Source organism: Heterodontus francisci, chromosome 4 (genome assembly GCF_036365525.1).
Source record: "Heterodontus francisci isolate sHetFra1 chromosome 4, sHetFra1.hap1, whole genome shotgun sequence".
NCBI classification, from domain to species: Eukaryota; Metazoa; Chordata; class Chondrichthyes; order Heterodontiformes; family Heterodontidae; genus Heterodontus; species Heterodontus francisci.
In genome coordinates, this window is record NC_090374.1 from 172,054,094 (window position 1) to 172,126,182 (window position 72,089).

The 72,089-nt window shown below is 44.1% G+C and overlaps 1 protein-coding gene across 4 annotated transcripts; it reads right to left on the reverse strand.

Moving 5' to 3' along the window:
* Positions 1-8,040: 8,040 nt before the first annotated feature.
* fktn (fukutin) lies at positions 8,041-40,806 on the reverse strand. 4 transcript variants are annotated; one of them, XM_068030537.1, is made up of 10 exons: positions 40,708-40,806; positions 38,388-38,524; positions 33,081-33,140; positions 30,710-30,907; positions 29,588-29,865; positions 26,646-26,778; positions 25,465-25,594; positions 20,224-20,357; positions 18,811-18,935; positions 8,041-11,001 (listed from the first exon to the last, which is right to left on the reverse strand). In XM_068030537.1, the coding sequence occupies exons 2-10, from the start codon at positions 38,490-38,492 to the stop codon at positions 10,788-10,790; spliced, it is 1,377 nt and encodes a 458-aa protein (XP_067886638.1). In that variant the 5' UTR covers positions 38,493-38,524; positions 40,708-40,806; the 3' UTR covers positions 8,041-10,787. The 4 variants fall into 4 exon arrangements, with proteins under 4 accessions (XP_067886638.1, XP_067886639.1, XP_067886641.1 ...); XM_068030538.1 differs by lacking the exon at positions 40,708-40,806 and adding an exon at positions 39,882-40,002; XM_068030540.1 differs by lacking the exon at positions 38,388-38,524 and having other exon boundaries at positions 40,708-40,736.
* Between the last annotated feature and the right edge of the window lie 31,283 nt (positions 40,807-72,089).

Sequence of the window (72,089 nt, forward strand, 5' to 3'; positions counted from 1 at the left end):
ACAGGGAGTGTTATATAGAATTATAGAATCTTACAACACAGAAGGAGGCCATTTGGCCCATCATGCCTGTGCCAGCTCTATGAAAGAGTTATCCAATTAACTACCTCATATAGGTGAAAACCAAGTCCTTACTTGGTGATAATGAATGCAAAGTTACATCCTGGTGACAGTCAAGGGCAAAATATGGAGAACAATGTGATAATTCAGAGATAAGCATATTTTCCACACACTGATTTGTTTACTCTTGTCAAATAGTTCATCATATAAATTTTGTTCATCCAAGAAGAAGGATTAAAAAGGCTGTATGTAACGTGACAGCAGATAAAATGAGCAAGCTGGGATTCTTATAGTCTGTAATAGATTAATCTATTCCCCACCACCACCCCACCACACTCCCCCAACTTTTATCCTGGCTCAGCTGGTAGCAGGCTTGCCTTGTGAGTCAGAAAGTTATAGGTTCAAGTCCCATTCCAGAGACTTAAATGTAAAAATTTAGACACTTTGATGGAGGGTGCACTGTTGGTGGTGCCAACTTTAAGATGAAACATTAAACTGAGGCCCTGTCTGTCCCCCTCAAGTAGATTTAAAAGATCCTGTAGCACTATCTTGATGAGCAGGGGAGTTCTGTCTGGTATTATAGTCAATGTTTATTCCTTAATCACAAAAACAGATTATCCAATTGTTATTACATTGCTCGTTGTGGAGTCTTGCTGTGTGTAAATTGGTTGCTGTGTTTCCTACATTACAACAGTGACTGCACGTAAAAAGTACCTCATTGGCTGTAAAGTACTTTGGGATACCCTGTGGTTGTGAAAGGCGCTATAAAAATGCAAGTCTTTCACACTTCATAAAAGAACACATATTTAAAATCAGTCCAGAATGTATCTCACAGGTAAAGGAAGATTCAGAAATAAAAAATTACAGGAACACCACACTCACTTATTGGAAGAAGACTCTTCAAGATCACTCTAAGTAAACTATTAAAATAATTGTTTATTCGATGCAGCTAACTAGGCAATGTAATCCGGGTCTAACATAGCCTGTGGTTTACAACTTGTCATCCCAACATGCATAAAAGGCCGTGGTAATGACTTGTAAACTTATGCAAAGCATTTCCGTTATTGATTTGTATTTTAAGTAGCTTTGAAAGGGGGTTACAGCACCTGCCCTTTTTATGCATACAACACACATCATGGAAAAGAAGGATTACTAATCCTTGTCCACTGTTTAGATTTTTGGATTTAAAGATGTATTTTGAGATGGATATTTTTGGGCCAGGTCATCCCATGATCTATCCCTATTTCTTGTTGTTGTGTGTGTTTGTGGCTCAGATTTAAATGTGCCAATTAAAGTCAGATATAGGGCAAGCTCCAAAGGATGTATCTTGCTGCAGCACCATGTGAATGAGCCGAATTGCTGATGCTCTGAAATTAGTCATTAGTTAACAAACTCCTTTATGAAATAAAATGAAACTTTTGAAGACTCTTCAATGATTCAGGGAAGCTAGTATTGAATAAATTACAGAGAGGGAGTTCCAAAATTGTTTCTGAATTACATGCTGTACTGGTCTTGCAGGACAATTGAGATGAGCAAGAAATTATGAAGGGTTTTGATGGAGTAAATAAGGAGAAACTGTTCCACTGGCAGGAGGTTCAGTAACCAGAGGGCATCCCTCATATCCCCTTCTTTGGTTCAGTGATGAATTATTTTCATGACATCTGGTCGGATGTTTTTCTATAACTATCTGCAGAAAACAACCTCTTTAGATGGATTTTGGTGCCTTCAGAGGCGGTAGTGCCATCTCATAGAATCTTATAACATAGAAGGAGGCCATTCAGCCCTTCAGGCCTGTGCTGGCTATCCAATTAGCTATATACTACTTGCTGCATAAAAAAATTCTCTCATCTCCTCTCAGGTTCTTTTGCCAATTATCTTAAATTTGCTGCCCACGACTTGTTATTGACATCCTGACTTTGAAACTTGGATTTTTAGTGAAAACATATAACCCTTACCAAAGGTTCTTGTCTGGCTAATTGTTTACTGGTGGTATGCCTTTTTATCATTAAGTCATATCTTGGTCTCTCCCCTCAACTTCTCTCATACCTTCTGTCCCTCAAGGACCACGTGTTGTTCCACACTGTCTTACCTTTAATTTCCTCATTATCTGCCCAACCCTGAGTTTCAGAGATCCTCCATCAGCCACTGCATGAAATGACTCCTCAACGTCCAATTCAGCTCCCCTTTTTCTCTTCTGAATTCATTTCCCTCCTGTCTTCCCTAAATGTGCTCCTCTTTGCAAACTCTCCCACCCATATTCACAGCCACCTCCCTTGACCTTGCCATCTCCTCTGGGCTTTCTATTCCGCTGGCCTTGACTACAGACCAGGACATCTCCAACTGTTTCTTTCTACCTCTCACCACGTATATCTTCCTACCCACTTCTGATGACCCCCCATTCCCTATTCATCTCTGGAAAAAAAAAATTTCTATTTACACTTTCAAACTCCTAAATATCTAACCTTTGACCCTCTATTTCCCATGATACTTTTGCAGCTGTCAATCTACTCAATAATTCCCTCACCTCCACCTTTGATGCCCTTGTCCCCTGTAAAATCTTTGTTCTCTCCTATTCTGGTCATTTCCCCTGGTAAGAGCTCATTTTCATTTCCTCAAGTCCAAGGGACACAGGCTTGAGGATATCTGGCCCACAACTGGTTTAACCATCCAACACCAGATGAGGCTGCACCACATCAAGCACAATTGAGTCCTCACTGTCCTGCTAAGACTTCTCTCTACTCCAGGATCTACCTGGAGAGAAAAGAGCATTTCTTACCTCCACTACTAATCATCTCCTCAAACGCCTCTCCTCTCCTCCCCTGCTCTCTGCCCCCTCAAGGAGCGAGGGACTAATAGACTCTGCTAATTTCTCTCTTCTACTAGTCTTAACTCACATCTTTCCCGGGTTTATTCTGTCCTTTCAAACTACCACCCCATTTCCAATCTTCCTTTCCTTTTCAAAGTCCTAATGGGGCTAATTGGATAGCTCTATCAAAGAGCTGGCACAAGCATGGTGGGCTGAATGACCTCTTTCTGTGCTGTATCATTCTATAATTCTATGTTGCCTCCCAAATCTGGGAACATAGGAACTGAGGTTCTCTTGGGAACTAGGTTTGGGCATTCAAAGTTATTAATCTCTTTGGAAAAATTGCCTTTGTACTGGTATCAAATGAGTACATGGAATTAAGGGCTTTGCCTATCAAGCTGCTATATATTCATTGAACCAGAGGAGGGCAGCTGAGAGTGGAATCCACAGCAGCTAATAATAATGACCCATGTTTGTTGAAGAGAAATTAAGTTGAAGCTTGTAATCAGCATAAACTGTGCAAGTGAGTTATTAACTATGGTGAGTATATTTAAAGTAAATTTAGGTGAGGAAGTTAAGTTGATACATCTGGTCCTCCCATCTCTGGAAACCTGCAAAAAGAGACCCCACATCACATTGCTATTAAATGACAGCACAAACTTGGCTCCAATTATCTCAGCCTGAAGACAACAACTTATATTTAAAACTTGATCTAAAGTGTTGATCACAATTTGTGTGAAGTGCTTACTGACATCTATTCCCAGCCCTTCGTATTAGTTTCACTGATTGGGGGGTGGGGAGGGCGGGGTGCGGGAATGGAGTACAAAACTAGGGGCTGTAGTTATGACCTTGGCTTATCTGAGGAACACTGTATACAGAGACTAGCATTCCCCAGAGGGGCTGTGACCACGATAATGTCCCAAGCAGCAGTTCGGCCCAAGTGTCCCATGTCAAAATTCTGCTGCAAACTCCATGATTTTGCGGTACAAGAAGGAACTGGCATAGACTGCTGGTGCAGGAGAGTATTGAGTGTGATTGAAGAGATGTATAGGAGACTGAGGATTCTGCTTGTAAGCCACCTTTGCCAATTACAAGAGCCACTTGCCAGGCTTACACAGAGATTACCTTTTTACGATTAACCTGTCCACCCCTTTGCATTACAAGTTCCCCAACATTGTCACCACAATCTGGGCAAATTCACCTTCACCAAAACTTCTTTTCCAATGCTAAGTATACATAACACAGTATTAAAGAACACTCTCTGGACAACAGGAGTTCAAACACATTTTAAATCCCTAAGCATGATTTGTCCTGCTATTCTCTGCCACCCTGTTGCTTCCTCTTCGTGCAAGGATCTGACTGCTGCACTCTACCAATGAATCTACTACTTCTATCAGTCTTTTAAAAGTGATCTTGGTAAAGTTTCTATGGGAGAAGAAGAAAAACCTTTTATAGAAGATAAATTGCTAGTTAGCTGCGATTGTGAGGAGTTATGGGACTATTGCTGTGTCCTGCAGCTTTGCTTGATTGTCTTAGGTGATCAGAGAGGAATTTCCCAGATTTTCTGAATGGTTTTGTTCTGTTTTTATGCCACTCCCAGATTATGCACAGAGGGGATTGAGTCAAGTGTATTTGATTGCATTGTCGAATGACTAGGATGCAATTAATGGGCTTGAAAAGAAAAATCTCCTCCAGCCCTACATTCCTATTTGTACAATCTATCCTACTACCCAAGTAATACTACCTCTGCAATATCGCCGTTCCACCCCGCCTCAGCCCATCTGTTGTTGAAATCTTCATCCATGCCTTTTGCTACCTCTAGTCTTGCCTATTCCAATGCTTTCCTGGCTAGTCTCCCACCTTGCACCCTCCATAAACTTGAGCCCATCCAAAATTCTGCTGCTCAAACCCTAACTCACCAAATCCTGTTCACCAATCATCCTCTGTGCACGCTGAGCCATGTTTGTTCCCAGTCTGGCAATGCCTCAATTTTAAAATTCTTATCCTTATTTTCAAATGGCTCCATGGCCTCATGCCTCCCTCCCTCTGTAATCTCCAGCCTTAAAACCCTCCAAAATATCCGCACTCTCCAATTCTGACCTATGTACATCCCTGATTTTAATATTTTGAGTTGGTAGCCATGCCTTCAGTTGTTTCAGCCCTAAGCTCTGGAATTCCTCTTTGAGTAAGCTTTTGGTCATCTGTTCTAATTATCTCCTTATGTTACTGTATCAAATTTAGTTTTGATAACACTCCTGTGAAGCACCTTAGGACATTACTACAATAAAGGTGCTATACAAATGCACATTGTAGATCCAGTAGTATTGTACCCACCTCCCTCCATTCAATTTTAAGTGGCAGTACTTTCACCCATTTTGTACCCACACTCTTTGACATTCTATCTCCAACCCCCTCTGCCTTGTTGTAGCTCTCTGTACCTGGAAGCATCTCTTCTAACTCAGAGTTCAGTTCTGACCTGCTTACCTTATGAAACAGGGTGAGGTATTTTCCTGGTTAAAGTTGCAATACAAGTGCCAGGTAGGATTGGCAGCCCTCCAGGAATGCCCTGGAGGCTCGAGCAATTAAAGATTAATTTCCAGGACACTGCTGAGCATCCTGGGAAATTAGAGGTACCAAAAAACAAATTGCAAGTTTCCTTTATTTCCTTTGAATACTTTAGTTTCCTAGTTATAAAAATATTGGAGATTGGAGAAAAAGGCTCTTTGACTAGGTGCCCCTTTCTCTGCCCCTCCCTCCTCTATCCCCCATTCTCTCTCTCTGCCTCCCCCTCCCTCTGTCCCCCTTTCGCTCTCTGCCCCACCCCTTCTCTCTCTCTGCCCCCCCCCCCCTTCACTCTCTCTCTGCCCCTTTCTCTGACAGCAGCAGAGAGCGAGATCATTGAGCAGATGGTTGATCAGTTTTTTTAAAAACTCGTCAGTTTCACAGCTGACAGATCCTGACATCGGGAGCAGCAGTTTCCGAACTTTGGACAGATTCGCAGTTTTTTTAAAGGCCGCTGGAAAACCCCGAATCTGTCCGAAGTTCAGAAACTGCTGCTCCCAATGTCAGAATCTGTCAGCTGTCAAACTAACTTGCGATCTTTTTTTAAAAGCCGTTCTGACAATGCAGAATTTCCCATCTCCTTTCACGGACTCCGGTACAGTTTACACCCACGGGCCGGAACCTGGCCCGCAGGTCGTATGTTAGACAACCCTGGTTTCAATCTAGGAAAGGTTGAGAGGCACACACCTCTTTCTAGATTTTGTAATATAAAGGACTCGACACAATTGACAGCTGAAAAACAGAAAAGGTAGTTGCTTCGGACTAAAAGCAGCAAAATTCAGAGTCATAGAAACTTGCAACACAGAGAGCCTATTGGTGCATGTGCTGGCTCTTAGAAAGAGCAGTAGGTGCTTCGTCCCACATCCCCGCTTTTTGTCCAGAACCCTGGAAGCTCCTCAGCTTCAAGTTCCTGTCCAACTCCCTTTATATGGATAAAAGCAAAATACTGCGGATGCTGGAAATCTGAAACAAAAACAAGAAATGCTGGAATCACTCAGCACGTCTGGCAGCATCTGTGGAAAGAGAAGCAGAGTTAACGTTTCGGGTCAGTGACCCGAAGTTAGTTCCGAAGAAGGGTCACTGACCCGAAACGTTATCTCTGCTTCTCTTTCCACAGATGCTGCCAGACCTGCTGAGTGATTCCAGCATTTCTTGTTTTTGCCCCTTTATATGGAATTATTTATGGAATCAGCTGCCACCACCTTTTCAGGTGGCGTGTTATACATCCAATGTTCCCTCTAAGGTGCACGTATGAAGCGCAGCAATCCAAAGGAACCGCGCAGGTATTCACAAGCTGTCCACTTTAAAATAACGCGCATGCGTGGCCGTGCAAAAAATTTAAAGGTAACCAGCACTGAGATGGACAAGCCACGTACAATAAAACACACACTGTGTACAACAGCTTCCCTGTTCACCATTTTAGGTCTAGCCCTGGGAAGCAGGGCTCACGGCAGAAATGCACTTTTGTCACTAAACTACACTTAAGCTAATTAATTTATGCCTTAAAATTGCATGAATGTTTGTGATATACAGTAATAATTTGGAGGAAAGTATAGGTGGACTGATTAGCAAGTTTGCAGACGACACTAAGATTGGTGGAGTAGCAGATAGTGAAGGGGACTGTCAGAGAATACAGCAGAATATAGATAGATTGGAGAGTTGGGCAGAGAAATGGCAGATGGAGTTCAATCAGGGCAAATGCGAGGTGATGCATTTTGGAAGATCCAATTCAAGAGTGAACTATACAGTAAATGGAAAAGTCCTGGGGAAAATTGATGTCGAGAGAGATTTGGGTGTTCAGGTCCACTGTTCCCTGAAGGTGGCAACGCAGGTCAATAGAGTGGTCAAGAAGGTATGCTTTTCTTCATCGGACGGGGTATTGAGTACAAAAGTTGGCAGGTCATGTTACAGTTGTATAGGACTTTGGTTCGGCCACATTTGGAATACTGCGTGCAGTTCTGGTCGCCACATTACCAAAAGGATGTGGATGCTTTGGAGAGGGTGCAGAGGAGGTTCACCAGGATGTTGCCTGGTATGGAGGGCGCTAGCTATGAAGAGAGGTTGAGTAGATTAGGATTACTTTCATTAGAAAGACGGAGGTTGAGGGGGGACCTGATTGAGGTGTACAAAATCATGAGAGGTATAGACAGGGTGGATAGCAAGAGGCTTTTTCCCCAGAGTGGGGGATTCAATTACTAGAGGATACGAGTTCAAAGTGAAAGGGGAAAAGTTTAGGGGGGGATATGCGTGGAAAGTTCTTTACGCAGAGGGTGGTGGGTGCCTGGAACGCGTTGCCAGCGGAGGTGGTAGATGCGGGCACGATGGCGTCTTTTAAGATGTATCTAGACAGATACATGAATGGGCAGGAAGAAAAGAGATACAGAACCTTAGAAAATAGGCAACATGTTTAGATAGAGGATCTGGATCGGCGCAGGCTTGGAGGGCCGAAGGGCCTGTTCCTGTGCTGTAATTATCTTTGTTCTTATGGGACTTCCTCCCACCTCTCTGCCAAATTTAAACCTGGGAACCAGAGGTGAACGGTATTGGTCATTTACACGTACGGTTCATTGCTCAATTAATAACGACAAAGGGAACAAGTTACAATTTATTCCTAAAACAAGTTTTGAAATATGCAAAATTTCACAAATGTACCAAACATGCACAAAGTTAAGACCTTATAGCTACAGTGACTGTTTAGAACCTTTGACTAAAAACAGTACAATAAATACAATTCCATAAGCACCAAAGCTTCAAGGTGCTTTCTAAATATATTTTCTAAGAGGCAAGATACCTCTACAACAGACAGTATTGATGCCACAGATAAGCACAGAATAGTGCAGGATTTTGCACTGGCAGTAAAATGCAGCTTCACAAATGGGGTATAGGTGGAACACTCCCATGATTCACAGGTCTATTTTATTTTTAAGAAAGAGGCTTATTTGCGAGATATAAAGATTGAGATTTAATTACATGCATGTAAAAGAAACGAGCAAGATGCTTCTCTTGTACTTTAATTGATCTAATACAGAATAATATTCCCACGTGATCCTGTACTGAAAACAATGGAAGTTTGGCACTTTTGCAAATTCTGGATACACTACCATTCACAAAACATGATCCGGGTACATTATACTCAGTACAATCCAGCTTTCTACACATTTGTATTGATAAATGAAATCTCCAGTTAATTTAAACACATTTCAAATCTACCCAAACTAAAACTGCAAAATAATGAATGGAAACATCCGACAGGCTGCAACACGATCTCATACATTGCACATTCCAGTTTGTGCGCAGGAATAAGATGGAAAAACATGCCAAGTCAATGCCATTGTATAATAATTTCCACTTAATCGTTTTTGTTATTCAATAATTAGTTTCACCTGAACTTCGGTTGGACGATTCCACATTCACACGCACATATACACAAATATATAAAAAAAAATGGCATCATAAATAAAAGTGCAAGCTTGTGCTGATGGAGTAAAAGTCCTTTGAGCTTATGGCAGAATGATCGATGTATCTGAACACTTTTTTCAAAGCTCGTTTCTTCATCTTGTGCTCAAATGCAAGTTAAGTCCAAACATAGGGCACTTAATGCTCGGTGAAACCACAAAGTACCCTTTTTCCCATAATTCAGAAACAGTAGCAAAATACATCACAGATTTCACAAGAATTTTCAACAGGTCAGAATGACCAGCAGTCTTCACTGCAAAATGTAAACATTATTCAGTAGTGTCACTTACACATATTCACCACAGTTCATTAATTTGTAGCACCTTAATTAAATATATAAACTGATGTTCTAGTTACTTAATTCTGGCAGTTATAAAATATGCTGCATCTTTCACCTCAATGAAAAAGGTTTCTAGTAAGTTGACTAGCCAGATAGTCTGACCTACATACACAGAGACTAACTGTACTGCTTTCTACTGCCTTGCTAGCGGAGGACAGAACTCGGCACACGGAGCAGGGATCAAATTGGCAAACATGCTGTTCTGTGGAGCTCAGTGTTACACTAGGCAGCAACTTACTGGGAAACTGATTAGAGCGCAGTGCATTATTCAGATGTTTGAGAAATTAACACCCAGCAGTTTTTGTGCAAAACAACTGCATTGCACTAAAGCCAAATGTGTGGTGTGATTGATAGATTTTTATCGAAGTTTCTTTCTTTCTTATGATTATTTTTTTTTTTAAACATTGCTGTGCAGTTTGTCACAACACTGACAAGAAAAGTCACTGGCACATTGAAGTTGTCACTGTAGCTGGGTGCATGCTCAGGGAGGGGTGGGGAGTCAGGGTCATTAGGGAATCACCTCAGGGTTCCACTGGGTTGGGTAGATACTAAAGTCCTGTCTATATAGAGAGGGGTTTCACAAGCTTGAGTCAATGACCCATATGGGTCATAGGTGGCCACGTCTAGGATACACCAGATATATTAAACGGTAATAGTCCTAGACAGATGGACTTCCAAACTCATTCACTAATATTCTACATTTTTCATACTGCACAACCTTCAGAATGAAAAATTAACACCAAGGATCTTTTACTGAAAGCAGAAGAATTTTTAAGATTTTAAGAGCATCTTCATAAAAAAGCACTTCAGAAAAAACAGGGAGGACATTATACCAGATCTCAATCCTCGCTTTCTACCCTCAGAGTCCAAATCTCAGTTTGTACTTTGCTGCATATTATACTGAGCTGCACATTAAAATGACTCATCCATGGAAACATTTGCTTAGCGACAGAGATAATATATAAATCAGGAAGGGGGCAAAATAATGGCATCGATGGAAAAGGGAAAAATGTATTAGTTGTGAAGACAAACTTTCTTGTTTGCACTAACTCTTTTTAGTGTAGTAAACACTACAGCATCTCAACATCTCGTACACAGCATCTGTACCCAGGAGTTGCCTATATATTGTCTCCAGAACCTATTAGTTTATTTAAACTGCAGAATAACTTTCATAAATAAAAGAAATGGATAAGTTTAATCTAAGTAAAGTAGCATTTAGCAGCACAACATTCACAAAATAATTCAAAACCTCTTTTACTGGCGTAAGCATGAAACTTAATTAAGGCTTGATTAATGTAGTTCAGTTTGATGAATTACAGTAACCAAACTGTCTTTCTATGTCATGAGGTTTATTTTCCAAATCAGAGGGAAACCTTTACTGCTATTAACCCCAGTAGATAGCCTTCATCTAATCAGCTCCAGGTGCTGTAACACTCTCATATTCAGATATCAGTAATTCTCCCACCAGAGAGAACTAAACATTGAAGCTCCCTTTCCCATGTAGTTATGGTTCATTCGTTGCATCAATGCTCCTCTTTTATTCCCCCCATGTAGTTTCAACCACGCTCAGTGTATCTGGATGACCTCATCCCAATCCCGGAGAGGCCAAATGCCATTTTCTTGTACATTAGCTGGTGAACTTTTCCAATCCCAACTGGTTACAGGAATTTCCCAGTTCTTCCCATAGTTGGCTTCCACATACGCGAGTGTTTTACAGGGGACTCGTACTTTCAGTTCTAGAAATTCAGTCCAGCACAGAGTGAATTTAGGAAATATGTATCTGTAAAAAAACAATCGGGTGAGAAAATAAGAAACCAGATTAAGCAAACATAGCAAAAGCAGTGGGATATTTTGCACAAAACTAAATTAAGAAAAAAATTAATGCACACAGAGACTGGGTTCCCGTTTCGGTGAACACCTCCATTTAGGCCACAAGCCTGACCCCAAGCTACTAGCTGTTTGTGGCTTTAATTCTCCATCTTGCTTCCACTGACTTTTGTCCTTGCCGTGCTGCAGTATTCCAATGAAGCTCAATACAAGCTTGAGAAACAGCACCTCATCTTTTCCACTGGGCACTTTCCAGAAAGCTGTACTCAACACTGAGTTCAACAATTTCAGATCATAACATCTGCCCCCATTCTGTTTCATTTTTCTTTGAGAGTTTGGATTTTTCCCTGTCCCTTCTCTATTTCCTTTGCTTTCAGACAGCAGCTATTCAGGATCCTGCCATTCACACCTCCTCTAGACACAGCTTTTGTTTCTTTATTTGTCCCAACACCACACCCTTCGGCCTTGCACCATGAAACCTTTTGTAATTTAATCCCTCCTGCTCTCCACCCTATCACAGGCGTTCCCTTTTGTTCTTCTTCCTGCCCTCCCCCTTTCACTCGCTCAATACCTATTACATTTTTAACTTTCTTCGCGCTGGTGAAAGATCACAGACCTGAAATGTTAACTCTGTTCTTCTCTCCACAGATGCTACCAGACCCAAGTATCTTCAGCACTTTTTTTTAATTTCAGATTTCCAGCATTCACAGTATTTTGCTTTTGTGTTATTTTGGACTATAAAATCAACATATAGAACAAAGAACAGTACAGCATAGGAACAGGCCATTCGGCCCTCAAAGCCTGCGCCGATCTTGATGCCTGCCTAAACTAAAACCTTCTGCATTTCCGGGGTCCGTATCCCTCTATTCCCATCCTATTCATGTATTCGTCAAGATGCCTCTTAAACGTCATTATCGTACCTGCTTCCACCACCTCCCCCGGCAGCAAGTTCCAGGCACTCACCACCCTCTGTGTAAAGAACTTGCCTCACACGTCCCTTCTAAACTTTGCCCCTCTCACCTTAAACCTATGTCCCCTAGTAACTGACTCTTGCGCCCTGGGAAAAAGCTTCTGACTATCCACTCTGTCCATGCCGCTCATAACTTTGTAAACCTCTATCATGTCGCCCCTCCACCTCCGTCGTTCCAGTGAAAACAATCCGAGTTTATCCAACCTCTCCTCATAGCTAATGCCCTCAAGACCAGGCAACATCTTGGTAAACCTCTTCTGTACCCTCTCCAAAGCCTCCACGTCCTTCTGGTGGTGTGGCGACCAGAATTGCATGCAATATTCTAAGAGTGGCCTAAATAAAGTTCTGCACAGCTGCAGCATGACTAGCCAATTTTTATACTCCATGCCCCGACCGATGAAGGCAAGCATGCCGTATGCCTTCTTGACTACCTTATCCACCTGTGTTGCCACTTTCAGTGACCTGTGGATCTGTACGCCCAGATATCTCTGCCTATCAATACTCCTAAAGGGTTCTGCCATTTACTGTATACTTCCCACCTGCATTAGATCTTCCAAAATGCATTACCTCATATTTGTCCGGATTAAACTCCATCTGCCATTTCTCCAACCAAGTCTCCAACCGATCTATATCCTGCTGTATCCTCTGACAATCCTCATCACTATTCGCAACTCCACCAACCTTTGTGTCGTCCGCAAACTTACTAATCAGACCAGCTACATTTTCCTCCAAATCATTTATATATACTACAAAGAACAAAGGTCCCAGCACAGATCCCTGCGGAACACCACTAGTCACATCCCTCCATTCAGAAAAGCACCCATCCACTGCTACCCTCTGTCTTCTATGACTGAGCCAGTTCTGTATCCATCTTGCCAGCTCACCTCTGATCCCGTGTGACTTCACCTTTTGTACCAGTCTGCCATGAGGGACCTTGTCAAAGGCTTTACTGAAGTTCACACTGCTATTCCTTCATCAATCATCTTTGTCACTTCCTCAAAAAACTCAATCAAATTAGTGAGACACGACCTCCCCTTCACAAAACCATGCTGCCTCTCGCTAAAAAGTTTGTTTGTTTCCAAATGGGAGTCAATCCTGTCCCGAAGAATCCTCTCTAATAATTTCCCGACCACTGATGTAAGGCTCACCGGCCTATAATTTCCTGGATTATCCTTGCTACCCTTCTGAAACAAAGGAACAACATTGGCTATTCTCCAGTCCTCTGGGACCTCAACTGTAGCCAATGAGGATGCAAAGATTTCTGTCAAGGCCCCAGCAATTTATTCCCTTGCCTCCCTTAGTATTCTGGGGTAGATCCAGCGCCTGATGGGACTTATCTGCCTTAATGCTTTGCAAGACACCCAACACCACCTCCTTTTTGATAATGACATGACAGACTATCTACTCTCCCTTCCCTCGGCTCATCATCCACCAAGTCCTTCTCTTTGGTGAATACTGATGCAAAGTACTCATTTAGTACCTCGCCCATTTTCTCTGGCTCCACACATAGATTCCCTTCTCTGTCCTTGAGCTGGCCAACCCTTTCCCTAGTTACCCTCTTGCTCTTTATATATGTATAAAAAGCCTTGGGATTATCCTTAATCGTGTTTGCCAATGACTTTTCATGACCCCTTTTAGCCCTCCTGACTCCTTGTTTAAGTTCCTTTCTACTGTCTTTATATTCCTCAAGGGATTTGTCTGTTCCTAGCCTTCCAGCCCTTTTGAATGCTTCTTTTTTCTTTTTGACGAGGCTCACAATATCCCGCGTTATCCAAGGTTCCCGAAACTTGCCAAACGTATCCTTCTTCCTCACAGGAACATGCTGGTCCTGGATTCTAATCAACTGACATTTGAAAGACTCCCACATGCCAGATGTTGATTTACTCTCAAACAGCCGCCCCCAATCTAAATTCTTCAGTTCCTGCCTAATATTGTTATAATTAGCCTTCCCCCAATTTAGCACCTTCACCCGAGGACTAGTTTAGTTTTTAGTTTAGTTTAGTTTAGAGATACAGCACTGAAACAGGCCATTCGGCCCGAGTCTGTGCCGACCATCAACCACCCATTTATACTAATCCTACACTAATTCCATATTCCTACCACATCCCCACCTGTCCCTATATTCCCCTACCACCTACCTATACTCGGGGCAATTTATAATGGCCAATTAACCTATCAACCAGCAAGTCTTTGGCATGTGGGAGGAAACTGGAGCACCCGGAGGAAACCCACGCAGACACAGGGAGAACTTGCAAACTCCACACAGGCAGTACCCAGAATTGAACCCGGGTCGCTGGAGCTATGAGGCTGCGGTGCTAACCACTGCGCCACCCATAACTCTTATCTGTGTGCCGCGACTACTCTTATCCTTATCCACAAGTACCTTAAAACTTATGGAATTATGGTCACTGTTCCCGAAATGCTCCCCTACTGAAACTTCGACCACCTGGCCGGGCTCATTCCCCAATACCAGGTCCAGTACGGCCCCATCCCTAGTTGGACTATCTACATACTGTTTCAAGAAGCCCTCCTGGATGCTCCTTACAAATTCTGCCCCATCTAAGCCCCGAGCACTGTGAGTCCCAGTCAATATTGGGGAAGTTAAAATCACCCACCACTACAACCCTGTTACCTTTACATCTTTCCAAAATCTGTCTACATATCTGCTCCTCTACCTCCCGCTGGCTGTCGGGAGGCCTGTAGAAAACCCCCAACATCATGACTGCACCCTTCCTATTCCTGAGCTCCACCCATATTGCCTCGCTGCACAACCCCTCCGAGGTGTCCTCCCACAGTACAGCTGTGATATTCTCCTTAACAAGTAATGCAACACCCCCACCCCTTTTACATCCCCTTCTATCCTGCCTGAAGCTTCTAAATCCTGGAACATTTAGCTGCCAATCCTGTCCTTCCCTCAACCAAGTCTCTGTAATAGCAACAACATCACAGTTCCAAGTACTAATCCAAGCTCTAAGTTCATCTGCCTTACCTGTTATCCTTCTGGCATTGAAACAAATGCACTTCAGACCACCAGTCCCGCTGTGCTCTCCCTGCCTGCTCTTCCTCTTAGTCTTACTGGCCTTATCTACTAGTTCCCCCTCATTTATTTCACTTGCTGTCCTACTGCTCTGGTTCCCACCCCCCTGCCACACTAGTTTAACCCCTCCCGAGTGACGCTAGCAAACCTCGCAGCCAGGATATTTGTGCCCCTCCAGTTTAGATGCAACCTGTCCTTCTTGTACAGGTCCCATCTGTCCCTGAAGAGATCCCAATGGTCCAGATATCTGAAACCCTCCCTTCTACACCAGCTGTTCAGCCACATGTTTAGCTGCACTATCTTCCTATTTCTAGCCTCACTGGCACGTGGCACAGGGAGTAATCCCGAGATTACAACCCTAGAGGTCCTGTCTTTTAACTTTCACCTAACTCCCTAAACTCCCCCTGCAGGACCTCGCCACTCTTCCTGCCTATGTCATTGGTACCGATGTGTACCACAACGTCTGGCTGTTCACCCTCCCCCTTCAGAATGCCCTCTGTCCATTCAGAGACATCCTTGACCCTGGCACCAGGGAGGCAACATACTTACCTGGAGTCTCTTTCACGTCCACAGAAGCGCCTATCTGTGCCCCTGACTATAGAGTCCCCTATAACTATTGCTCTTCTGCGCTTTGTCCCTCCCTGAACAACAGTGCCAGCCATGGTGCCACTGCTCTGGCTGCTGCTGTCTTCCCCTGATAGGCCATCCCCCCCAACAGTATCCAAAACGGTATACTTGTTAGAGAGGGGGATAGCCACAGGGGTTTCCTGCACTGACTGCCTGCCCCTTCTAGCGGTCACCCATCTATCTGCCTGCACCTTGGGTGTAACCACTTCTCTAAAACTCCTGTCTATGACGCTCTCTGCCACCTGCATGCTCCTAAGTGCACCCAGTTGCCGCTCCAACCGATCCATGCGGTCTGTGAGGAGCTGCAACTGGGTACACTTCCTGCAGATGTAGTGGGGACCTCCCACATCTCACAGGTGAAGCACTTCACCCCTGACATTTCTAGCACTAATTAATAAATTAATTTAAGATAAATACTTATTAAATCCTTACTAAATTGTTATAACTATATGGTCCCTAGTGCTAGATTCCTACTATAAATATTAAATGCTAACTAAATACAGTAATCTCCTCCCTCTGTTTTAGTTACTCTACTTATTAATTAGTTAATTAGGGTTTTAATCAATTTTTATCAATGCTTTTTCAAATTCAGTAAAAGAAATTCCCTACCAGTCAATCAGGTCACAGCTTTCCTGTGACGTCACTTTGTTTTTTTTAACCAGAGGTAAGTTTTTTTATTCTTATCGGTCTGGAACTTTGCCCTCCGAGTCTTCTCCCAGTCAGCTGTGCTCTTTGGAAGCTCTGGGCTCCCCTCACTCTGAGGACAGGTAGGACATGAAAGGAGCTCCTCGCTCCCTCCTTACCGAACTTCCTCACTTACCAAACTTCCACTGTTGCACTCTATTGCAACCCAAGTCAGCGCTGTAAGATGGCTCACTTTTATACTGACTCACTCTAGCCCCCTGAAAACTGGTTTAAACCAATTCTCTAATTCACAAGGTGCAGCTGCAAGCAGAGCCTGAGTGAACCCTGTTTAAAGCTGGTCTAAAACTCACCTTTCCCAACCCTAACAGCAACTGTTAAGTTGATCTGCTAAATAAAAGAGATTAGATTTAAGATAAAATTAACCCTTAATTATCCTTACTTACCAAACTTCCACTGTAACACTCTATTGCAACCCAAGTCAGCACTCCAGTGGTTTCATTCTTTAAAAAAAACTTACTCATTTAAAAAAAAATGCTCTAGCAGTCATTGGTTTCAGTGTATCAAATCATTTTGACTTGACCCTGCACACCAGCCACCAGTATTTTGTATATCTGTATAACCTTCTCCAGCCCTTCAACTCGAAGGGTTTAATAATGGCCTACACCAGCTCCCATTTCTTATGTTCTTAACCCTCCAAGATCAGTGTTCCTCCAAAACTGGTCTCTTGTGCATCCCTGATTTTTTGTCCCACCTTTGACTGGGCCCCAAGCTCAGCGAATCCCTTCCTAAACCTCTCTACCTCTCTCTATATTTAAGAGGCTCCTTAAAACCTACATCTTTGAGCAAGCTTTTGGTCACCTGACCTAACATCTCCTATGCAGCTCCATGTTAAATTTTGTTTGATAACCCTCCTATGTAGCACCTTAGGATATTTAGCTATGCTAAAGATGCTATATAGATGCAATGTATTGTTGCTGGTGTAAACTATATGTCTCTAATGGAACATCTGGCATGCTCTCTGATTCCAGGGCACAGTCAGAGGTGGTTCAACCAGCAGTCGAGCTGGACTCAACCCCAAGAAACCTGGGCAGGGCTGCTGCTCATGCAGAGTTTAAGCAAACTGATATGGCCAGGGCTGAACATTTGGCCAGGCGAGTGCCACTTGTGCTTTATGCATTGTAAACATTTCAGATACATGAAGCAGGACCAGCAAAACAAAAAATGGGAAGAATACCATCTGTTGAAATGTGAAAAACAGCAGCCAACTTTAGTTAAGGTCACCTGGGAGAAGCAAACCTTCTGTAATGCTTGGCTTTTGTAAAAAAAAACAAAATCTGGAGTTCACAAAAATGACTCAAAATGCGAATGGAATGGTTTAAAGTTGTTAGATGCGTCAAACCAGTAAAACACAAATTTTGTTCCAATCAACATCCAGCTTATGAAAAAGTAGGATTCAAAGCCTTCTGACAGGGGGAGAAAATAAAAGTTTTTTTTTAAAAAAACTGCTCTAATCCATTAAAATGCAGCAAAAAAGCAGAATCTTTGTATGGAATAGATTTAAGATAGCATAGATATCAGAGTACGTCATGATCTGGAGACTGCTTTTACAAAAAAAAAGGAATACACAAAAGGAAGAGAAAGAGTCATCTCTATATTCTTACTGATCTTTAAAATCAGCTTTTACTGCCAATTTAAAATCTCATGTTTCAAGTTTTTAGTATAAAAACGGAAAGAGGAGAAAATTCAGAAAAAAAGTCACTACTGACTCAGCAGGGAAAGGATCTTGAAAAAAGGTACAATTAAGCTAAATGACAATTTGCAATCTGACACCACCTTTATGAGGTGTACCATCAGATTCTTGCACAGACCTTAGCTATTTTTAAGTCAAAAAAATTTGATGAACTTATGTTTACTGTTGAGGCTCCAACCACTTACATGCCCCTATCAATGTTGGATAATAAAAATTGTTGAATATTATGCACATAAAACAGTTGTGATCTTACTGTTATTAAGGGATGCCTTGGTGTGTGACCTGAGTCAGTCTTTGCCTTCAGTTGTCAGGGCACTGCTGTTCTTGTTCCACACCCAACTCGGAATGAAAGACCCACACACAGTGCATCATAAAGAGTACTGACCACACAACAGAACTTTAAAAAAAAAAATCCTGATCCCCTGAAAAAATTCAAATTGCACAGCCTATATTTCTTGCCCTGCTGCAAGTCAGGATGAGGCATGTGTGCATAGCATAAGTGATATTTATACAGCACAGCAGGAACAGTATGCAACATACATGCTGCCATTACAGATGCAATATGTATGCATCTCCAGACCTGATTCTTGATAACCTGTGAAGTCGGGAGCAATGTTTAGTAGACATTATTTTGCATTGTAGATATCTTCTGACAGCAAGCTCTTAACTGTTTAGAAACAGCTTTTAGGAGAGGACCACAAGTTGCAGTGAATAGATATTGTTCGTAACATACTTGAATTTTTTGCCAGTTTTGGCCTGAGTTCCTCCATTCCACATGTAATCATCCTCTTCATAGAAAAAGAATATATCCAGTTTCACACCTGCTGCCTGAAAGGAAAGCTCTAGACTGTCATCTTCCTGAAATGAAATATAAAAAGGTTGGACTAAATTAATTTGTTGAGATTAGGGTTGCTTTAACTAATAGTAGGTACTGCCGTCTGATCTGAGACCAGTTCAAACTGATTCTCATTAGGATCTAGACTTTAAAAGATGGTTTTGGAGTGTAGTGGGGAGACTTGTTTATGAGCTGCTTTTCTGGATTTACAGAACAGCTCAATTTGACCCAAACTACCCTCACACCCAGAAAGGAAAATATACAGTAAACCAAAATCTGAAATACCAGAATAAAGCAATCAATAAAATGGCAAAGAGAAGCTAGTTACACAATCCATGCATTTCCTCTCCCCTCTATTGTCCACAGTGAATTTCCAGCTCTTACTGAAACTTTTTGTTTGGTGAGTGCTGGCCCAGAGGGCTTTTTACCTCAGAGTTTCCAGTGAATAGTGGCCTTTCATTTTCTACAGCTAACTGCCACAATGTCTGAGCAATGAAGCATCTCCCTCCAATCTCAGCAAAAGCAAGTGGTCTTCTCAATGACACAAAATAAACAGTTGCCTCAAACAACACCTTTAACACACACCATTCAACAGCTAAACAAGGTTATTAAAATACTTCTTTGGTCTCTTCTTCTGCTGCCTAATTATTGTTGGGCTTTTACATGATATGGCCATCACAATATATCCCAGATTAGTGTTCCACGGAAGAAGGGCGAAACCTTAAAACTCTGACGATGCATCTCTCCCTTGCTCACTCAAACATACAATGCGCCAACAGGAACTAAAACATTGCAGTCCGGTGGAATAATCTAAGTGCTGGGTTTAGAGCGGAATTCAAGCACCAGGGTTCACATAAGTGACAGATGTATGCTGGAGAAACTTCTTAGAAGCAACTTTTAACAGGTAAATTAGCTTTCCTTTCCCCAGAATTATATCACTGTTAATGTACCCATGGTATTTTTAAGCTGTGTTTATTGGTGTATAGAAAGGAAGCAACATGGCCAGTTGAAGATTTGGTTGGTTTTACAGCAGTTGCCATTTGTTGATTTGTAGCTTCTAAAGTAATAAGATTTCTTTATCGTAGCTTTTCCCTACTTGTATAATGAATGGAGAAATTGAGCTAATGCCACAGCTAACACAATTTTACATAATACTTGAACCAATTATGCAGTTTTGTTCCCCTACAAAAAGCCTCGAGTGTGAAAGAAACCAATTCTTGTTGATGCAAAGCATTTAATGGACAAAATGTTTTTAATTATGTAAGAAATATATGATTCATGATGACGTAGCAAATCATGCAGTTAACTCACTTTCCCAAACTTATGTTTCAGTGGAAGTCCAGCCCTCTGGAATGCAGTGATAATGTCAGCATTATAATCCTTTATCAGTATTCCCATATCTACATCTTTACTGTAGGGAATGATATTACACTGTCTGAACCATCCTAGAAAAATCAAAAATCAAAATTTAAGGCAAATTGATCTTTGTAGATCTACCAGCATCTGCAGTATTTTGCTTTTGTATTGACCTTTGGAGGCTCACTCTACTAACTGCACAGTGGCGCAGTGGTTAGCACCGCAGCCTTGCAGCTCCAGGGACCCGGGTTCGATTCCGGGTACTGCCTGTGTGGAGTTTGCAAGTTCTCCCTGTGTCTGCGTGGGATTTTTCCGGGTGCTCCGGTTTCCTCCCACAAGCCAAAAGACTTGCAGGTTGATAGGTAAATTGGCCATTATAAATTGTCACTAGTATAGGTAGGTGGTAGGGAAATATAGGAACAGGTGGGGATGTTTGGTAGGAATATGGGATTAGTGTAGGATTAGTATAAATGGGTGGTTGATGTTCGGCACAGACTCGGTGGGCCGAAGGGCCTGTTTCAGTGCTGTATCTCTAATCTAAAAAAAAAATCCAAACTATCAAACAATTTGTAACAATGATTGTCAAAAGACCACATGCTTGGTCCTGTTATCAGTGGTTCACTTGCAGTTGCTTATTTCATTTCTGAGCCCATCACTTTTGCTTGGCTGTGTTACGACCAAGGCAGAAGTAATGCACTGTTAATTCAGTCCCACTACTCCACAGGTCACAGCATATTAGTAAAGTTTCCCACCTTCCGGAAATTAGCCAAATTAAACACCGTATTTATTCCCAGAATACAGCACACCAAACCAGGTTTCTTCAAACAACAACAAATTAACTATTGATAAACCAATTTTAAATGATGAGAAAAATCTATGTGTATGAACAGATTTTATAACTTCTTATTCTTCCTAACCCTCATGCACGCATTTTTATTAAAAAATCAATGGTTAACCGCTTTTAAAAGATTGGTTTAAGTTAGAACTGTTTCTTAGGAATAAAATAACTGGGTTGTAACTTCTGGTAGAATATTTCCAATTGGTGAGGTGTCCCAGAGTCAGATGCTACTCGAGGTTACCAGGTGAAATTAATGAACAGTCTGCGATGGGTAGGCGTTCAAGACAATTTGTCTGCAGCAGGTGTCACACAGATCTCCCAGCAAAAGGTGTAGCAACACGTCTACTTGGATTTCTAAGTAGCAGTCCTACAGTAGAAACTTTGAGAGTTCAGGAGCTTCCAAAAAAATATAACAATGCAACAGGACTCACTCGAGATAGAGATTCTCCAGAGTATCGCAACTCCTCTTCCTGGGTCTTTTCTCTTTCTTCAGGCATAAACAGCAACAAGGATTTTAGCTCCCATCCCTTCAACTTGCAATTCCTTCAAAGTTCTTTTAACTTCATGAAGAGATTCGTATTTCCCTTGATACAGGAATTATTTTTCAACAGAGTATGTTTCTGGGCTGTCTTCCCACTCCTTCTAGTAGCAAACTGGTCTTTTGATTTCTTTCAGAGAGTTCTCTTTCTCTGGTCTCCAAAACAGGTTTCAGCCAAAACTAGTATTTTCTTGCAAAAGAGAAACTAAAATCTCCCCAACAGTTATTTCTCTCTGCTGAGTGGCTTGGAAAAACAGATTGCCTTGCAATTGCCCCACCCAGTTCAGCATTCACTATTGCCAGAGAAATCCTTTTCTCAGTCTTAAAGGCACACATCTCTTTTTTAAAAAAAAACCAAAGCACTTGTAACAGCTGCAATGTTCAAGACCTCATTTTGTTTCTGAAAGGGGGAGAAAATAATGCCCTCCTCACAATTTCACCTCCCACAATAATGTTGGGGGGGGGGGGGGGCGGGGGAAACAGATCCTCTGTTTCACTGGAAGCGCCATCTGGAAATTAGCAATGTAATGTTCTCTTTTCCAATCTCTTTCCATTCTTCTGAATGCCCCTTCTCTGTGACCTTTGGTCTGCTGCTTGCCAATACTTCCTTCTATAGTCTTACCATTCTTCCTCCAAAAGATTTGACTTGCCATATCATGTTTTCTACAACTTTCCTACATTACAAATGACTATACTTCAAAAGTACCTCAATGGCTGTAAAGCACTTTGGGATGTCCCAAGGTCACGAAAGATGCTATATAAATGCAAATCTATCTTCCTATTTTCAAAAAAAAAAATCACAAAATTAGAAGCATTTGGCCCATCAAAGCCCACTCTTTCAACAGGCCATCTATTTTGACTCCAACCATTTAATCTTTGCATATTGTTACAACCAAGGTGGGAACAATGCACTGTCAAATTCAGTCCCATCGCTCCTCAGGTCACAGCATATTATTAAAGTTTTCCCACCCAACTGGAAAACAGCCAAATTCAACACTCTAGTAACCCCCAGAATAAAACAGACCAAATCAGATACCTTTAGACAACAACAAATTAACTATTTATGAATACTAAATCTTAAACACTTTTAAGATAAACCTACATCTAAAGACCTTATAACTTATCTTAACCTAACTTCCCCCATTCACACAAATATACTCAAAAATCAGAGTTAACCGGTTTCTTCAGAAAACGTTTTTAAAAATTAGCTGTTTAATAAATAAATAACTAGGCTGTTAGTCTTTGTGGGTTACGTTCCTGATGGGTGAGGTAGCCTGGTATAAAAATAATCAAATGCCACTCAAAGTCTCCACGTAGATTTGATGAAAGTGTCTTAGTAGATCGGCATTCGAAGCACTTTGGCTGCAGCAGGCGTCAAACAGTTCTTTAAACAAGGAGTATAGCAACAGGTCCACTCGGATTTTAAAACCGACAGTCTCTCAGTCAAAACTTTACGCCAGCAATACAAATAGTCTCTTCAAAGAGTTTTTTCCTCCTTAGGCTATTAACATGGCCTGTAGCTCATTGTAGAGTTTCTGCTAAAAGAAATAGACAGCTCTTTCCTTCAGTAATTACACTTTGCTGGTCTCTCTCAAAACTGGTTTCAGCTGGTTTTTACAGTTTAAGTGAAACCATGTGACCTCTTCTCTCCTGCTGTTGCCTAGGTAACAAGTGCAACTGGCACACCGACTCAGAAATCGAACACTTCTCTCTCTTGTCTTAAAGGCACACTGTTTTAATTAGAGGAGAAAATAAACACAGTTCCGTGACAATATTCACTGATCCTCAAAGCTCATGAGGTAAAACTGTCAATATTTATCTGTCCCCATATCTGCACCATTCAACTCTGGCCCCCACGGCAACAAGAATCACTTGTCCTGGAACCACCAACCTTACCTCCAGCCAGGTACCTAGCTCTTCTAAAAAGGAGTCAGCATCAACTTGGCCATATACATTTTTGCTGGGAGCTTTGTCTACATGGTCACAACCCAGAGCAGGGCGAGACAGAAGTTTCCTCTAAGCGCTAGACTAGTCTTGATTGAGGGTGGTTACTTTTAAATCTACATTCTTCAGTTTATCCTTGAAGTTTTAGACAAATAGCCTATTTACATACACATCATCTATGTGTTGCAACATTTTAGGCTCTCTCCGCCCTCCATTCTTTTTCCAAATGTGGTCCTTGCCTTTAATTTCCAGAAATACAAATATTTACGAATTATTCCTTTGAGAACAAATGTTTAAATTATCTGAGGTACACAATTTTCTAATTGCACATATTTCCATCCAGTTCTTGGTTTAATGCTCATTCCTGAGACTTCTCCATTCCACTGATTCCAGGTTAATTTCTTCTAAGATTTTTCAGGTTCTTTAATCTGGCATTCATTAATCCTCTTGTGATTGCAATTTCCACTCAAAATTATTTTATTACTGTACACCATTCAATTCCTTCCATTCTGAAAGCCACAGGGGGTTGCTTAACTTCACAATTGCTGGGAGTCTGAATACTTCCACATCTTCTCTAACCTCGCTACCTTATTTAATGATATTAAATGTTTCCTATCCTGAGTGGCGTGAAACAGGGCTGTGTTCTAGCACCTACACTGTTTGGGATCTTCTTCTCCCTGCTGCTCTCACATGCGTTCAAGTCTTCAGAAGGAATTTTCCTCCACACAAGATCTGGTGGCAGGTTGTTCAACCTTGCCCGTCTAAGAGCGAAGAATAAAGTACGGAAAGTCCTCATCAGGGAGCTCCTCTTTGCTGACGATGCTGCATTAACATCTCACACTGAAGAGTGTCTGCAGAGACTCATCGACAGGATTGCGGCTGCCTGCAATGAATTTGGCCTAACCATCAGCCTCAAGAAAACGAACATCATGGGAAAGGATGTCAGAAATGCTCCATCCATCAATATTGGTGACCACGCTCTGGAAGTGGTTCAAGAGTTCACCTACCTAGGCTCAACTATCACCAGTAACCTGTCTCTCGATGCAGAAATCAACAAGCGCATGGGAAAGGCTTCCACTGCTATGTCCAGACTGGCCAAGAGAGTGTGGGAAAATGGTGCACTGACACGGAACACAAAAGTCCGAGTGTATCAAGCCTGTGTCCTCAGTACCTTGCTCTACGGCAGCGAGGCCTGGACAACGTATGTCAGCCAAGAGCGACGTCTCAATTCATTCCATCTTCGCTGCCTCCGGAGAATCCTTGGCATCAGGTGGCAGGACCGTATCTCCAACACAGAAGTCCTCGAGGCGGCCAACATCCCCAGCATATACACCCTACTGAGCCAGCGGCGCTTGAGATGGCTTGGCCATGTGAGCCACATGGAAGATGGCAGGATCCCAAAGGACACATTGTACAGTGAGCTCGTCACTGGTACCAGACCCACCGGCCGTTCATGTCTCCGCTTTAAAGACGTCTGCAAATGCGACATGAAGTCCTGTGACATTGATCACAAGTTGTGGGAGTCAGTTGCCAGCGATCGCCAGAGCTGGCGGGCAGCCATAAAGGCAGGGCTAAAATGTGGTGAGTCAAAGAGACTTTGCAGTTGGCAGGAAAAAAGAAAGAAGCGCAAGGGGAGAGCCAACTGTGTAACAGCCCTGACAACCAATTTTATCTGCAGCACCTGTGGAAGAGTCTGTCACTCTAGAATTGGCCTTTATAGCCACTCCAACCGTTGCTTCACAAACCACTGACCACCTCCAGGCGCTTACCCATTGTCTCTCGGGACAAGGAGGCCAAAGAAGAGGAGGAGAAATGTTACCGTATGTTTGCAGAGCAACTCTCAGTACATTTCCAGAATATGCACAAGGTACCTTACCCAGACATGTTCCACTGCTGAGCCAGAATGGCACCTTCTGTCTATTCAATGTCTTTGCAGCCAAATGAAGCAAATCTTTCGCCTTTTTCTTAAATTCCATGGCATCTTGGGATGTGTCCTCAGGATATACCTATAATGAAACAGTTGTACATTGAAAATAAAGTAGAGAAAAAGTGAACTACCGTCCTATAAAATTGATACACCCTTGTGAATGTAGCCAGACCGGTTATGAGTAACTTCATGTTAATTCATTGCAAGCCCTCCCACCCAAAACAATGCTGTGATAGACAAGGGTACAGTGATGAGTAAATTGACAAAATCATACAATTATAGTTGTAATAAAGCCAGTGAATGAGGAATAAATATGAAGCCATTATACTTGGACAAAGAAAGATATACTGCTCAGAGAAACAAGACCAATCTACTGCTCATGTAATTCTGCACAAAGATGCAAAGCAAGCATACAATTAGGAAATTACCATAAAAATGACTAGAAACACGTTGGTTTGTGTGAACCTGCTGGACAGGATTACTATTAAGGCATCTCTATGGGCTTTTTGTATTCATTTGGATAAGTAGTGTAGCTCACTATTTTTGACTATTTGACCTCCATTTCAAGTTAAGGACAGGCTGCATGCTCCAAAATTGTCTAATCTCAAAACAAATCATTACTTTCCTCCAAAGGTCCACAATAAACCTTGAAGCCCAATTCAACATGCAATAAAAGTTACATTGATTTACGGTTTCGCATTAAAAATAACTTACTGGTCTCGATTTTAAACTCTAATCCAAACACTGAAAATACCAAAAAAGTAATGATTTTTCTTCAACTTATGCAGATTGATATCTGGAATACTTTTCTATTTCATATATTCAAACTATTTTGCCCCTTCTCCCTTTTATTTCACTATTTAGCTCAATAGTGAAAAATCTTGCCAAAAAATTGGCAAGTTGTATTATTAAGATCAAATCTATTCTCTTCTCTAGCCCCAACCCTTTTCACCTGAATCTCAAATTGTGTATCCATTATACCAAAACTGTGGAATATTTTGACCCACACCAGAAAGTTAGTTGCTAGACATTGAACCAAAATATTTTGAATGCTCTAACTGTGTTACAGCTTTTTACGGCAACAAGACTTAGCCAAACTATCAGGAATTTATTGAGATAGACAGACTAACCTGATAAAACATCCTGGCTTCCTTGTATCTGCATTCCACAAACCTTGAATGAGAAAACTCTTCTAGAAAATGGGCTATTTCCTTAGGAACATGGATTTCTAATCCATCAACTGAAGCCACACGCAGCTCAGGTCTGTAAGAATAATTACACTGTTAGCAAAATAAGTTGTCAGGAAAACCCTATATGCCAAATGGGAAATATTAATTTAATCGGTTGGAAACTTACCTTCGACTCTTAAATGGAAAAAATCCTACAAGTTAATTTTTTTTAAAAACTAGCAACTCGGATGGCCACTGCAATTTACATTTGAAATACCAGAAGGCTGAATTGGAGACAAAAAGTCTAACAAGCCCAGCCAAAACAATGCTTTGGCGAACTTGAGTACATTAACCAGATCACTCGTTAGCAGGACATTCCAAACCACCTTGATGCATTGATAAATGGTGACATCCCTCCAGGGGGTGAACACTGCCAACCTCACCGAAGAGAAGTTTTGGGTTTTAGACTTTGGACCTCATTTAGAAACAAAGAGGATTGAGAAGAACCATGTGACCGCCTGTTCATCTCTGAAGAAACAAGTTTTGTTACACAGCAGAAACAAGTAGACAGGCAATAACTGAGTGGACAGCAGCGAAGAAGGGGGCTGCTCCCCTCTCCCCAGAAAAAAACCGTCTGCGACTGAGGGATCCTCCAAGCCTACAGATCACTACAACCAGCAATCAGGGGAAGAAAATCAACTACCAAGTCTGCCTTCAGGAAAACTGAGCAAAGCAAGCCAGCCAAAGTGCACTTTGACCAACCAAAAACTTCAAGAATACAACGTCAGTCGAAGACTACCGGATCACCCACTTTACAGACTGTATTTAAGTTCTATTCATTTAATTGAATAACCAAATCCATTTTTCGCTTCTGTAATCTATTTGCATGTGTGAGCTTCTCATGTGAAAGTGTGCGTGAATGTGTAGAGTATTTTTAAATCGGGTTAGAGTGTTAAGTATAATAAACTTACCTCTTAACACCTAACTCAAGAAAACCTGTCCAATTGGTTCTTTCGCAATCACAGTAAAGGAAAAAGGTAGAACACTCAGAGGTTGTAAGCACAATCGCTGTTTAAAAGGAATAAACCCTGTTGCGGCCAAATAAGAGGAAGTGGCAAGATTGGAGCCCGAGACGCCTCTCCTCACCTAGTCTTAACTAAGTGAATAAATGGATCCTTCTCTCTCACCCCATTAGTACTGTTTGAGGTTGCATTGTTTAAGTAAGGAAAGAGACAATATTAAGGTATGGTTGCTGTGTCATTTGAGGGCATATTGCACAATTATGTCCTCTGTCAACGATATGGTACAAACATGCTTGATAACGGGATCTCCTTGGTTGATATTGCCCAGTATCACTAATACTGCATTGGTACTATAAAATGGTATTTATTAAAATAGAGGCTCTGCATAGGACCCCTGTTGATACTTTTTTTCCCACAAATTAATTATTTTATGATGAAATGCAGTTTCTCTGTGGGCTCACCAAGCCACGGAAACAACTTTTGATATTTAGTACAAAATTAAGATGCTTTAATTCTTACAGAACCGTTTAATTTACCTTGTACAGAACATGCCAGTGGAACAGTTTTGATAGATGCTCTGCTGCTGACTAATAAAACTTCGAGTTACTCCACAGTTCTTCATCCCAAGACTTAATTTATTCCACAAATGCCTAAATTCTAGAGTTTCCAATTGGCATTATTAAACACATTTCAAATAAATGCATTGTCATTGGTGTTAAATTAATACTAATTGGAAAACCTAGGCTAAAGTCTAGCAAAGTAGGAGTGCTTTGAATACTGTGCATAAAGACACAAGAAATAGGAGGTGAAGGCTATGTAGGCCAATATGCCTGCTCTGTCATTTAATAAGATCACGGCTGATCCTCGACATCAACTCCACTTTGTCGCTTAATCCCCATATCTCTCGATTCCCTAGGAGTCCAAGAATCTATCGATCTCAGCCTTGAATATGCTCAACCACGAGCATCCACAGCCCTCAGGGGTAGAGAATTCCAAAGATTCACAAACCTCTGAGAAGAAATTTCTCATCTCGGTCCAAAACGGCTGACCCCTTATCCCAAAACTATTCCCTTAGTTCTAGCCTCTCAGACTCTCCCTTGTCAAGCCCCCTCAGAATTTTATACGTATCTGAAAACCTCCAATGAAGAATAGTGGTTGGCAGTTTTTAATGGAAGAACAGATGCAAGCACACATGCAATCCCCACGACACCAGTTGAAAACCTCAGAATCCCATGTAGTGAAGATAAAATGAGATTTCTTCAATCACCATATATCAGTGGTCCTGCTACAGATAACACTTGAACAGTTTCTAACACTAAAAAAAATTTCAGCTGAGTGGAAAAATCCATTTACAATCTCTTACAATATTTGCCTGCATTCTATTTCTCAGTTACTTATTCGATCAAACACAAGACTAAGAAACACCACCGTATTATAATCCATATAAAATGTAAGTTTATTTAATAGTTGCGTCGAGTAGTATTTCTATCATATTTCATGCGAAGCCCCAAAATGATGTCCTGAGGTGTTTTCCATTCCTTCTTGACCCCCCCCCACCCCCTCTTCAGTGTAATTAACCTAAACACATTCTTGGGACTTAGATTTAGCTCCTACTCTTTTCAAATTTTAATGGTGACCTGAACTTTTGGCCTATGGACTTCAGCTAGGCCTCTATGACATTTCAAAAACGACTTAATTGGCTGTGTAACACTTGGGATATCCTGAGGTTTGAAAGCCACTATAGAAATGCAAGACTTTTCAGTTGAAATGAAAAATAAACTGAGTAACTACACAGAGGTCATGTTGAGTTTTATCAACAGATCTTGACTTCAACCAGCAGCACATCTTTACAAGTCTCATATCATCTAGATGAACACTTACTTGTTGTAGGCTCCAGGGTAACGCCCAAAATGCAGCTTTCGGAAATGCACAAATTTTTTGTCCGCATTTTGCTTGAGCCGCAGCTGCCCATGCCAGAGGAAGTTACCACTCCTTTCGTAAAATACCACCAGGTGGATGGCGTGATTCTGTAGCTTAAAGATGTAGTGCAATGGAATTTCTGTGCCAGAAAGACCATCCATTCCAGCCAGTCGTGGGTCTTTACCACTCAGTTCCATCCACTGAAAACCTTCTTCTTCAGCTTCTTTCTTCAGGAACACCTGAGTGAATTGAAAAAATACTTTTGGAAAGTGATAGCATACAAAATCTGATTGAAAATACTGACTGGAGACTGACAAACACTGTTTGATTGGATATGGTTAAAAGTGGTGCAAGAGGTTCCTCTTCATCCATTGAAGCAACTGGACATCTTGCATTGGAATGAACATGAACCAAATGATTTTGAAGGTGGCCTAAATATAATGTGTGATGAACAAGGTTATATAGAAGCAACTAAAATGATATAAATCAGACTACAACAAATACCTTCCACCAGTACAAATCTTTCCCTGAAATCAATCTGCAAATAATTTCAACACGTGTTAAAATGAAGCAAAACATGTTCCAAAACCACATGGTGTTCTTTCTCATTGCAGTGGACAAAAATGTGGCTTCCAAGTGAATTGAAGCTTTGGGCTACCAAACAGATGTATTTGATCCAAGCAGCCAGCTCACTTCAGAGCAAATGAGCATTTCACTCCTTAAGTTTATTTTATGACTGCTCAAAATCCTCAGTTAAAAATTAAACAAGTTCTTAATCAATCATCTCTTCTTGGCAGGTGGGGTTTTCAAACCTGAGGCACCACCTTCATATCCCACACTACATAAAGTTATTCCCTACAGTAAGCTATTCTAAGTAAAGTCAATTTAAAAAATTCGAAGGCACCAGCCATGTTGAAATTTTATTTACAAATATAATGTCCTATTGTTATAATTTAAATATGAAAAATGCCTTCCACATATGCACCATAAGAACATAAAGCAAGGAATAAGCAATGCCATTTAGTCCCTTCCATATACCACCGCATCATGCATCAACCGTAATATCCATAAAATTGCACTTACTTCATTTTTCCAAAATTTGTCCAATAGCGCAAATGTGGTAAACTCCCTGGGAGCACACAGGTACTTGCAGGTCAGCCCACCGCCTGTACTTTCCTCGTGGTGAATATTCTCATTCATCCGTCCCAAAACCAAAGGATCAATAAGGTACAAAGGAATGTTGTGGACCGATACCAAACCAAGAAACTTTTTGACCACTTTCTAGGAAAGAATGCCCAAGCAGCATTAATAAAATTACAGCAATGCATTAACCACAGTAACAAAAGCATGTGATACTTTGTACAATTCTGCAGCAAATTTGAGGTGGCTTCTTTAGTCAAACGAATGATCACCAATGGTGTTGCTCACTGAATTTAGGATGGTTGGAAGCTGTGGACATTTGTGTTGAGTCAAAGACTGAAAGAGAGCTAAAGAGGGCAGTACTTGGTGGTGCCATGCTTTGTAGATTAGCAGCCTAATGGGCACAGAGCTCAGAGGGGGACAGGCAGCAGTAGTGGAGGTATCTGGAGTGAAATATCAAAATTAACCTATTAAATTTGATATGTATTAATTTATAGATAGCAGATTTTCACACCTTTGCTCACTCAGTGGGACTAAATCAATTACATCAGGCTGCAGATAGGTAATACGTAACTACATAAAACAAGAACAGCTCCCTCTCTCAGGTCCCACAGAGATCACTTATCTCCATCTTGTTGAGGCAATATTCTACTTTGCAAGACCATGGAAACAAGGTCATCTAACCTATTCAATTCAAACTGCCATCCAACTCCAGCCCCAGGAGCACCACTCCATGTGGATTCAGACGTCTGAACATGTTGTTTTGCATGTTTCAGCCAAGTCAGAATTCACTATGCTAAGTAGCAAACTTGTCAAAAAAATGTGTGGGGGGCGGGGGGAGGTGCCAGTGTGTCAAGGGAGAGACAGGTATTAATGAGAGAAACAGGAAAAGTCTTTGGGATGGATGGGTAGGCAGGCACAAAAGGTATATGGTCTTGCTATTGAAAAAGTGAACAGAATAGTCTGCCATTTCTTTAGCAGAACATAAGAACTAGGAGCAGACCACATAGCCCCTCAAACCTGCTCCACCATGCAAGAAAATCATGGCTGAACCTCTGCATCAACTCCACTTTCTCACTCTAATCCCACTTCTCATAATTCCCTTAGTATCCAAAAATCTATCAATCTTAATTTTGAATAAACTTAACAACTGAGCATCCACAATCCACTGGGGTAAAGAATTCCAAAGATTCACAACCCGGAGTGAAGAAATTTCTCATCTCATCCTAAATGGCTGACCCATTATCCTGAGACTACACCCCCTAGCTCTAGACTATCTAGCCTGGGGAAACAGCTGCTCATGACTTACCCTGTAAAGCCCTTTCAGAGTCTTGTATGTTTCACTTCACATTCTTCTAGACTCCAGAGTATATAGGCCAATTCTACACAATCTCTCCTCACGTTAACCCTTGCATCCCAAGGGTTAGTAAGTGACTTTTGGAACAAAGATGGATTGTGAAGGTTATGGCCTAGGAGACTGAAATCCCGACGTCATTAAGAGTAACACTTCACCGTGCACTACTAAGCCACACAAAGCAGGAAAAGTCCCAGGTTAGATCCTGTGTCTCAACTGAGTAAGCCGATATTGGCTGTGCCAGAAGCAAGTCCACAACTGCCTTCAGCGCCTTTGAGCTGGAGAACGGATAAAAAAGGCAGTGCACCACTGATTCTCAGTAAAAACAAAAATACAGACCCGATCCAACAATGGCCTCACGATTCTCAAGATGATCATGCTTAGATATTAACCATGTTTCACAAGCAGTGCTCATGAGGTCTGAATTCCTAGACTATGTCTATGCCTATGTGGGAGATGCAAGCTGGCACTCCAACCAGAAGGTTCCTTTTCCTCCATTACCACCATCCAATTTCTCTTCAGTCTCTTGGTGATTCATGTAGTATTCCCTCCTCAACTGACTACCTTGAGCACAAATATCTAAGCTTCTACTTCAGTGCAGTACGGAGGCAATACTGTACAGGCAAGTTATTCAATCAGGTGGATTTAAAAACGTCATGGCACTGTTTGAAGATGATCAGATGGTTCTCGTCAATATTCTTATCTCATTGACCAAAAACAGACTAACTGGTCATTCATCTCATTACTGTAGGCTCACGTTGTGCACAAAATGACAGCTATGCCTACATAACAGCAGCACCTACACTTGAAAGCCATTCATTACCTATGAAATGTGTTAGAACATCTGAGAGATGTGATGGGTGCTGATATAGATGCAAGTTCTTCCTTTATTTCCTTTGACAAGACCTTTTCAGAAACACAAAACAGAACAACAATGGAGTCCAAATGATATATACATACCCAGTGCACGCTGTCTTCCATGGAATAACTTCCTCTGAAATCAGAAATGTCTGCTCCATTCTAAAATAAACCAATATAACAAAATAACCTTTAAAAGATGCTATGTACATGACACTGCAGTACAACTGGTAAACTGGCCAAGTAGCAATTCAGAAGGTTTTTGATAGCTTTACTAGTCTGTAAAACAGTGGGGCTCTGGAACAACACGTAAAAAGGACTACAAGGACATGGACAATATTTGACTTTCCTTGGTAATCCACATCAATGCAGAAACAGATTTTTTTTAAAAATTCATTCATGGGATGTGGGCGACACTGGCGAAGCCAGCATTTATTGCCCATCCCTAATTGCCCTTGAGAAGATTTAGAGATACAGCACTGAAACAGGCCCTTCGGCCCACCGAGTCTGTGCCGACCATTAACCACCCATTTTATACTAATCCTACACTAATCCCATATTCCTACCACATCCTCACCTGTCCCTATATTCCCCGACCACCTACCTATACTAGTGGCAATTTATAATGGCCAATTCACCTATCAACCTGCAAGTCTTTTGGCTGTGGGAGGAAACCGGAACACCCGGAGGAAACCCACACAGACACAGGGAGAACTTGCAAACTCCACACAGGCAGTACCCGGAATTGAACCCGGGTCGCTGGACCTGTGAGGCTGCGGTGCTAACCACTGCGCCGCAGGTGGTGGAGGGAGTGAATGTTTGAGGATGGGGTGCCAGTCAAGTGGGCTGCTTTGTCCAGGATGGAGTCAAGCTTCTTGAGTGTTGTTGGAGCTGCACCCATCTAGGCAAGTGGAGAGTATTCCATCACACTCCTGACTTGCGCCTTATAGATCGTGGACAGGCTTTGGGGAGTCAGGAGATGAGTTACTCGCCGCAGGATTCCTGGCCTCTGACCTGCTCTTGTAGCCATGGTATTTATATGGCGACTCCAGTTCATTAGATTCTCTCTTATTGGAGATGGTCATTTCCTGGCACTTGTGTGGCACGAATGTTACTTGCCACTTATCAGCCCAAGCCTGGATATTGTCCAGGTCTTGCTGCATTTTTACACGGACTGCTTCAGTATCTGAGGGGTCCCAAATGGTGCTGAACAATGTGCAATTATCAGCGAACATCCCCACTTCTGACTTTATGATTGAAGAAAGTTCATTGACGAAGCAGCTGAAGATGGTTGGACCCAAGACACTACCCTGAGGAACACCTGCTGTGATTTCCTGGAGCTCAGATGATTGACCTCCAACAACCACAACCATGTTCCTTTGCGTTAGGTATGACTGCAACCAGCGGAGAGTTCCCCCCGCCCCACCCCCGATTCCCATTGACTTCAGTTTTGCTCGGGCTCCTTGATGTCATACTCAGTCAAATGCTGCCTTGATGTCAAGGGCAGTCACTCTCACCTCACCTCGAGTTCAGCTCTTTTGTTCATGTTTGAACCAAGGCTGTGATGAGGTCAGGAGCTGAGTGGCCCTGGCGGAACCCAAACTGAGCGTCACTGAGCAGGTTATTGCTAATCAAGTGCTGCTTGATGGCACTGTTGATGATGCATTCCATCACTTTACTGGTGATTGTGAGTAGACTGATGGGGCAGTAATTGGCCGGGTTGGACTCGCCCTGCTTTTTATGTGCAGGACATACCTAGGCAATTTTCCACATTGCTGGGTATATGCCAGTGTTGCAGCTGTACTGGAATAGCTTGGCTAGGGGCGCAGCAAGTTCTGGAGCACAGGTCTTCAGTACTATTGCCGGAATATTATCAGGGCCCATAGCCTTTGCAGCATCCAGACCTTCAGTCATTTCTTGATATCACGTGGGGTGAATCGAATTGGCTGAAGTCTGGCATCTGTGATGCCTGGGACTTCAGGAGGAGGCCGAGATGGATCATCAACTCGGCACTTCTGGCTGAAGATGGTTGCAAATGCTTCAGCCTTATCTTCTGCACTAATGTGCTGGGCTCCCCCATCATGGTGGATGGGGATATTTGTGGAGCCACCTCCTCCAGTTCGTTGTTTAATTGTCCACCACCATTCATGGCTGGATGTGGCAGGACTGCAGAGCTCATATCTGACCCGTTGGTTATGGGATTGCTTAGCTCTGTCTATTGCATGCTGCTTATACAGTTTGGTACGCAGATAGTCCTCTGTTGTAGCTTCACCAGGTTGACACTTCATTTTGAGGTATGCCTGGTGCTGCTCCTAGCATGCCCTCCTGTACTCTTCATTGAACCAGGGTTGGTCTCCTGGCTTGATGTTAATGGTAGAGTGGGATATGCCAGGCCACGAGGTTACAGATTGTGGTTGAGAACAGTTCTGCTGCTGCTGATGGCCCACAGCACCTCATGGATGCCCAGTTTTGAGTTGCTAGCTCTGTTCGAAATCTATCCCATTTAGCACGGTGATAGTGCCACACAACACGATGGACAGTATCCTCAATGTGAAGGCGGGACTTCGTCTCCACAAGGACTGTGCGGTGGTCACTCCTACCAATACTGTCATGGACAGATGCATCTGCAGCAGGCAGATTGATGAGGACGAGGTCAAGTATGTTTTTCCCTCACCATCTGCCGCAGACCCAGTCGAGCAGCTATGTCCTTTAGGACTTGGCCAGCTCGGTCAGTAGTGGTGCTACCGAGCCATTCTTGGTGATGGCCATTTAAGACCCCCCCCCACAGAGTACATTCTGTGCCCTTGCCACCCTCAGTGCTTCCTCCAATGGTGTTCAACATGGAGGGGTACTGAGTCATCAGCTGAAGGAGGGCGGTAGATGATAATCAGCAGGAGGTTTCCTTGCTCATGTTTGACCTGATGCCATGAGACGCCATGGGGTCTGGAGTTGATGTTGAGGGCAACTCCCTCCCTACTGTATATCACTGTCCTGCCACCTCTGCTGGGTCCGTCCTGCCGGTGGGACAGGACATACCTTGGGATGGTGATGGTGGTTGCTGGGACATTGTAAGGTATGATTCTGTGATTATGACTGTGCCAGGCTTCTGCTTGACTAGTCTGTGGGACAGCTCTCCCAACTTTGGCACAAGCGCCCAGATGTTAGTAAGGAGGACTTTGCAGAGTCGACAGGGTTGGGTTTGCTGTGTTGTTTCTGGTGCCTAGGTCAATGTTGGGTGGTCCATCTGGTTTCATTCCTTTTTATTGACTTTGTAGCGATTAGATACTACTGAGTGGCTTGCTAGGCCATTTCAGAGGGGCATGTAAGAGTCAACCACATTGCTGTGGGTCTGGAGTCACATGTAGGCCAGACCAGGTAAGGACAGCAGATTTCCTTCCCTAAAGGACATTAGTGAACCAGATGGGTTTTCACAACAATCGACAATGGTTTCATGGTTATCATTAGGCTAGCTTTTAATTGCAGATTTATTAATTGAATTCAAATTCCACCTTCTGCTGTGGTGGGATTCGAACTCATGTCCTCAGAGCAATACCCTGGGTCTCTGGGTTACTAGTCCAGTGACAATACCACTACGCCACCGCCTCTTGTGCCACAAGGAGCTGCAGCACCTCATTATACTTCCCAATTTTACTTGTCTACCAGACTTTACGGAGAAGCATTGTTTTTGCTTCCAGTCCTGCAAGTCAGGTGACATTTTCAATTTCTTTCAGAACTGTTTAGGACTGTCATAAAGGGTAGCCTACCTACCACGGTAAACAGAACCTGCTAAACAATCAGAACTTAAAAATGCGCAGAAAGTCAATAATTTTACACACTTATTCAACGAACAGAACATAAATTACAAACTGCACAGGGTTTACCCCAGCCGTTCTTTAAATGCCTCCCCAAGAAACAAGCAACCCAAAAAGAGGGCAGGTGACCTTCTCCCAGCCTGTAGCAGGCTCCATCCTGTGAGAATCTGATAACAATGATGATGAGACTGGCTCACAGTGACCTTCCTCATCATCTCCCTTCCTGCAGGGGAAAGATGATACCTACTTAGTGCAACCCCGCATTAAAACAGCTGAGATTAGTGACTCTGAGTATGACCGACACAAAACCACACAACATGTTAAAGTCAAAGTGTTATCAAATGTTTCATAAGGTAGGGCATTCAGAGAATCAGTATGTGCATTAATGAGACATTCCAGTACTGAAATTGTTGAGATGAGATATTTTTGTATACAACCTGCTGGTTTAAAATAACTTATACTTTCAACTTCAAAAAATGAAACACAGAGGACTGCCCCATTACTATATTTTAAGTGTCAAACTGAAGGAACCCATGGCTTCAGTCAGCCCATCTGAGGTTTCTGCCTATTGCTCAAAAAAAAGCATTTGATATGGGTGAGTGTGATAGAATCAATTGTATCCTTCATTGCATTAGTCAATTAAAAATGAATTTTGAAAAGTAGTATCCTGAGAATGAAGACAACATGGAATACTATTTATTATTTACAGAAGCATAAAGCTTTTTCTTTGAAAAACAGCAACACTAGCTGAAATCGCTAAAGTCACTGCATGGTACGCCTTGAGCCATTCACACCAGAAATACCCCAGATTCGATCCCTGATCTGTGCCTCATCAGCTGAACTCAGCACGAACAGCTGTGGGGTGGTATGATAGTCTTTCCTAGGAAAGACTGTCTGAATCTCCCAGGTGCTGGCTGCTATACAGCAACCCTGCTGGCAGTGTGCATGTGGATGTTGAGAGATCACATTCAGCTTCATAGCAAAACAAATTTTACTTGTCCATGATCATGATATCTTTTAATGATTAATAAAATACTGAATTCAACGCACATTCGAGGAAAGCAATGTTGTACTTGTTTTGGGGTTCCTGCCTTTTAAAGTATTTACTTCGACAGTGCCTTTCAAACCTGTGACCTCTATCTCTTAAAGAACGGGTGCAGCAGGCACATGGGAACACCAATATCTCCAAGTTCCCTCCAAATCACACACCATCCCGACTTGGAAATATTTCACCACTGGGTCAAATTCCTGGAACTCCCTTGCCAGAGGCGTTCATATCCCAAGAATTAATAAATTTTAAAAAACTCAGTTTTATTCATAATGTGAGATGTCTCAGCCAGAGTAAATATTGTCAATAAAATGTCATATTTTTGGGAGCTGTAAATCCACCAGCGTAACCATATTTTGACTGATTTTATTTACAATACCTGAAGACAATTTTATCCGTAACATATGTAATGTACCAAAATGGGGAACTGTACTTTTTTCCTGGCATATTAGAATTGGTCTCCCACTGCCTGAAAATTTGGTGTATTATTTTCCCTATAATTTAATAAGTTATACCACAAATGACTAAAATGCACAATACCATACTTGCCTTCAATGAAAAATATTGTTTATAATAATACAGCTGAAACAGTAGGAAAATGGAACTTATCACAGTCAGAAGGGTCAATATGATGGTCTTATTGATTCGAGGCATTGGTCATTATTGCTGGTACTGTCTTCCAATAACTGGGGGAAAAAAAACTCATTACAGACAATAAAAATTGCAAACACCACTTCAATTAAATCAGGCCAATCCACTGCGACCATACTGGACAATGAATACTGTTCTAAAACAACAACAACTCACATTTATATAGCACCTTTAACATAATAAAATGTCCCAAGGTGCTCCACATGAGCATTATAAAGCTAAATTTGATACTGAGCCACATAAGGTTAGGGTAGATGACCAAACACCTTGATCAAAGGGGTAGGTTTTAAGGAGTGTCTTAAGGAGGAAAGATGAGCGGAGATGGAGGAAATTCCAGAGCTTAGCGCCCAAGCACAGCGCCAACAGTCCCCTCAACATGTAGCCAATCAAGCCCCCCTCAGAATTTTACACACTTCAATAAGATCACCTCACAACCTTCTAAACTCCAACGAGTATAGGCCCAACCTGCTAAACCTTTCCTCATAAGACAACTGCTTCATCACAGGAATCAGCCTAGCGAACCTTCTCTGAATTGCTTCCAATGCAAGTATATCCCTCCTTAAATAAGGTGACCAAAACTATACACAATACTTTAGGTGCATTTTCACCAATATCCTTTACAGACGTAGCAAGATTTCCCTACTTTTATACTACATCCCCCTTGCAATAAAGGCCAACATTCCATTTGCCTTCCTAATTACTTGCTGTCATTTTGCATGCTGACTTTTTGCGATTCACGGACAAGGACACCCAGGTCCCTCTGTTATGCAGCATTCCGGTGTCTCTCTCTGTGTAAATAATAATCTGCTTTTCTAGTCTTCCTGCCATATTTTCCCACATTATACTCTATTGGTCAATTTTTTGCCCACTCACTCATCCTATCTATATCCTTTTGCAGACTCTTTGCATCCTCCTCACAACTGGCTTTCCTACCTATCTTCATTTGTCAGCAAATTTGGCTACAGTGCAGTCGGTCCCTTCATCCAAGCCATTAATATAGATCATAAATAGCTGAGGCCCCGAGCACTGATCCCTGTAGCAGTACACTAGTTACAGTTTGTTATTTTGAAAATGACCCATTTATCCCAACTCTCTGTTTCCTATTAGCTAGCCATTCCTCTATCCATGCTAATATATCAGCCCCAACATTAATCAGCTCTTATCCCGTGTAGTAAACTTTTATGTGGCACCTTGTTGAATGCCTTTTGGAAATCCAAATACACTACTTCTACTGGTTTCCCTTTATCCACCCTGCTTGTTAGGGAATCAGCTTCCACCACAGGTACATCATTTCAGATCCAGACTACTTTCAGTGAAAAAATTTCTCATCTCCCCTCTAGATCCTTTGTCAATGATTTTAAAGTGACGACCTCTGGTTCTTGACTCACTCACCAGCAGGAACATCTTTACTCTTTATCAAAACCCCTCAACATCTTGAAAACCTCTATTAGGACAGCATTGGTAGCATAGGAGCATAAATCTAGAGATCCGAGTAAAACACTGCAAATGCTGGAAATCTGAAATAAACACAGAAAATGCTGGAATGAAAAATGCAGACCTCAAGTTCTGCTGAAAGGTCACAGAGCTGAAACATTAACTCTTTCTCTCTCCACAGATGGCACCTGAGCTGCCGAGCATTTCCATCAATTTAGGAATGATACTTTCCAATAAAGGACGCAGATCAGAAGAAACTTTTCTCGCCGATCAATACGACCACTTCTTTGTCCTCGGTCCTTTATATAAATCTCAGAATTTTACTTGAGCTATTTAATCTTTTCTGTTTGCAATTATTTTAAAGATATGGGTTCAGGACTCCTTTGTTCCTCCAATCCACTGGAAATTTGTACCGTTTAAAGTACGTTTTCTTTCTCTGCCTTTTTTTTGTACAAAGTGTGCAACATCATGCTTATCCCCTTTTCAAACAGTGGATTTCAACATTAGAGATAACTGGGGGAGGGAATGGACAAACAAGAACCTCGGGGCGGGGGAGAAGAGCGAAGATACGGGATGAGGGAAATGGGCCGCCGTTCTGTTTCCCAGCCAGGTTCTGTGAAAGGGCCGTCACGGGCCCGAGGCTCCCACAGAGCGGGCATAGTAACCAGCCCTACTCGAGTGGAGCGGCAGCTGCAGAACGGGGCCCATCACCGTCCCTCAGCCAGACACAAGACAACTCCACAACTACACCCAATGCCCGGTCATAAACGCAGCCGCAGCTTACCCTCCACGCGACAACCCGCTGCTTCTCCAGCTCCGTATCCCAAACCCCGCCTTCTCTCCCATCGCTTAGCAACCCGGCCGCCCTCGCTGCAAATATCGCGATAACCTTCGCCTCGGGCTCGCTCACGGGATCTCATCGCTGCGGCCCGGGGGATGCGGAGTTAGGGTGATAGTTGGAGTGAAGTTAGGATGGTAGTTGAGGGAGTGGGGCACGATCAGGGTGATAATTGGTGGAGTAAGGGCGGGGTCAGTTGAAGAAGTGCGGGTGGGGTCAGAGTAGCAGTGGAGTGGGGGCGGGGTTGGAGTGACAGTTGGGGAATGGGGGCGGGGTCAAGGTGGCTGTTGGGGGAGTGGGGCTGGGGTCAGGGTGATGCTTGGAGTGGGGGTGGGTCAGGGTGATGTTTGGGGAGTAGGGGCAGGGGTCAGGGTGATGCTTGGGGAGTGGGGCGGGGTTAGAGTAGCAGTGGAGTAGGGGTGGGGTTGGAGTGACAGTTGGGGAATGGGGGTGGGGTCAGGGTGATGCTTGGGGGAGTGGGGGTGAGGTCAGGGTGATGCTTGGGGGAGTGGGGGCAGGGGTCAGGTTGATGCTTGGGGGAGTGGGGTTGGGGTCAGGTTGATGCTTGGGGGAGTGGGGGTGAGGTCAGGTTGATGCTTGGGGGAGTGGGGATGGGGTCAGCGTGATGCTTGGGGGAGTGGGGGCAAGGGTCAGGGTGATGCTTGGGAGAGTGGGGGCAGGGGTCACGGTGATGCTTGGGGGAGTGGGGCTGGGGTCAGGGTGATGCTTGGGGGAGTGGGGGCAAGGGTCAGGGTGATGCTTGGGAGAGTGGGGGCAGGGGTCACGGTGATGCTTGGGGGAGTGGGCTGGGGTCAGGGTGATGCTTGGGAGAGTGGGGGCAGGGTCAGGGTGATGCTTGGAGTGGGGGTGGGTCAGGGTGATGTTTGGGGAGTAGGGGCAGGGGTCAGGGTGATGCTTGGGGAGTGGGGCGGGGTTAGAGTAGCAGTGGAGTAGGGGTGGGGTTGGAGTGACAGTTGGGGAATGGGGGTGGGGTCAGGGTGATGCTTGGGGAGTGGGGTGGGGTTAGAGTAGCAGTGGAGTAGGGATGGGGTTGGAGTGACAGTTGGGGAATGGGGGTGGGGTCAGGGTGATGCTTGGGGGAGTGGGGTGGGGTCAGGTTGATGCTTGGGAGAGTGGGGGCAGGTGTCAGGGTGATGCTTGGGGGAGTGGGGGCAGGTGTCAGGGTGATGCTTGGGGGAGTGGGGGCAGGGGTCAGGGTGGTGTTTGGGGGAGTGGGGGCAGGGGTCAGGGTGATGCTTGGGGGAGTGGGGCTGGGGGTCAGGGTGATGCTTTGGGGAGTGGTGGGTGGGTTCAGGGTGATGCTTGGGGGAGTGGGGGCAGGGGTCAGGGTGGCGGTTGATGGAGTGTGGGTAGTGTCAGGCTGGGGGTTAGGGGAGTGCGGGATGTGGGCTGACGTTTGGGGTCAGGGTGATGGTTGATTCGTGGCGTGAATAATGAATGGTAGGTGGGAGGCTGACTGGAAAGGCACTACCTCTTGTATTGTACGTGATGACTCCTAAAGGGTGAGGAGTCAACGCCTGGAAAGCCACTGCTTATCAGCATTGTTGGAGCCTTGACCAAGTCACACACCATCCCAAATTGAACATATATCACCTTCCTTCATCATCACTGGGACAAAATCTTCGAGTATGGCAGATGTTGCCACCTTCTTCCCTATCTCCTCCACCCTCCCTTCAACAACAAATGCGAGGAGCACATGGATTTCTTTTTCACTAAGATTGAGACCACCTGATCAACTGCCTCTGCTGCTTCCCTTCCTTCCACTAGCCCAGCAGCCACAAACTTGAGGTCGTGTAAATGTCTCCTGCCTATGTCCTAATTTGCACTAAATCCCATTCACCCATCTCCCCTGTACTCACTGATCTACATTGGCTCCCAGTCAAGCAATGCCTCAATGTTACCCAAATTCCCTCGATTCTAGAATGGTCCCAGTGGATTGGAAGTCAGCAAATGCAACACTGCTATTCAAGAAAGGAGGAAGAATGAAAACAGAACTACAGGCCAGTTAGCCTAATGACATAAGTCATGAGGAAAATGCTGGAATCTATTATTAAGCAAGTCTGAACAATGCACTTAGAAAATCATAGTATGATCAGACAAGTCAACATGGTTTTATGAAAGGGAAATAGTGTTTGACAAATTTGTCAGAGTTTTTTGAGCGTGTAGCTATTAGGATAGATAAAGGGGAGCCAGTAGGTGTAGTATGCTTGAATTTCCAAAAGGCATTTGATGAGGTGCCTCACAAAAGGTTAATATGCAAGGTAAGGGCTTATGGAGTTGGGGTAATATATTAGCATGGATGGAGGATTTGGTTAACAGACAGGAAGCAGACAGTAGGGATAAACGGGACATGTTAGCAGGCTGTGATTAGTGGAGTGCTACAAGGATCAGTGCTTGGGCCTCAGCTGTTTACAATCTATGTTAACTTAGATGAAGAGACAGAGTAATGTATCCATGTTTGCTGATGATACAAATCTAGTTGGTAATGTAAGCTGAGGAGGACACAAATAAGCTGCAAAGAGATATAGACAGGTTAAGTGAGTGGGCAACATGGAGGCAGATGGAGTATAATGGGGGGAAGTGTGAGGTTATTAACTGGTAATAAGAATAGAAAAGCAGAATATTCTTTAAAAGGTGTGAAATTTGTAAATGATGTTCAGAGGGATTGGCCTTTTGGCTAAGATCAAGTGTAGTATCTGTTCTTATCAGTGCTTACTTGATTGAGAAGAGACCATGATCATTGCCTTTTGATCCTGGGGAAGCTTTGAGTAAAATGGCTATAACCAATCTTCGAGCTTCAGGCCTGGGAGTGCGCAACACCGTTCGGGTGGTCGTGAAGGACAAGGAAGGAGATGCACCGGTCGATCGCACCTTCTTCATCAAGAGTATCCTCCTCGAGTGCTGTGGATTTCAAGCTACGGACGTCTTCTGCCTGCAGGATTTCCCCAGCAGTGGATACTTCGACGTGACGTTCCGGAACGTGGCGGGATGCATCAAGTTCCTGAAGGCGTTCAAGGAGAAAGGGGACCGGGCGCCACTGTCGATCCTCACAGCGGAGCCACTCTTCACGCTTCCGTCACAATGGGACCGGGTGGTGACGATTCACCCCTACAACCCCCATGTTCCGGTGGTGGATGTACTCACCTTTCTCGCCAGGTACGTCGAGGTGGCCGGCAGCAGCACTGATGTCAAGGACCCCTTTGGGATTTGGACCAGCAAGCGGCAGGTCAAGGTGACCTTGAAGGTCGATCCCAGTGGAGCCATCATCCACCCTCCCTCCAGCTTCGCTATCGGGGGAAGTCGAGGCTTCTTGGTCTACGCTGGGCAGCCCAGAGTTTGCCGCACCTGTGGCAAATCTGGTCACGTGGCAGCCAACTGCAGCACGGTTGTTTGCAAGAACTGCAAGGAGGAAGGCCATCAGACCAAGGACTGTAAGCAGACTAAGTGTTGCAACTTGTGCGGTGCGGCAGGCCATCTCTACAAAATCTGCCCCAAACGCTGCCTCAGTTATGCTCAGGCGGCAAGGTCCAAGGAAAGGCCGGGAGAAGGTTCGACGAAGGCATCCGGTGTTCGAAATGAGACCAGCAACCTTCTCCGCAGTGAGGAACTTCAACCTGAGAAGGAGAAAGAAGGGGAGGCAGCTGAAACCAGTGACCCAGCACCTACCCTGCGCTCGGAAACCCCTCCTCCACATACAGAATCAATGGAGGAGGAGGCAGCAGATGGACAAACAGGTCAGTGGCAAGTGGTCCAGAGGAAAACCACAAAGAAAAAACATCCCAATGCGGAACAGGCCACCACCCAAACCAGTGGCAAGAAGAGGCTATCTTCTGAACCAGACTGCAACAACTCCTCTTCACTGGACGGGGGAATGCTGGAACGACAGCCCCTTCAAAACAGGCGGCAGAACTCCAAGGAGATGGAAGATAAAGCATCCCAACCCCCGGGCACTGGAAGCTGTGATGGGCCCGGCGTGCCCCAACCCCAAAGCGCCACACGTAACGATGTGGCCAACGCGTCTCAGCTCCGGGACACCGGGAGCAAAGACACGTCTGGCGCACCTCAGCTCCGGGAAGCCGGGAGCAGTGATATGTTCGAGGAGGAACAGATGGAAGCAGCTGAGGACAACCCAATCCTCTCTGCCTACAAGACCCCCCCGATGTCACCCCAGCGGAACAAACACTGCATGAAAAACCAGGAGGGGTTTCTGAGCCCAACGAACGTGACACTGCTTGCGCACACGATGGGTATGCAGGAACATCCCAAACGACTGGGACTAGCAAGGACAAATGGTATGGGAAGCAACAACTAACTTTTAAAAATGGGTGTAAGAATTGCTTCCATTAATGTGCGTAGCATTAAATCTACTATGCGATGTGTTTCAACCTTGGATTACCTTGCCAAGGTCAAAGCTGACCTACTGTTTCTGCAGGAGTGTGGAATACCACACCTCAGGCAGTGGTCGTGATGGTGGTCCCACGGGCCATCGATCTGGTCGGGGGGTAATGATTGCCGTTCCTCCAGCCTGGGTATTCTGCAGCGGGGAGGTAACTTCACCATCTCCGAAGTTAAGGAGGTGGTGGGCGGTCGCCTCCTCATAGCAGACATGATGTACAACAACGCTCCGCTCCGGTTGATCAACGTGTACGCCCCGGTACCACGCAGCGAGCGGCTGACCGTCTTCCAGCAGCTCCCATTGCTGCTGGTGACGTCCAGGCTGGTCATCCTAGGCGGTGACTTCAACTGCATCATCGATGCGGCTGGATGATCCGGCAGTGACGACAGCAAACTGGACGCTACGTCCAAATTCCTAATAGAAACAGTTAAAGATGCCAAACTGCACGACGTCTTCAGCAAACCTGCAGACGGAGCGCAGCGCAGATACACATGGTCAAGATCGGACGGGTCTGCCCGTTCCAGGATTGACTTCCTGTTTGTGTCCCGTCCCGTCACGGTCGGATCCACCGACGTCAAGCCGGTGTTCTTCTCCGACCACTGCCTCTTACTGGCCGACTGTCACTTACAGGACGACCAGCGGGTTGGCAGAGGGATGTGGAAGCTCAATGCTACACTGCTGACCCCAGAGAACGTTGAGGAACTCAAAAGGGATTACAAAGGTTGGAGGACCATGAAACCCCTCTTTGAGTCTCCAGTTCACTGGTGGGAAGCGATTAAGGAGAACATCAAGAGGTTCTTCATCCACAAAGGTGTTCAGAGGGCGAGAGAGAGACAGAGGGAAATGTCCCGACGCCAGAAAAGTATGCAAAATCTGCTCCAGTTGCAGTCAATGGGGGTCGAGGTCAAGGAGGACCTCCAAGAGGTGAATAGCCAGCAGGCCTCGCTCTTTGCCAAGGAGGCCTCCAAGATCATCTTCCGGTCCAGAGTCCGCTCCATCGAGCAGGATGAGACGTGCTCGCGTTACTTCTTCCAAAAGGTACACAGAGAGAGCTCTGTTATCAGCAGCCTGAAGGAAGAAGATGGTTTGGTAACGTCTTCGCAGTCCGACATACTAAGCATCAGCAAATCCTTTTATGCTGGGCTGTATGACGCGAAGCCCACAGACAGCATAGCCTCCCATCCTTCCTGTCATCTATCACAGAGGTCTTAGATGACAGCAGGAGGGAGAGACTGGACAAGCCGCTAACTCTGGACGAGCTGACTAAGGCCGTCAAGTCCTTCGAGACGAGTAAAACTCCCGGAAGCGACGGCTTACCGGTCGAGTTGTACTCGGCCCTGTGGGACTGGGTCGGCCCAGACCTGCTGGAAGTATACGAGAGTATGCTCCTGGCCGGCAGCATGTCAGAATCCATGAGGAAAGGCATCATCACCCTCATTTACAAGCGGAAGGGGGAGAGGGCAGAAATCAGAAATTGGCGGCCCATCTCACTGCTTAATGTTGACTACAAGATTCTGTCCAAAGTCATAGCCAGTCGAGTCAAGTCTGCTCTGGAATTGGTGATCCACCCCGATCAGACCTGTACTGTACCCGGCAGGAAGATCTCTGATAGTCTCGCGCTACTCAGGGATACGATCGCCTACGTACGGGACAGGAGGGTGGACACCTGCCTCATCAGCCTGGACCAGGAGAAGGCTTTTGACAGGATATCGCACACCTACATGATGGACGTGCTTTCCAAAATGGGGTTTGGGGAGGGAATCTGCAATTGGATCCAACTGCTCTACACAAACATCAGTAGCGCAGTCTCAATCAATGGGTGGGAATCGGAAAGTTTCCTGATCAAATCTGGAGTCAGACAGGGCTGTCCTCTCTCCCCGGTCTTGTTTGTTTGTTGTATTGAACCCTTTGCTGAGTCTATTAGGAAGGATGCGAGCATAAGAGGGGTGACAATCCCAGGCAGCGGAGGCACTCAGGTTAAAACCTCCCTGTATATGGATGACGTCGCCGTCTTCTGCTCGGATCCGCTGTCCGTGCGTAGACTGATGAGCATCTGCGACCAGTTCGAACTGGCCTCGGGAGCCAAAGTTAACCACGGCAAGAGCGAGGCCATGTTCTTTGGGAACTGGGCTGACCGATCCTTTGTCCCCTTCACCGTCAGGTCAGATTACCTGAAGGTGCTGGGGATATGGTTCGGAAGGGCCGGGGCGTGCACCAAAACCTGGGAGGAGCGTGTAGCCAAGGTACAACAAAAGTTGAGCATGTGGGGGCAGCGATCTCTCTCCATGGTGGGTAAGAACCTGGTCATCAGGTGCGAGGCGTTCACGTTGTTGCTGAACGTGGCGCAGGTCTGGCCCATACCCCACTCCTGCGCTGTGGCAGTCACCCGAGCCATTTTCCGCTTCATCTGGGGATCTAAAATGGACCGGGTCCGGATGGACACGACATTCAAATCTCTGGACAAGGGCGGGAAAAATGTACCCAACGTGGCCCTCATCCTGATGACCACCTTCGTGTGCAGCTGCATCAAGCTGTGTGTCGACCTCCAGTACGCAAACTCCAAGTGTCACTACGTGCTGAGGTTCTGTCTGTCCCCGGTGTTGTGAAGGATGGGCCTGGTCACATTGCCGCGGAACGCTCCATGCAGTTGGGCCGTGCTGTACCACCTATCCTTCGTGGAGCAGTTTCTGCGGGAAAACACCTTTGACCACCGGTCCATCAGGCAGTGGTCTGCACGGAATGTCCTCAAGGCCCTACGGGAAAAGGAAATGGTGGATCCTGTCGGATGGTTCCCTGAGCAGACCGTCAAAGTCATTTGGCGGAATGCCTCATCACCAGAACTTTCAAACAAGCACCAAGATGTAGCTTGGCTGGTGGTGAGAAGGGCCCTCCCCGTCAGATCCTTCATGCACACCCGAAGTCTCGCCCCCTCCGCACAATACCCCCACGGTGGCTGTGGTGGGGAAGAGATGGTTGCCCACCTCCTCCTGGAATGTGTCTTCGCAAAGCAGGTGTGGAAAGAGATGCAGTGGTTATTGTCGAGGTTCATCCCAAGCAGCTCTGTAACACAGGAGGCTGTGCTCTACGGGCTGTTCCCAGGGACACACACCAAGACAAACATCAACTGCTGCTGGAGGACTATCAATTCGGTGAAAGACGCCCTTTGGTCTGCCCGAAACTTGCTGGTCTTCAGCGCAAACAGTTGTCCACCACCGAATGTTGCAGACTGGCACATTCCAAGGTCCAGGACTACGTGCTGAGGGATGCACTAAAGCTTGGGGCAGCCGCAGCAAAGGCTCAATGGGGAAAGACCACAGTGTAAGGTCCCCCCCTCCAGCTGAACTGAGGGGCTGGATCCATGGGAAACCCCTCGAACTGTATCGGGAAAATTTTGTGTGCTGTAAATGTAAAAATGTAATTGGCATGATAATGAAATGGAAGGGTTGTGAGGCAACTCATGTTAGTATAGAAGGAAACTAATCACCTTTGCACTGTTTGTATTTTTTGACTTGATGCTGTTTTAAATTGTTTGGGAATGTAATTTTTACAGATTTTTATGAATAAAGTATATTTTGGAAATTAAAAAAAATGTTCAGAGGGATTTGGACATACTTGTACATGGAACACAGAAAGTTAGCATGCAGGTACAGCAAGCAATTAGGAAGTCAAATTTTGGCTTTTATTACAAGGGGATTGGAGTACAAAATCATGGAAGTCTTGCTACAAATATGTAAGGCTTTGGTAAGACCACACCTGGAGTACCGTGTGCAGTTTTGGTCTCTACATCTAAGGAAGGATATACTTGCTTTGGAGGCGGTAAAGCGAAGGTTCACTTGATTGAGGATTGTCCTCTGATGAGAGGCTGAATAAATTGGGCCTACGCTCACTGGAGTTTAGAAAACTGAGAGGTGATCTCATTGAAACATACAGAATTATAATGGGCTTGGAACGGTAAACACAGAGAGGTTGTTTCCTCTGGCTGGCAATCTAAAACACAGGGGCATAGTCTCACGATAAGGGGTCAATCATTTAGGACTTGAGATGAGGAAAATTTTCTTCATTCAATGGTCTCTGAATTTTTGGAATTCTCTACCCCAAAGGGTTGTGGATGCTTTATCATTGAATGTGTTATATATATAATAGACAGACAGACAGACAGACAGACCGACCTTTGATCACTCAGTATCAAGGGATGTGGGGAGCCTGCAGGAAAGTGGAGTTCAGGCAGAAGATCAGCCATGATTGTATTGAATGGCTGAATAGGTTCGAAGGGCTATGTGGTCTACTCTCTCCTATTTCTTATGTTCTTATTTCAAAATTCGCATCCTTGGCTTCAAATCCCTCCTCGGCCTTGCTCCTCCCTCTCTCTATAATCTCCTTTAGCCCTACAAACCCCGCCCCCACAGAGCTCTGCAACCTGCCATTTCTGGCCTCTTAAGCATTCCTGTTTTTAATCATTCTGCCATTGTTGGCCGTGTCCTCAACTGCCTAAGCTCTGAAATTCCCTCCCTATATCTCTGTACCTCTTTTCCTCTCTTTCCTCCTTTAAGACGCTCCTTAAAATTACCTGTTTGACCAAACTTGTGGTCATCTGCCCTAATATCTATTTATGTGGCTCAGTGTCAATTTTTATTCCATAATGCTCCTGCAAATCATCTTGGGACATTTTATTATGTTAAAGGTACTATATAAATGCAAGTAGTTGTAAAGCAACCCCATCATGCGACTGCAGGGCTCCTAATCTGACCCTGGAGTGTATCATTTTGTTACTACCATATGAAAGAAGAAAAAGATTCCTGGACTTCTTTGAAATAGTGCCACAGCATCTTTTATGTCCAGCGGAGAGAGGTTTCATCTAAAAGGTGGCAACTCCAACTTTGCAGGGTTCCCTCAGTACTGCAATGGGAGGGTCAGCCTAGATTTTGTGCTCAAGTCTCTGGAGTGGGGCTATGAATCCATGACCTTCTGACAGGCGAGAGTGCTACACACTGAATCACAGCTTTTTGCCCCATCCATCCAGAATAAAAAACTAACATGCCTCCCATCATCTAATTGCCTTTTAAGTGAATAATGTTTTTGCTTCCATTACCCTTCCTGGAAGACCATTTCAAGTGATAGTCACCTGCATGAAGAGCTTCTTACATATCTTTCCTTTCACCAGGTTGTTCTAGGCCATGTTCTGTAGTCTTGGCATCCCTCGACACCCCAGATTAATCTTACCAATACCTTTTAAATCTTCTATATGTTACGACCAGGTGAGAAAAGTGTCTAAGGGTCTTTCTCAGCCTTCACCTGGTCTTATTGTAACAGGGTTTAATTTAAACACACTGTGTTTTGAGCTCCCCCTTGGTGAATCCTTGTTCACCACTTTCTAATTATAAGGCAAAGAAATGAGCACAACCACGTGTTCTCAGGTTTAAAGAAGAAAAGTGAAATTTATTAAACTTACTTAAACTCTAATTTGGTTAATGCCTACGGATATACGACATGCCCACGCTAGCTTGCGATACACACATGCAAATAGGGACCGAAAAGAGCAGAAGAAAAATAAAGTAGAGAGGTTTGAGGCAGTCTCTGAAGGGGGTTTCTTATTACTGTTTCTGTGTTTCCAGCTCACCGTAGAGTCTTTGATTGTACACAGCTTTTACTTTTTGTTGGGGCCCAGTATTCTTCTTAAATCCAGTTCACGTGGGAGACTTTTCTCTCTGAGTTCACATGTCTTCAATTGGTCTTCCGTTCCATGAGAAAGAGATGGGAGTAGAGAGGAGAGAGGTGTTCGCAGTCCATGAGCAAACAGCTTTCTGCCTTTCTTTCTCTCAGCAAGTTCAAATTCAAACAGTCTGTGATTAAACTGGCCTGACCAGGTCTTCTGTGTATTGGAGAAGGGACGACTGGTTCCTTTGTTCCAACACTGTCTGCTAGCATGCAAATATCCTTCCAGTCAGGGGCTGGGAATTCCTTGTGATAGGCCCCCTTTTCCTCCCAGCCACAGTTTTAAGTTTTAATGTTCATGTGGTGAAATAATGTCTTGGCAGGTGGGGGCCTGCATAACATATACTTGTGTAAGATACCTTCTCAGTCATCTCAATTAAGGCTGAAAGGCTCAGTTTCAATAGTCTTCTTGTAACACAATCCTTTTACCCCAGAGATCAGTCTTTTGGTGCTTCCTTGCATTGCTTCCATGTCTTGAATGTTTCCTTAATGTTTTGGTAACAATATTTGAGGTCTGGTCTAATCAGGGCAGTACACAGTGTGACGAAACCACATCTGCCAAATGGAAACATATCAATTTCATCATATGGAACACTATTTGAACTTTACTAGACATTGAACATGACATGTTTAAAAAGACCACGGAGCTGAATGGCTGAAAATGTGGCTGAATTCTGAAAGACAGTTGCAGAGAGACAATGGAAATACTCCCTGATTCAATTAGCCAGATGGGTTTTATCAATAGTGATGATCAAAAGACATTGAGAGTCATTATCTGTATAAGAGCCAGCATTCCACCAGCCCTCCCCCCCACCTCCACCAACTGAGTGTGTCCAGTAACTTTGAAGAATCAACAACCTTCGCAGGCAATGCTGTTTCAACCAAAGAGCTGGTCACATGCCTAACCTGCTGGCCAACGTGGGAATTGATTGAATTGTGCCTCGCAGAAAAGTTTGGGGCAGACTGCAGTTGAATTTGAAGAAGAAAGTACTACTCTCTCCCCGTCTCTCTCCAGCAAAGTTTCAGGGACCCACGGAAGCAGCTTAAGAGGATTTCTTCAGCCTTCTGGTGCCCGCAAAACAAGTTTGCAAGTAGGCACTGTGTCCCAATGAGAACTGCAAGACATAACTCCAATCAAGTTCTTTACATCCAAGGAATAGGCAGTAACTGAATTCCATTTACTACTCCAAACCACCACCTCTCTTTATTCTTTCTCCCCTTCTGTATCTATTTGTGTGTGTGTGTTTATCGCGTATGCATGTTAGCATGATTGTGTCAGGTATCTTTTTGGTAATTTTAACTGAATTAGAGTGTTAAGGTTAAGAAACTTACATCTTTCCTATTTAAACCTAAGGAAGCCTGTCTGATTGGTTCATTTACAATTATAATTAGACAGCAATGAGCAAGGACTCACTGAGGTGAAACTAAAAACACTGTGTTTTTAAAAATTAAACCCTGTTATGGCTAAATCAGGAAAGGGACGAAAGGGGAGCCTGAGACCGCTTCCTTACACAGTCACAACAGAAATTTGGAGGCTCATCCAGGATTGGGCCCACAAACAAACAAGAAATTGGAAGTGGGAAATCAAATTGATCTCAATTAAAAAGAGAAAGATTTCAATACAAGTTTTCTTGTCATGTGTGCTGGAATACTCATATGTCCGCAACCGAAGCCAATACACTCCCAAGCCAGGATGAAGTAACTTGGAATAAGTTAAAGGCACTGTCTATGGTGGAGTTGTGAAATATGCTGAGCAGTGTGCCATCACTTTCGATGCCAAAGCTAGGAAATTGGAACTCGTAAGACTAGTGGCCAACCATTTTTCCCTCGAATCCGAAGAATCAGAGGCAGGGTTAGAAATAGACTCTGACAGGGTATTGTCAGCAAAGATACAATTGGAACAGAGGAAACTTGAATTAGAAGAGAGAGAGAGAAAGAAATTTCCAGAAGGAACAGGAGGAAAGGGAGCTGAGGTGGCTTGAGTTAGCTAGGGGGCGACAGAGTAACCTCAGTGAAAGCATAGAAAATACAGGTAGTGCGAGGCTGTGTACTGAGTTTTTAAAATTTTCACAACTGATTCCAAAATTCAATGAGGGAGACGTGGAAGCATTTTTTGTATCTTTTGAGAAACTTGCAAGGCAGTTAAAATGGCCGGCTGAGAACTGGACACTACTGTTGCAAAGTAAGCTCACCAAAAAAGCTCATGAGGTTTATTCCCTGTTGCCAGATGAAAGTTCATCAAATTATGAACTGACAAAAATTGCTATCCTTGGGGCATATGAGCTAGTACAGGAAACCTACCGCCAGAACTTCCAAACCCTCAGGAAGAAATCTGATCAAGCAGCTTGCTTTTGACCAGTGGTTGAGTGCTCTTAAAGTGCAACCCAGCTATGAAAACCTCAGAGAGGTGATTTTGCTAGAGGAATTTAAAAACTCTCTCCCCCTCTCCGTAAAGACCTATGTGGAGGAACAAAAAGTACATAGACTGAGGCAAGCTGCAGTTCTGGCTGATGTGTTTGCTCTAATATACGTCAGTTCCCCAGGGGAACCTAGTCACCCTCACAAATCCGAAAAGGGCAAAGGGTGGGAAGGTGAAAGGAGCCCAGGCAGTCCTGCGAGAGAAAGAAAATCAGGCCACAAGGGGCCCTCCTCCAGCCAAAAAGGATGGTGCTGTAAGTAGGAGTGAAACCCGGAGACTTGTATGCTTCCATTGTAATACGGCAGGTCATCTAAGAGCTGACTGCTGGAAACTATGGGGAAAGCCTATAGGATTAATCAGGGCACACCCGCTCAGTGAAGGAGGAGGGACCCTGACAGAAAGCACAGCTGAGTAGGCTGTGGCTTTAACTGCAGCAGCAGTAAGACCCAGAAAAGATACTGCTGCAAGCGCAGGAAAATTTTATAAGATCCCTGAAGATTATCCGGAGTTTGTGTCTAAAGGGAGAGTAACCCCATGCACCTCGAGTGTGGCAAGCAAGCCCATAGTAATTCTCAGGGACACAGGGACCACCAGATCCCTTTTGTTGAGAAAAGGCCTGATCTTTCCCCCAGAGAGTGCAGTAAATAACAGAATGATAGTAAATGGTATTGGAGGGCAATGTACGCCTGTACCTTTACACCTGGTGCACTTGGAGTGCGACCTAGTTTCGGGATGGTGACCATAGGAATTATCCCTAGTTTGTTTGTGTACGGGGTTGACCTGCTCCTAGGTAATGATCTGGCTGGCATCAAGGTGGTAGCTTCCCCAGTAGTGATAGAGAGACCGAAGGAGGTCAGAGAGACAGGGCAGCAGCAGGAGACAATCCCCTGCAGTTCCCCTTATTGTGTAGTGAATCGGGCCATGACCAAACCAACTCCCCAAGAGGAGACTGAATTGGCACTGCAGACAGATGACTTGAGGTATGTCTGTCTGAAACTTCCTTTGGAAAGTTAGAGGACCCAGGGAATGAATTAAATGAATCTTCCCTAGCTGAGGCTCAGTGAGCCGACCCAATATTGAGAGAGTTAACACAGGCTGCTCAAACTGAAGTTGAAGCAGAGGGAGTCCCTGATTGCAACTATTTAAATTATGAGGTACTGATGAGGAAGTGGAGTTCACCTCACAGACCTGGGAGCAAAGAGTCCACCAGTTAGTGGTGCCGCAGAGGTACCATAAAGAAATATTAAGAACAGAGTGATTCTTCACAACGCAGACGTCCGATGACATCATCAGGCTGCGCACATGCGCAAATGGGCTCCTGCTTTCTGTGCGTGCAGTTGACGTCATCGCGTAACGCGGGGAAGCGGGGAGAGAGTGGGAGAGATCGGGGGGTCAGAAAATGGGGGGAGAGTGCGGGGTGGGGGAGAGAGCAGGGGGGAGAGAGTGGTGGGGGGGAGAGATCGGCGGGGGAGAGAGTGGGTGGGGGCAAGAGAGCGGGGGGGAGAGAGCGGGGGAGGAGACAGTGGGGGGGAGTGGGAAGCCCACTTACTCGCTCCCTCCCAGCCCGCTCGCTCATCCCCCCCCCCACCGCCCGCTCGTTCTCCCCACCCCTGCCAGCTCACTCTCCCCACCCTCCAGCTCGCTCGCGGGCTCGTACCCGCCACCACCACCCCCCCCCACCCCCCCCCCCCCCCCCCGCTCAGCTCTCCGGCCAATGCGTGCTGCCATGTGTTTACGTTGCCTTTGTGTGATTATTTGAGCAGCGCCATCCTTAGTCCTGGCAGCTGCCTGGACATCACAGACTGACGTTTTAGTGACACAGGCTTCATTTGTGCATGTGCCAGTGCAGCGCCACCTAGTGGTTGCGTTGTCAGCAAACGCAGCCTATTAAGAATGGCCCATGAGATTACAATGGCCGTACATGTCGGTATACGAAAAACCAAAGCCTGCATAAGGCAGCAGTTTGACTGGCCAGAGCTCCACAAAGATGTGGAGTACTGTAGGAGTTGCCATAGGTGCCAGGTTGAGGGGCTACCCCAACCTGTAGTGAAATCTGCACTCCTAGGTCCTGTACCGGCATTTGGAGGATCCTCCAGCAGAGGGCTGGTAAATTGTAGGGACCCCTGCCACAAACAAAAGGGGAAAGACAGGCACAGGGCTCGAAAAAAGTTAGAGAGAAAAGGGGAAAAAAGGGACAAAGAGGACTGATTGAAGGAGGTCCGAGAGGATTCCCAAATGAAAAGCTCCACTGTCTGGTCAGCCAACCCTGAAATGTTGGAAAAATTAGACCCCACTTCCTCCTATGTAAATGCAGACACAAGAAGCACCCCACCAGAGTTGCTAACAGCATATACAGAAAGCTGCAGGGACAAAGGAAGTCCTCAAGAGGGCAGAGAAACAGTGAGGGTGATGCCTTGCCTAGTCGAAGTGCCACAGGGGAGTGCAGTGGAATTTGGACAAATACCTGCAAGCAGGAATGCCCCAGGGGACAAAGTGACGATTAGTAAAGAATTCGCCACCCCCCCCCCCTCAGTCAAGTGAAAAGGGAACCCACAATACCGTAAAGTGAAAAGCACTTGCATGACTCATCAGAGGACTGAAAGAGAGATCAGAGTGGATCTACCCACTGCCGATCCCCATAATCAGAGCTCCAAACCAGAGCTAATTAAATATAACCATCCCCCTGCAGACCCCAACAGGAACAAAGGCATCCTAGACAATCATGGAAATGTACAAACCTCAAACCTCCCCAAAAATCACATGTTTATTGGGATGACCATTTCCAACATATTGCAGGCTGATAGCGAAGAAATGTTAAAACCATTTGAACCATAGAACAATTATGGCATAGAAGGAGGCCATTCAGCCCGTCGTGTTCGTGCTGACTGAAAAAACTAGCCGCCCGATCTCATCCCACCTTCCAGCAGCTGGTCCATTGCCTTGCCGGTTACAGCACTTCAGGTAAAGGCCTGCTCGGGTCTGCAAATGATACCCGACCTGAGCCCGATAGAATCCCATCTGAGCCCGAGCCTGACCTGGCCCGAGTCCTTACATTTTTTCCTGCGCCCGACCCGACTATCAGTTAACATATCTTCCGTTTTTCACTTTGTTCCTTACCTGCACAAGCTTAAAATAACTGTAGCAAAACAACCTTTAAAGTCCAAAAAGTAAATTAACAATAAAGTCACTTACCTGAGGTGGTGATAAAGTGTGTCCGCTCCGGCCCGACCAGACCCGAGCCCGAATGCCGGACCCAGAAATGCGACCCGACCCGCCCCAACCCAAACCCGGCACATGTCGTCAGGTTCGGGTTGGGTAGCAGGCCTTTAACTTCAGGTACATGTCCAGGTACCTTTTACAAGAATTGAGGATTTCTGCCTCCACCACCATTCCTGGCAGTGAATTCCAGACACCCACCACCCTCTGGGTGAAAAAGTTTTTCCTCATGTCCTCTCTAATCCTTCTACCAATCACCTTAAATCTATGCCCACTGGTAATTGACCTCTCCACTAGGGAAAACAGGTCCTTACTGTGTACTTTCTCAAGGCCCCTCATAATTTTGTACATCTCTATTAAGTCAAACCTCTGCCTCCTCTGTTCTAAGGAAAACAACCCTAGTCTATCCAATCTTTCCTCATAGCTTGGGCAACACAATTCTATTGCAGACCCACTTCAAGGACAAAGGGGCAGTCCAAAGCAGCACTGCTACAAGGAACGACAGGCTGAAACAATTTTTAAGATTTCTAAATGAATGAGAGAAATGCATGTGTGTTTTCCCGTACTTTCTCTTCCTTCTACATTCGGCGAGAGGTGGAGGTGTGACAAAACCACACCTGTCAAATGGAAACATATCAATTTCATCATATTGATCATAACATGTTTAAAAAGAACACAGAGTGGAATGGTTGAAAACATGGCTGCACATGTGCATTCTGAAAGACAGTTGCATAGAGAGACCACGGGAGTGCTTCCTGATTCAATTAGCCAGATGAGTTTTGTCAATAGTAATGATCAAAAGATATTGAGAGTCATTGTCTGTGTAAGAGCCAGCACTCCACCCCACCCCCCGAGTGTGCCTAGTAAGCTTTGAAGAATCAACAACCCTCATAGGCGATGCTGTTTCAAACAAAGAGCTGGTCACATGCTTAACCTGCTGGCCAACCTGGGAATTGAGTGAATTGTGTCTCACAGAAAAGATTGGGGCAGACTGCGATTGAATTTCAAGAAGAAAGCACTGACCTCTCCTAGTCTCTCTCTCTCCAGCAAAGTTCCAGGCACCCACGGAAGCAGCTTACGAGGACTTCTTCAGCCTTTCTGGTGCCAGCGAAACAAGTTTGAAAGTGTGCACTGGGCCCCAATGAGAACTGCAAGACTTAATTCCAATCAAGGTCTTTACATCTAACCAAAGACTCTAACTGAATTGAATGTACTACTCCAAACCATCCCCTTTTTTTATTCTTTCACCCCCTGTATCTATTTGTGTGTGTGTTTATCATGTATGCATGCTAGCGTGGTTGTGTCATGTATTTTTAGTAATTTTAACCGAGTTGGAGTGTTAAGGTTAATAAATTTACATCTTTCCTGTTTAAACCTAAGGAAGCCTGTCTGATTGGTTCATTTATAATTATAATTAGACAGCAGTGAGCTTCACTGAGGTGAAGCTAAAAACAGTGTGTTTTAAAGAATTAAATCCTGTTACGACCAAACCAGGAAAGGGGTGAGAGGGGATCCTGAGACCCCTTTCCTAACCCAGTCGTAACAACAGTTTCAGTGTGCCTTTTCTGCTTCCACATAACAAACAATAGAAGGGAGCAGTCTTTCCACTATTATTTACTGCTGCTCCACAGTGATTTTCCTTGGTTGGAACTGAATCACACTCTGATCGCTTTCTGCTCCACCTTTATCTATGCCATGCTTAATATACTTGTGATGTCCATTTTCCCACCAGTGTGTCATACCTTGTACTTACCTGTATTATCTGCCACTGACTTTGAGATTTTAGCTATTACTTTTGTAGGTCCTGGCTGCATTATACATTGTAACAGTCCCTTTAGTCCAGTATTGTCTGCAAACTTGGCCAATTTACCTTGGGTTACTGAATGCCGGTTATTAATGTAGGTTCAGAACAGTAGGAAGCCCAAACCCCAGGCATTCCATCCAATACTCAACTGGCTGACATTACTTCCTTAACAATAATCACCTGCTTTCTTCCGTGTAGCCAGCTCATCGTTCACCACTCCTAACTCTCCCATCCTGTATTAACATAGAGTCATAGAGTCATTTATGGCACAGAAGGAGGCCATTCGTCCCATCGAGTCCATGCCGGCTCTCCATGGAGTTATGCTGTCAGTCCCACTCCAAGGTTTAATCCCCGTAGCCCTGCAAGTCTATTTCTCTCAGATGGCCATCCAACTTTCTCTTGAAGCCATTGATCATCTCCGCTTCTACCACTCTTGTGGGCAGTGAGTTCAAGGTCATTACCACCTGCTCTGTAAAAAAGTGTTTCCTCATATTCCTCCTGCATCTTTTGCCCACAACTTTCAATCTGTGTCCCTTAATCCTTGTGCCATTTGTTAATGGGAACAGTTTATCCTTGTCTAACTTATCTAAGCCTATCATAATCTTGTAACTTTTATTAAATCTCCCCTCAATCTCCTTTGTTCTAAGGAGAACAAACACAGTTTTTCCAACCTAACCTTATAACTAAAATCCTCCATCCCTGGAACCATTCTGGTAAATATTCTCCGTACCCTCTCAAGGGCCCTCATATCCTTCCTAATGTGTGGTAACCAGAACTGGATGCCGTACTCCAGTTGGGCCTAACCAGAGCTTTATAAAGGCTCAGCATAATTTCTCTGTTTTTGTATTCAATCCCTCTATTTATATCCTATATGCTTTACTAACTCCTCTCTCAATATGTTCTGCCACCTTCAAAGATCTATGCACATGAACCTCCAGGTCCCTCTGTTCCTGCACATTTTAAAGTATATATTGCCTCTCCCTATTCCTCTCCCAAAATGCATCACCTCACACTTGTCAGTATTAAATTCCATCTGCCACCTCTCTGCCCATTCTGTGAGCCTATCTATGTCCTGTTGCAGGTGGTTCATATCATCCTCACTGTTTGCCTCGCCTCCAAGTTTGGTGTTATCAGCAGATTTTGAAATTCTACTTTATTTCAAGATCCAAGTCATTTATATATAGCAAAAGAAGCAGTGGTCCTGACATTGAACCTTGGGGAACACTGCTGTCTACCATCCTCCAGACTGATAAACAACCATTTACTCTGACTTGCTGTTTTCTGCCCTTAAATCAATTTTTTTATCCAATTGGACACTGATCCTGTTATTCCATGAGCCTCAATTTTGTTAACCAGCCTTTTATGTGGTACCTTATCAAATGCTTTCTTAAAATCCATATAAACAACATCCACTGCATTCCCTTCATCAACCTTCTCTGTTTCTTCATCAAAAAATTCAATTAGTTAAGCGTTATCTACCTTTTACAAATCCATACTGGCTATCCTTAATTAACTCAAACCTTTCGAAGTGTCTATTGATATCTTCCCTGAATATTGTTTCTAAAACTTTACCCACCACTGATGTTAAACTAACTTGCCTGTATTTGCTAGGACTGTCCTTACACCTTTTCTTGAATAAGGGTGTCACTTTTGCCACTCTCCAATCCTCTGGCACCTCCCCCGTATCCATGGAAGATTGGAAGATGTGGCAAGCCCTTCTGCTATCTCCATCCCCACTTCCTTTAGCAACCTGGGACACAAGCCATTCAGACCAGGTGACTTATCTATCCTAAGCATACCCAGCCTTTTTAGTACCTCCCTTCTCTCAATTTTTATCCCATCCATTGCCTCTACTCTCTCTGTTTTAACTGATATTTTGTCAGCTTCCATTTTCTTAGTGAACACTGATACAAAGTACTCATTAAGTATAATAGTATAATAGCCCTGCCCTGTGCCTCTAAGCATCTATTACTCCCTTTGTCCCTAATAGGCCCCACTCCACCTCTTAATATTCACTTACTATTTACATGCTGGTAGAAGATCTTTGGGTTCCCTTTTATGTTGACTGCCATTCTATTCTCATATTCTCTCTTTGCCAATTTTATTTTCCTCTTCACCTCTCCTCTCAATTTATTTTATATGGCCTGGTTCTCACTTGATGAGTTCACCTGACATGCATAATACATCCTCTTTTTTTGTTTCATCATAATCTCAATATCCCTCATCATCCAAGGAGCCCTGTTCTTAGTTCCCCTACCTTTCTCCCTTGTTGAAATGTTCCGAGCCTATACCTGAAGCATCTCTTCCTTAAAGATAACCCATTGTTCTGATACAGCTCTTCAGTCTTTCTACCCTGGCTAGATCCCTTCTCATCATGTTGAAATTAGCCCTGTTCCAATATAGACATTCTACCTTATTTTGTTCCTTGCTTTTCTGCATTACTAGTCTAAACCGTATGATACGATGATCACTCTTACCCAAGTGCTTTCCCAGGGACATTTGGTCCACTTGGCCAGCTCATTTCCTAGCACCCGATGCAGCAATGCCTCTTTTTTAGTTGGTCTGCGAACATGCTGATCAGGGAAGTTCTCCTGAACACATTTAGAAGTTCCTCCCCTTCCTTACTCTTTACTCTAAAATTATTCCAATCGATATTTGTGTAATTAAACTCTATAGCTCTTGCACATCTCTGTGACTCCTTGCAGATTTGCTCCTCTATCTCTCTCTCATTATTTGGGGACCTATGGAATACCCCTACGAACATCGTCATATATCCTTTTTGCTCCTCAAATCTAATCAAATGGATTCTGTCCTTGTCCCTTCAAGGACATCCTCCCCTTCCAGCACTATAATGTCTTCCCTAATCAGTACTACCACCCCACCTCCCTTTTTCTCTTTTCTATCTTTTCTGAACGCTTTATATCCTTGTATATTAAGTGCTCAGTTCTCGCCATTTTTAAGCCATGTTTCAGTGATTGCCACTATATCATATTCCTGTGCTGCTATTTGTGCTTGTAGCTCACTAACTTTATTCACCACACTTTGTTCACTTAGACACATGCATTGTAATCCTGCCTTTTCATTTCTCATAGTCCTTCTCAGTCCACTCCCATCTAATACGGAACTATTCCGTTCTCTAATACTGCCTAACACTCACTCCGACTCCACGTAATATTTTGCTATTTCCGACTCTAGTGTTATCTGTATTCCCTTTATTTCTTTACTTATTCTTTTTGCCTCTCCAATGTGTTGAGATGTTTTCTTCACTAAAGTTGCTCTCTAAGTCCAAGTTATTGTGAAAGCCAAATGGGCATCCAACTATCCTTGCAGGTAAGATCATGATTTATTGCAATCTAAAGGTGAGGAAAGATATTTGGTACATCGTAGTTCATCAGTTTAGAAAACCCTTATACTTTACCCACCACAGCATCCTCCCATTTCTATACTTTCAGCTGCAAATAAAGTACAGCCACAGGGATTCATGAAATGGTTCTGTGGTAATGTAACCTAGATATAACACTTATGAACATCAGATCCAACCCAATGGTCTTTGTGCACAAGAGCTCCCAGGTTTCTTTCCAATTACAATACCTCTCAAGGAAAGAAAATAGTTTCACCTTTTCAAACTGGTCCTAAGGTCATAATGCCCTGCTTTACAGCAGGTGAAACAAAATAAAGTGTTTATGATCAAGAATCTTACAAATGTGTAGTATGTGTATTGTTACAACCAAGGTGGGAGTAATGCACTTAATTTAGTCCCACTACTCCACAGGTCACAGCATATTAGTAAAGTTTCCCACCCACTGGAAAAATAGCCAAATTAATCACTTTATTTAGAGTCATAGAGTTATACAGCACAGAAACAAGCCCTTTGGCCCATCGTGTCCGTGCCAGCCATCAAGCACCTATCTATTCGAATCCCATTTTCCAGCACTTGGCCTGTAGCCTTGTATGCTGTGGCATTTCAAGTGCTCATCTAAATACTTCTTAAATGTTGTGAGGGTTCCTGCCTCTACCATCCCTTCAGGCAGTGTGTTCCACATTCCAACCATCCTCTGGGTGAAAACATTTTTCCTCAAATCCCTTCTAAACCTCCTGCCCCTTATCTTAAATCTATGCCCCTCATAATTTTGTGTACCTCAATCAGATCCCCTTTCAGCCTTCTCTGCTCTAAGGAAAACAATACTAGCCTATCCAGTCTCTCTTCATAGCTGAAATGCTCCAGCCCAGTCAACATCCTGGTGAATCTCCTCTGCACCCTCTCCAGTGCAATCACATCCTTCCTATAGTGTGGTGACCAGAACTGTACACAGTACTCCAGCTGTGGCCTAACTAGAGTTTTATACAGCTCCATCACAACCACCCTGCTCTTACATTCTATGCCTCGGCTAATAAAGGCAAGTATCTCATATACCTTCCTAACCACTTTATCTACCTATGCTGCTGCCTTCAGTGATCTATGGACAAGTACACCAAGGTCCCTCTGACCCTCTGTACTTCCAGGGTCCTACCATCCATTGTATATTCCCTTGCCTTGTTAGTCCTCCCAAAATGTATCACCTCACACTTCTCAGGATTAAATTCCATTTGCCACTACTCTGCCCATCTTACCAGCCCACTTATGTCGTCCTGTAATCTAAGACTTTTCTCCTCATTATTTACGACACCACCAATTTTCGAGTCACCTGTGAACTTATTGATCATGCCTCTTATATTCACGTCTAAATCATTAATGTACACTACAAACAGCAAGGGTCCCACCATCAATCCCTGCGGTACACCACTGGTCACAAACTTCCAATCGCAAAAACAACCCTCAACCATTACCCTCTGCCTCCTGCCACTAAGCCAATTTTGTATCCAAATTGCCAAAATGCCCTGGATCCCATGGGCTCTTACTTTCTTAACCAACCTCTCATGCGGATGATATCAAAAGCCTTACTGCAATCCATGTAGACTATATCAACTGCTTTACCCTCATCGACACATCTAGTCACCTCCTCGAAAAATTCAATCAATTTTGTTAGACATGATCTCCCCCTGACAAAGCCATGCTGACTATCCTTGGTTAATCCCTGCCGCCCTGGAAGCTTGGATAACACGGGATATTGTGAGTCGAGTCAAAAATAAAAAGGAAGCATTTGTAAGGGCTGGAAGGCTAGGAACAGACGAAGCACTTGAGGAATATAAAGACAGTTGGAAGGAACTTAAGCAAGGAGTTAGGAGGGCTAAAAGAGGTCATGAAAAGTCATTGGCAAACAGGATTAAGGAAATTCCCAAGTCTTTTGATACATATATAAAGAGCAAGAGGGTAACCAGGGAAAGGGTTGGCCCACTCAAGGACAGAAATGGGAATCTATGTGTGGAGCCAGAGGAAATGGGCGAGGTGCTAAATGAGTACTTTGCATCAGTATTCACCAGAGAGAAGGATTTGGTGGATGATGAGCCTAGGGAAGGGAGTGCAAATAGTCTCAGTCATCTCATTATCAAAAAGGAAGAGGTGTTGGGTGTCTTGCAAAGCATTAAGGTAGATAAGTCCCCAGGGCCTGATGGGATCTACCCAAGAATACTGAGGGAGGCAAGGGAAGAAATTGCTGGGGCCTTGACAGAAATCTTTGCATCCTCATTGGCTACAGGTGAGGTCCCAGAGGACTGGAGAATAGCCAATGTTGTTCCTTTGTTTAAGAAGGGTGGCAAGGATAATCCAGGGAATTATAGGCTGGTGAGCCTTATGTCAGTGGTAGGGAAACTATTAGAGAGGATTATTCGGGAAGGATTTACTCCCATTTGGAAACAAACAAATTTATTATCGAGAGACAGCATGGTTTTGTGAAGGGGAGGTCGTGTCTTACTAATTTGATTGAATTCTTTGAGGAAGTGACGAAGATGATTGATGAAGGAAGGGCAGTGGATGTTATCTATATGGACTTCAGTAAAGCCTTTGACAAGGTCCCTCATGGCAGACTGATACAAAAGGTGAAGTCACACGGGATCAGAGGTGAGCTGGCAAGATGGATACAGATGGCTCGGTCATAGAAGACAGAGAGTATCAGTGGATGGGTGTTTTTCTGAATGGAGGGATGTGACTAGTGGTGTTCCACAGGGATCAGTGCTGGGACCTTTGCTGTTTGTAGTATATATAAATGATTTGGAGGAAAATGTAGCTGGTCTGATTAGTAAGTTTGCGGACGACATAAAGGTTGGTGGAGTTGCGGATAATGATGAGGATTGTCAGAGGATACAGCAGGATATAGATCGGTTGGAGACTTGGGCGGAGAAATGGCAGATGGAGTTTAATCCGGACAAATGTGAGGTAATGCATTTTGGAAGGTCAAATGCAGGTGGGAGGTATACAGTAAATGGCAGAACCCTTAGGAGTGTTGACAGGCAGAGATATCTGGGCGTACAGGTCCACAGGTCACTGAAAGTGGCAACGCACGTGGATAAGGTAGTCAAGAAGGCATACGGCATGCTTGCCTTCATCGGTCGGGGCATAGAGTATAAAAATTGGCAAGTCATGTTGCAGCTGTACAGAACCTTAGTTAGCCCACACTTAGAATATTGCGTGCAATTCTGGTCGTCACACTACCAGAAGGACATGGAGACTTTGGAGAGGGTACAGAGGAGGTTTACCAGGATGTTGCCTGGTCTGGAGGGCATTAGCTATGAGGACAGGTTGGAAAAACTCGGATTTTTTTCACTGGAATGACGGAGGTGGAGGGGCGACATGATAGAGGTTTACAAAGTTATGAGCGGCATGGACAGAGAGGATAGTCAGAAGCTTTTTCCCAGGGTGGAAGAATCAGTTACTAGGGGACATAGGTTTAAGGTGCGAGGGGCAAAGATTAGAGGGGATGTGCGAGGCAAGTTTTTTACACAGAGGGTGGTGAGCGCTTGGAACTTGCTGCCAGGGGAGGTGGTGGAAGCAGATACGATAGCGACGTTTAAGAGACATCTTGACAAATACATGAATAGGAAGGGAATCGAGGGATATGGGCCCTGGAAGTGCAGAAGGTATTAGTTTAGGCAGGCATCAAGATCGGCGCAGGCTTGGAGGGCCGAATGGCCTGTTCCTGTGCTGTACTGTTCTTTGTTCTTTGTTTGTTCTTGTTCTCCAAATGTAGAATAATCCTGTCCCTCAGAATTTTTTCACATAGTTTCCCAACCACTGATGTTAGACTCACCAGCCTGTAATTACCTGGTTTATCCCTGCTACCCTTCTTGAATAATGGTACCACATTCGCTGTCCTCCAGTCCTCTGGTATCTCTCCTGTGGCCAGAGAGGATTTGAAAATTTGTGTCAGAGTCCCTGCAATTTCCTCCCTGAACTCACATAACAGCCTGGGATACATCTCATCTGGGCCTGGGGATTTATCCACTTTTAAGCCCGCTAAAACCACTAATACCTCCTCCCTTTCAATGCTAATTTGTTTGAATATATCACAATTCCCCTCCCTGATCTCTACATCTACATTGTCCTTCTCCATAGTGAACACAGATGAAAAGTGATCATTTTAAATCTCACCTACACCCTCCCACTCCACACACAGATTGCCACATTGGTCCCTAACGGACCCTACTCTTTCCTTGATTATCATCTTGCCCTTAATATACTTATAAAACGCCTTAGGATTTACCTTTATCTTGCCTGCCAGTGTTTTTCATGCTCCCACTTCGCTCTCCTAATTACTTTTTTAAGCACCCCCCCCTACACTTTCTATACTCCTCTCAGGACTCTGCTGTTTTCAGCACTCTGAATCTGCCATATGCCTCCTTTTCTTCCCTTATCTAATCCTCTATATCCCTTGACATCCAAGGTTCCCTGGACTTGTTGGTCTGACCCTTCATCTTTACAGGAACATGTTGCCCTGAACTCTCACCATTTCCTTTTTTAAATGACTCCCACTGGTCTGATGTTGACTTTCCTGCAAGTAGCTGCTCCCAGTCCACTTTGGCCAGATCCTGTTTTATCATATTGAAATCGGCCTTCCCCCAATTCAGTACCTTTATTTCCGGTCCATCTTTGTCCTTTTCCATAACTGTCTTAAATCTGACAAGGTGATGGTCGCTATCCCCAAAATGCTCCCCCACTGACACTTCTACCACTTGTCTGTTTCATTCCCTAAGATTAAGTCCAGTACCGCCCCTTCTCTTGTCGGATTTTCTACGTGCTGGCTCAAAAAGTTCTCCTGTATGCACTTTAAGAATTCCGCCCCCTTTAAGTCTTTTGCATTAAGGCTATCCCAGTTAATATTGGGGAAGTTGAAATTCCCTACTATTATTACCCTGTTATTTTTACACCTCTCTGAGATTTGCCTACACATCTGCTCCTCATTCTCTCCCTGACTATTTGAAGGCCTGTAGTACACTCCCAGCCAAGTGATTGCCCCATTTTTGTTTTTAAGTTCTACTCATATGGCCTCATTTGCGGAACCTTCTAAGATATCATTCCTCCTTACTGCAGTAATTGACTTCTTGATCAATAGTATAATGCCACCTCCTCTTTTATCCCGCACCCGCGCCGCCCCCCCCCCCGTCACACCTGAAGACTCTATATCCTGCCAGTCCTGCCCTTCCCTGAACCATGTCTCTTTGATAGCAATAATTTCATATTCCCATGTGTTAATCAATGCCCGCAAATCAGCTGCCTTACTTATAAGACTTCTTGCGTTAAAATAGATGCAATCCAACCTTGCATTATTCACTTGAGCCTTAACAGGTCTTTATTTGCTCTGCCTTCCAGACTGACTTAATTTCTCTTCTATATTTGGCTGTACATCTCCCCCTACTGTACCTCCACTCTATATCCCATCTGCCTGCCAAATTAGTTTAACCTCCAGCACCGCCGCCACCCCCCCCGCCCCCCCGCCAACAGCACTAGCAAACCTCCCAGCAAGGATGTTGGTCCCCTTCCGGTTCAGGTGCAACCCGTCCAACTTGTACAGGTCCCCCCTTCACCAGAAACAGACCCAGTGATCCAGGAAACTAAAGCCCTCCCTCCTGCACCATCTCTTCAGCCACGCATTCATCTGCTCTATCCTCGTATTCCTATATTCACTAGCACTTGGCACTGGGAGTAATCCAGAGATTACAACCTTTGAGGTCCTGCTTTTTAATCTGCTACCTAGCTCCCTAAATTCTTGTTGCAGAACCTCATCCCTCTTTCTACCTATGTCGTTGGTACCAATGGGAACCATGACCTCTGACTGTTCACCCTCCCCCTTCAGAATGTCCTGCAGCCGCTTCATCACATCCTTGACCTGAGTACCAGGGAGGCAGCATACCATCCTGGAGTCACATTTGCGGCCACAGAAATGTCTATCTGTCCCCATTACGATAGAATCCTCTATCACTACAGCTTTCCCACTCTTTTTCCTGCCCTCCTGTGCAGCTGAGCCACCCATGGTGCCACAGACATGGCTCTTGCTGTATTACCCTGAGAAGCTATCTCCTCCAACAGTATCCAGAACGGAAAATCTGTTTGAGAGTTGGTTGATGGACCCAGAGGCCTCCTGAACTACTTGCCTAGTTCTTCTATTCTGCCTGGCGATTACCCATTCCCTTTCTGGCCGACTTTACCTGCGGTGTGATCACCTCCCTGTACGTGCTATCCATGATGATCTCAGCCTTGCGGATGTTCCACATTGTCCCCAGCTGCCGGTCCAGATCTGAAATGCGGATTTCGAGTAGCTGCTGCTGGATACACTTCCTGCACATGAGTTCGCCCTGGACACTGGAAGTGTCCCTGACTTCCCACATTGCACAGGAGGAGCACTGCATGCTGCCGAGCTGCCCTGCCATGACTTACCCTTAATTTACTCCCTTAACCTACTCAAAAACTAGAGATTATTTACACTAGGGACCTTGATTCCCTAAAAAACACTAGATACTATATTAAAAAATTAGTAATAATTACTAGTAATTATTAATAAATTACACTAATTTTTAAAAAACACACTTAATGGTACTAAGCTTATCACTTATAAGGTGGGTTTTGAGGTTTTTTTCAAAAAAGAACTTTCTCTCCCCTGATTTATCCCCAGAATAAATCACACTAAACCAGGTTTCTTTAAACAACAACAAAATTAACTATTTATTAATAAACCAAGTTTTAAAATGATAATGAGATGAACCTATATATATGAAAAGATTTTGTAACTCTTTAATCTTCCTAACCCACATGCACACACATACATTCAATTACCAACGGTTAACTGGGGAAAATTGTTATATTGATTTTATAACCATTTCTTACGGATAATAAAATAACTGGGTTGTATATTCTGGTAGCATATTCCAAGATCGGTGAGGTGTCCCAGAGTCGAATAGTCAGATGCCACTTGATGTCTCTCCAGGTGAAATTAATGAACAGTCTATGGTGGGTAGGCATTCAAGGTAGTTCATCTGCAGCAGGCGTTGCACAGATTTTTCAGCAACAGGTTGTAGCAACAGGGCTATTAAAATTTTAAAGTAGCAGTCTAACAGTAGACACTTTCTTGAGAGTTCAGGAACTTCCAAAAATACAAAAATCAACAGGACTTACTCTTAGCAAAGGAGTCTTCTCCACAGAGCACAGCAACTACGGAACTCACTCTTCAGCAGGGATTCTTGAATGGAGGCAACAGCAACTTGCACCACCTGAAACACAGGCTTCCTTTCTCCAAAGCAGTGTTTCTCCACAGAGTGTAATAATTCCTCTTCTCTCTGGGTCTCTTCAGGCACAAACAGCAACAAGGTTTTTATCTCCCATACATTAGATTTTTGCAATTCCTTCAAATTTCTTTTAACTTCATGAAGAGATTAGACTTTTACTTCTTACTGGAATTATTTTTCAAGAGAAAGAGTTTTCTCAGGGCTATATTCCTGGCCCGTTTCCAGCAGTAACTCTCTTTGCTGCTCACAGCTCCCCTGGTCTCTTCTCACTGCCCAAAATGAAACTGAAAGCATTTTTCACAAACAATAAGAGTCAAAAGACAATCGTAAAAGCTTCAGGTTGCCTGCACACAAATTGCCCTGCAGCTGGATTTTAAATACCATGAGTCTCTGCAGTCACTGTTCATAGAAATATAGCAGCAGGTCTTAAAGATATACAGACTTCTTAAATTTTTAAAGAAAAAAATACAAAACTCTCATGACAGTATTGTTCACTGGTTTGTGCATTTGTGCCCAGCACAGACATGATGGGCTGAATGGTCTCCTTCTGTGCCATAAATCTTTCTATGTAACTATGTTTCTATTTACTGTAAAGATATTTCTTAATTATCTGAACCAAAGGATGATTAGTGAGCAATAAAGATTGGTGAAATCATGGGAGAATATACTTAGTATCTTTTGCAACATGGAAGCTAATGTGGAGGAATTCCCAAATGTGCTGCGAGAAAATAGAAATTCTACAGTCAAAAATGAAGCACATGGCAAGCCCTGGGACATCACAGCAGAACCCTACATGACAGAAGCTCAAAGGCTACTCATAGCGTTTCTCATAAATGCCCAGACTGCGGTCATACAAGCGTTGGGCTCCACCCTCTCCTATTCTGGGTTAGGGTTGGCTAAGGTGTTATTTGCATTTCAGTAAACTCAATGTTGTTTGTTATCACAGATCAGTGGATGTGTTCAGTAAAGGGGCTGGTGTGAATTGGCAACGGATGATGTTGATGGCTCTCTAGATATGAACATAGTTCTACCTTCCTACCACAACTCTTTGATAGCCCTGCAGTTCTGGCAGGAGACACCTAAGATGACATTGAAAACACTTTAGAGATGTCCTCAAAGCATCGCTGAAGAGATCAAACATCCGCTTTGACTTGTGGGAGTCCCTGGATTGTGACCATGCTAGATGGAGAAAGCTCATTTGGGAAGGCATTGTACACCTCGAGAGGTAACATGATGCGAAGGCCAAGTTGAGGTGTCAGAAGGAGTGCACAAACCCCCAAACTAGTCCTTTACCTGACCCTTCAAGCACCACTTGTCCCTCATGTGGCAGAGTCTGCAGCCATATCAGAACAAATCAAACTGGAATGGAAGCAATTCATCCTCAATCCTAAGATAAGAGGCAACCTGCAGCTGAGCTCTTTCAAGGCCAAACTCACAGAAACCAAAAGCCATCTCAATCTCACGAGCCTCCTGTGGAGATACAGCAACAAGTCACCTCATGTGCTCCAACCAGTCAGGAAGCATGTAGAAGAAGCACTAGATGATTCACACACTTTCATCAGTGGGAAGCACCAAAGCGGCAAACACAAGCAAGATGCACAGATCACATTCAGGAAACTAAAATTTAATTGTACAATGCCTAGAGGCTGTTAGAGCACTGGATAGTATATCAACAAGTGGCAAAAATAGTATATTTGGCAAAAATTAGGAGAAGGTGCATTTGTTAATGGAGCACTGATGATGTAGGAAGGACATATTCATGCAAGGAATGGATGGGATAATTCTGAGAAGCTCTTGAAAGCCAATTGTCAGTGTCAATTCTTCGTTGTACAGAGAAGTTATGGGGCGTGTAGCAACCAGTGAGAATACATGATACTTTACCAGGATTGATGTAGAATCTGTCTCGGTCTCAGAATCTTTTTCATTACATGAATGGTTTCCTGTAGGATTGCTCTTAGAATACAACTTTGGCAGCAGTGTTTGGCAGATGTACATGGCTACTACAGGGCACTTATGAACAAGGGTGTCAGGCTGCGGTGAGTATCACTGATATATTATAAAAAAAGGAAAGACTTGCATTTATATAGCACCTTTCATAACCTCAGGATACCCCTAAGTGCTTTACAGCTTTAGAAGTACTTTTTGAAGTGTAGTCTCTGTTATTGAAACTGCCCTCAATGCAGCCCAGCCTCTACCAGTCATGGATGAGCTGGACATACAGCCAACCAAATCGGAACTCAGTGATGCCATTGATTCTCTAGCCAGCGGAAAAGTCCCTGGGAAGGACAGCATTACCCCTGAAATAATCAAGAGTGCTAAGCCTGCTATACTCTCAGCACTACATGAACTACTATGCCTGTGCTGGGATGAGGGAGCAGTACCTCAGGACATGCGCGATGCCAATATCATCACCCTCTATAAAAACAAAGGTGACCGCGGTGACTGCAACAACTACCGTGGAATCTCCCTGCTCAGCATAGTGGGGAAAGTCTTTGCTCGAGTCGCTCTGAACAGGCTCCAGAAGCTGGCCGAGCGCGTCTACCCTGAGGCACAGTGTGGCTTTCGTGCAGAGAGATCGACCATTGACATGCTGTTCTCCCTTCGTCAGATACAGGAGAAATGCCGTGAACAACAGATGCCCCTCTACATTGCTTTCATTGATCTCACCAAAGCCTTTGACCTCGTCAGCAGACGTGGTCTCTTCAGACTACTAGAAAAGATTGGATGTCCACCAAAGCTACTAAGTATCATCACCTCATTCCATGACAATATGAAAGGCACAATTCAACATGGTGGCTCCTCATCAGAGCCCTTTCCTATCCTGAGTGGTGTGAAACAGGGCTGTGTTCTCGCACCCACACTTTTTGGGATTTTCTTCTCCCTGCTGCTTTCACATGCGTTCAAATCCTCTGAAGAAGGAATTTTCCTCCACACAAGATCAGGGGGCAGGTTGTTCAACCTTGCCCGTCTAAGAGTGAAGTCCAAAGTACGGAAAGTCCTCATCAGAGAACTCCTCTTTGCTGACGATGCTGCTTTAACATCTCACACTGAAGAGTGCCTGCAGAGTCTCATCGACAGGTTTGCGGCTGCCTGCAATGAATTTGGCC

Bases quoted from the DNA above. Each gene is read 5' to 3' on its own strand.
- fktn (XM_068030537.1), bottom strand. From the start codon at position 38,492: ATGCCTCGAATCAATAAGACCATCATATTGACCCTTCTGACTGTGATA. The intron at 26,779-29,587 runs GTAAGTGTTCAT...TTATTCTTACAG, and splicing joins TACCCTGGAGCCTACAACAA to ACCTGAGCTGCGTGTGGCTT. The intron at 25,595-26,645 runs GTTAGTCTGTCT...GTTTCATTATAG, and splicing joins AAGCCAGGATGTTTTATCAG to GTATATCCTGAGGACACATC.